General features: G+C 39.7%; 1 long non-coding RNA gene across 2 annotated transcripts; it reads left to right on the top strand.

Annotated features, from left to right (window-relative positions):
• The first annotated feature begins 17,786 nt into the window (after positions 1–17,786).
• On the top strand, positions 17,787–70,069 carry LOC119705159. Of its 2 annotated transcripts, XR_005258161.1 has the most exons (4): positions 17,787–17,875; positions 22,215–22,286; positions 65,643–65,690; positions 69,793–70,069. It is a non-coding gene; the product is annotated as an uncharacterized LOC119705159 (long non-coding RNA). The 2 variants fall into 2 exon arrangements; XR_005258162.1 differs by lacking the exons at positions 65,643–65,690; positions 69,793–70,069 and adding an exon at positions 38,247–38,512.
• The last annotated feature ends 2,020 nt before the right edge of the window (positions 70,070–72,089 follow it).

Genomic DNA, 72,089 nt, shown 5'->3' with positions numbered 1-72,089 from the left:
CCTGACAAAACCACGCCATTATACAACCACAGTTCCATTATGCTGCCAGATCTGCCACAAACACTAATATCCAACTTCTTCCAAGGTTTCTGTAAAGACTTAATGCAATATTTCCACATGCACATGTGTATGGTTACCAACTGATAAGAAAACTAGTAGCATTCATTAAGTATTGCTATAAATCTCTCCACTGAAACAGCAATAATATTCCCTTCCAGCAACCACAATAAATGTAATGCTTAATCTCTCTCTGTGATATTGTATAACTCTAGCCTGCAGCTAGACTTGCACTGTAGGTGGTACTGGAGAGGATAACTCTGCAGTGACAGCACACGATGTGTTCCTCTTGTCCACTGTGTGGAAGTTATGGAGTTTGTAAGATTTTTTTTTTTTGTTCCAGAGAAAAGTCAGGTTTTAGACAGGGATAAGAAAGAAGAGAGAATCAAAATGTTTAAAGTGGCACAATAATACTCTTAGTAGGAGCTATGACTTTTTTTAGATCCCTTTTTTTCTCTAAGGTTGCATACTTGATCTGAGTCCCTTAAATTTCACCTTGTCCTCATCTTTGAGGCCCTCTGTAGATCTGTCTTTGCTTTACCTTTCTCGAGCACACTGAATGCTGTAACTACAAAATAGGTTTTGTGGAAATTCACAAATTTTTTTAAGCACATCCTGCAGTGTCTTGTTTTGACCAAGAAAATAACAAAGTCAAAAATATCTTTTTCATTATGGTTTTGAATGCCAGATCACAGAAGTCCAGGCAAATTCAAAAAAATGTCCATCACTTCTGGGAATGCCCATCTATAAATTTAGAGCCCTTTCCTTTTTCTTTAATGCCTGTCCATTTTCCATCAATACAGTCCCTGCTTCCCAAATGTTTCCATTTGTCACCATCGGCCACGAAAGCAGGTGTTTGATGCATCCTTGTGGGAGGTGGGACCATCCCATGGGCAGAGATCCCCAAAGCAGAGCTTCCAGCAACGACACCCAAACTGGACATCCAAACCCCACGCCAGGCTAAGCCAAATGTGCCTGCTGTTTATCCCCAAAGGAAATTCTGACTCCTGCAGCATTCCCCTCCCAGGGTGGAAGGTGAGGAGGACGACAGGGAGAGAGGAGCAGCATGGAGCATCCTCGCAGGACCAGGGCCAGCAGGGCAGGGCAGGACGTGCCCCGCAGGCAGCAGGGAATAAACGCAGCCCTGCAAAGAGCACAGAGCCTGGGCTGCTGTGGCTGCAGCGAGGGTGTGCCAGCCAGCTCGGAGCTGGCAGAGCCCTCCCGGCAGGGGCTGGCACAGCTGCCAGCTCCCCGCAATGTCAGCCTGTAATCCTGCCCTGCTGTCTGCAGCCTCTGGAGGCAAAGCTTCCTCCCTCCTGCTCTGCTCTTACCATAGGTGTGTGGCACAGGGCTGGATTTGACCTAAATTTGATTTATTCATTTTCCCAATGCTTTACAGGGTACTTAAGCCCTAGGTCAGCAAAGCACTTAATCACATGCTTAACCTTAAGCACATGCTTAAGTGCTTAATCAGGGCCTTGATGCTATATAAAGCACAAAGCTATGACTCAGTTTGAAGCAACTGAGTTGAAAAATTGAGATTCCCCCCATCCTCATTTGCTTACCTTGACGTACACACATGAGCCAAATTATTCATATTAAATCTGTTTAAATATACTCTAGTCTGAAGTCTAATTTAGGAGTTTACAACCTGAATATTGGGGTCCCTATAGGATTTGTGCCTATTAAGAGAATTACACTCCTGGATGCAGAAAGTGACGCCCTTCCACAATATAACTGTTGCCATGTATTAACATTCTCCTAATTCTGATGATTGACCTAATAAAATAATATAAAATAAAAATATTTTAAAAGTATTATCTTTAAAGGTAAGCTCAAAGTGAGACATTCACACATAATACAAAGATACTACTTATAGCAAGATACACCCATATGCGCTCTACAGCTACATATGCAGTCTCAAGATTACTATTTTAAAATGTGTACTGCATCCTTATCTAACTTGTCCAGTAGGTGCAATTATTTGTAGAATTTGTTCTACAGTTCGGCAGGAAATTTTCCTTTTGCTCAAACAGTTCAGATTTGCCTCTGCTGTGATTTTCTTCTGACTAAACATCCTCTAAAACATTTTTTTTATGCTTCCTAGAATTACTGGCACTCTGACCACAATATCCTGTTGGATGGATACCATGAAAGCTGCTAGCTTTGGTAACTACATCTAAAATGTACAGAATGTCATATAAGGCAGTTTACCAAGGGGAGAGAGCCTGTTTAAACCAACAATAATTTTCTGTGAACTGGGGATGCTTTTCAGCATATTTGGTGTTGGATATTTTCTTCTTTCCTTCTGTTTAACAGGAACATTATACCACACATATTTGATACCATTATTAATTAGGAATGATTGTGGTCCAAAAGCTCTCAATAGGACTGGTAAAAAACTTTTTTTATTTATAAAACAAAATGCATTTTAAAAAAGCTTCAGCCACACTATGACACAATAGAATTCTCAACTTCCCTGATGAAATAATCAATTCAGCATGAACATGATAAACCACTTATAAAATATTTTCCACTACTCCATCAAAGGAGTATATTCCCAGCATCCTTTAGAAAACAGGCAGTATCCTTTCTCTATGCTATGTCTACATGGCATATGTTGCTCTTCTTCCCCTAACTTGTAAGAAAATAGTAGAATCCTAAGTAGTCATTCACACTAGAAAAATTGTCCCCTCCTGTCCTCCTTCCACCAGTTTAACCACTTGTTCCAGGATGAAATTAGGCCATCCTAAATTTTGGTAAACTCCATTCCACTGCAAAAGGATGATTACTTTGTCTCCCTAATCAAACAACATAGAACTATACAAGAAATAGGAACAAAATGGCCACATCCTGCCTGTTATAGAGAGAAAAATCACATGGTCTCCACCCAGCCCAGCACTGCATTTCTTCTTTTCAGCTTCATGCTGTACCCACGAGTTGGGGCTTCCCAAAAAGGACCATCACTCTTAACTGTCCTTGAGTCACTACATCTCAGCAACTTTGGGACTTTTTAAGACAAACAGTTTGTTATCTGGACACAGTCAGAAGAACTGTATTCAGATGGAGCAGAAATTCATGTAAGACTGACATGGGAACATTATCTTCTGACATGGACTGCTGCTGGGAAGTGGCTGCGGGACAGCCATGAGGCCCCTCCTTGGGTTCTAGCCCAGAGCCAAACCCTCAGGTTTCTAGTAGGGGGTGAAGCTGGAGGGCTTTTACTGTCTGCCCTGACATTTTGATACTCATATTTCATTTTAAAAACAGCCCTGAAAATTATTCCAAACAAACTTGCAGCAGTTTGACTCTCACCTCACCACAGTCGGTGCTGCGGAGATACCTGTGATGCATAATAGTGTTAAATAAAATCATGCTCTACTCAGGGGCTGGTGAAATCAATGTTTTCTGTTTCAGGATTGGTGCACGGTTTATTTCCACCCACTGTATCCTCAGCACAGCAATAGCAGGCTCTCAGTAAGGAGATGAACCCCAACCACTTATTAGTTCATGGCTTGAAGCCATCAGCTCCACATTATACAAAATCCCCAATTCATCACTGACTCTCTCCATCCTCACACCTTTCAACTCACGCATCTGAGGTAAATACAAAGTGAAGCAGTGGGAAATCATCACCAAAGTTTCTATGCTGACTTTAACTGCATTTCTCTGCTGCCTTTTCTTTTTTTCTCCCAAAACTTAAAAATAAAAAAGAGCTATTTTCCTGTGGAGTTTTTTCCTTCAAAGATAATAGCAGAGGCTTCAACAATATCTCTGCCAAAAAGGAAAACTCCTTGAACCTTGACTTTCTGTCCTACTACACATAATGAGACAACTACTTAAACTGCATTTAAAAAGTGCTGAGTAGATGAACTCAATGCCTAATGATGTTACTCAGCTTGTCGGCAGCTGATTGACACTAAAAGTAATAAATTAGAACAGAAAATGATTTTACAAGATCCCTGGGATGACAGACAGGCTAAGTGTAATATCCTCCATTACAGTTGTCACTAGATTTTATACAGTTCAGATCTGAACAGCCTCGGCAGGAAAGTGGAACAATTTCATGAGATAGATCTTCAGATGATATAGAGTAGCATAAATCCTCTGAAGTTAAAGAAGCTATCCTGATTTATGCAGACAGGGATCTGGCTCTATATCTTTATACACGCTTCTGCTCAAGTATTGGAATGAAATCATTTGTTTTCCCATGCAAATCTGGGCAGAGAAAAGCAGAAACCCTGTAAGAGAGGAATGCTGAGGGCTGATGTCTTGGCTGTGTTTGTTTCTACCTCCCCCCCCCCCCCCTTCTCCTTTTAAAAGGACAGAAAACAGTATTTAGAGCATGGCATCACTGATTTTGTTGGCTGCCTTCATTTCAGGGAATCCCACTATAAATCCACAGCTCTGCAGAAGCACCTTTTGAATCATTAGCATTCACTGTCAGAATCCTTTGTAACGTCTTAGGATGTGTAAAAGCAAGACAAAAGGCAAGCATGTGGATACTCCACCAAGCTCAAATAGCCATTATGCCATTATTGTTTGGGGTTAATGAAAAGAAAGAATAAAAATGTGTATCTGAGCCCTAGCTATCTGTAAAGTCTAAATGACTGGTCTGGTTTGGGGTGGATTTTTTTTTTTGCTTTTTTTGTGATAAACTTCCATTCATAAAACTTTTCTTGAGAAGAAAACATAGTCTCTTCATGTACAGTTTATTCCAAGCTCAAGGATGACTGTGGATAATTTTAATTCTGCTTCATTCAGTGAGCTCTTCTAATGCAATGATTTTCTCCATGGAAGACCTTAACCACAGTGGCCATTTGCAGCTGATGAATTTTTTTTTTATAAATAATTTATTAAGCTATAGCAGACTTATACTTTTTGCACTGAGAGAAAGGAAAAAGAGGAGGGGGGAGGATTGCATCTTAAACTCTATTTACAAATTTACCTTGGCAGGCCCTCTTGCTGCCAATAGGAAGCCATGTTGCATATTTAATTTGCTCTTTTGTTACAATGGGGCTTAGGTTAGTTAATTTCAATTTTCGATTTCAAAAGCTATCAAATATGGCTCAGATGAGAAATCAATTTTTCTCAGCTGCCTCTGTTTTTGTCATGGGGAGGTTTCCCATTGGCGAGGGGACAGCCACGTGGCACAGCAAGAGATTAGTTCACTAGACCCCGTGTTTCAGCCACCTCAATTACTGGCTGCCTCTTGTAATTTAGCCTTATAACACCTAATTTCAAGATAGAACTCATATTTAATTCATGAAAGCTTCCACAAGAGTAATTGTGAAATAAATTGCCATAGAAAATATCCATTTGTGACTCGTTTTAATTTTGTATGCTACTAGCACGCTATTTGTTCTACTTGTTTAACACTTTAGCACAAACATATTTTATATTGAACTTTATGGACTGCTAATAGGTTATTATTTTTCACTGTTTCCCCTTCACGGACACACCACTGAATGTCCCTCTCCTTCATGCAGCTCCGGGTCTGGCAACATTGAAACAGATGCACTAAAACACAGAAACTTGTAATCTCCTAATTATTGACTGGATTGTTATGATCTGTTCATAACTTTAAAAGTAGCAGATAAAATCACAAGTGATGGTTTGTAAATGGTAGTTAGATGACAAGGATCATTTAAAGGGCCAAGGAATAAATACAGTTTAATTTCTCTAATGTTTTAAACAAACCCATTCATTACACATATTGATGTTGCATGCTAACAGCAGTATATGTATTTTTAATTCTTTAACCAAAATAAATGTTTCCACTGTATACACACCATTTTGTCCTTTTCCTCCCTGTTGCTATGACAACAAGGTGGGTGAGGCCTCCTCAACTGCCAAACTCAGCTGTCATCCCTTCACCCTAAAAGCCTTATAATTGCTTTTATTTGCATACGACAATTAGGCAGGATGGCTCACAGCAAGAAAACCAACCTTTCTCTCCCCCAGTGCACACAACGCCAGCCTGTAATTTATAAAAGATACACGCCATGTGGTGGAGCACTAAAATAGAGTGATGAGTCCTTTCATCTGATTGTAAGCTATTAACAAAAGAAAACATCCCCTTTCAGGCTGTAAAAAATGCCTATCTGGTGTGAACCTGGAGGAAAAAAAAAAAAAAAGGGGGGGGAGAATAAAAAAAGTTTTGCCACCTCCATGCAAACCCTTCACATTCATTATCGTGTTGAACTCAGGGAAAGAGTTTGAAAGCAAGAGTTGCATTTTGGTGCTTTATGAACAATGGAGTGTCAGCAAAATTGATGATGTGGTAAAACTGGATGGGGATTTTTGTTCCTGGCTTACGTCACACCCAACGATGCCAACGTGAGATGATAGTTCCTTGCTGAGAAATGCTGCAAGGAAAGCATGAGATGGGTCAGGATGTCAGATGAAGACAGTGTAATGAGAAACTAGAAGTTCAATACTTTTAATAGTTCTGTTTGTGGGAAATAGACTGTATTGCAAAAAGTACTTAAGGAAAAAAACATTTCCTATGCTTAAGGAAAAGCTCCTCTGCTTTTGTCAGGCTGATGTTGGGGCCTAAATGTCTGCACAGCTCATTCAAATGAAGAGTCAGTGTCCAGGTAAATATTTTTATTTAAGCTTTTTAATAGCATGCTGCTGGTTTTAACTTTCATAATTACGAATGTATCTTTCTTTAAGCAACTCCTCTGCAGTCTCTCATCCTATCTACTCTCTTCTGGATGCTCTTTATGCAATATTTGTCACACCTGAGCTGATTGAGTTTCTCCAATTCTCAAAAATCCCAAAAAAGACCCTCCCTTTCCCTTGACAAACTCCACATCTACTGTTTCAATGACAAAAGCACAGTGCAGCTAGATTGATCTAAAAATAAACCAGCTAATACATTACAATGGCATTACAGCACACACATTTTTAAGCCTCTCTGACTTACCTTCCCCAGAAGGGCATCCCTGTTGAAACTGGGTGGGGTGGGGGGCTACACAAAGGAGTAAAGCAGAGCAGATCCAGCCCAGCTCAAGCACAGGACTGACCTGTTGTGTCCCTGCAGCCGCCCCTGTGACCTGGTATTAATGACAAGGATGAGTCAGGAGCACAGCTTGCAGGTGTCTCCTTCAGCTTTGCCCACCACACTCCTCCAAATTCTCCTTTAGCACACAAGATTTACCCAAACTGGTTTCAATGAGTGTGTGGAAGAGGAGGGCAAGTTTGGAGGGAGAGTGGATAAGAAAACGGGGATGGATGTTCAGACATGGGACATGCAGTACCAAGTCCTCTCCTGCTCTCCCTCCCTCATTAGCTCAGGTAGGTGCCCACAAACCACAGCACACAACTTCCAGCAGCACTTCCCAGCTTCTACCAAACACAGGGAGCAAGGAAAAGTCAACAGAGCACAAATTTCTCAGCACAAAGCTTGAACAAACCAGCAGTTCTGGCAGCACCCTGAACTGGCAGCAGGTTCAACTCACCCAGCCTTGCCACCAGCCCACAGCTGAATCCTGACACACCCCCAGCACAAGCTTCAGCTTCTGTGGCTGCTCACACATGATATTGGCACTTTTTTTGAAGTTGTGCAAAGGACATGAAGGTCAATTCAATCAGCAGAGGATTTTTTTCCTAGTGCAATTTACTAATATGTTTTCCATTCTGGCTTTACAAGATCCAAGTAACACATTTCTCCATTAAGCAGTACATGCCTTACCCTAACTGGATTTGATCTGTTTGCCGTAATTTTCAGATTGTATATTCCTTTTATAACTCTGTGTTTCTCTAAGCATTTGCCTTCCTGTTTCTACCCCCAGTGCTTGAAAAATATCTTGGAGTATCAAGGTAGATTCTCATAAAGTGCAATATATACTTTTATATTTTAAGTAATTTTTCTAAATGTGGTCCTTTCTGATTCCTTTCTCCTGCTGCTATTACAAAGTCAGTTGAACTCATACACTGATTTCAAAAAGAGAATTTTTACCTCTATGTTGAACATTTGTTTCTGCATTTCATATATAATCTCAAAACCAGGATATTGCTGAATTGATCGTTTTAAATGTCTGAAACCAAATTCTTCCCTGTGATAAGTGAGTGTTGAGTCTACTGGACATTTTGGTTTCAGAACTGAAATTGGCCCCCAAGTTTCACAAGAGATAAAACTTGATTATAAAAATAATTATCAAAGTATATAAGGGATATAATTCAGGGCTTTCTTGGGATCAGAGGGAAGAATTATTTCCTTCTCCATAACAGACACTTACCTTTTACACAAGGAGGCTTGTTTTGAGCATCGCAAGTTTTTTGCTCCATACTTAGTAAAACATAAGAACCTAAAGATAATAAGATTTCTTAAAACCTAAAAGCGGGACAAGATGTAAATTTTGTTTTGGGAGGCTTTGCAGCTCTACTGTCTTTGCTCTCTGTTTTGGAATGCAGACACTTCTTCAAGGAAAAGCAAACCATGAGCAATTAGCAAAATTTACAAGACGGAGCTTTCTTGGGATGGTGCAAGATACACTCTGATCATCTACATGGATTTTATGCCATTATTATCTGTTGCATTCAACAGAAACACAATCCAACAACACTAATGCAGCCCTGTTCATCACATTCACAGAACAATTAGAGCTTAATATGCTTCTCTCTTAGCCCAAAACTTTTTCTACCTAAATGGGAAAGCCTGTGCTTTTGCTGAAGTTACTAGCTTTCCATCAATATAAATTAGAGAGGAATCTGTTCCAAAGTGAATGTAATACATAAAATTCTGTTTGATTCTGAAGAACAGCCTTGTGCTATGGAATAATATCTCATTTTTATATAGTTATTGAGGAGATGACTTCTAAGGTATACGAATAAGGATCAATGTTCCTTTGAAGATCTGCATTTTGAAACTTAATTTTTCCAATATTATCTGAAAAATTAGGTTAACTTTTTTTTTGATGGCTCCTAAAAGCAAACTCCACACGCTGGATTTTGTTCTCACACCAAGGTATGCATCAATATGCACAAGACAGGAGGAAAAGGAAGATAAAAGCTGTGAATAGCAGTAACTGATACCTGAAATTTAAATAAACTTTTAGGGAAAAAAAATTTGCTAATGTCCCTGCAGACATCAAATCAACTTTTAGTAAGGGAACAAGTAGGAAGTGAATGAGTTTTACTTCCTTTATACAAGGAGGTTGAGCTGCTCCTCTGGTTCCCCTTTACTGGATGGCAGGGACAGGTTTGCCAAATTTTTACCTTAATTTTTCTATAGAAATAAACAATAAAAAGTTGCTCATTTAGGATATTGTGAAGTAGACACAAAGCTGCTACTGAACTGAGAATGCCTCCAAATTTATATCCAAATTTATTTATCAAATATCCAAATTTATTTTGCAGGCAAAAAGAGCCAGGTAAATTTATAAGAAAAAAATTGGTATTCCCACAGACAAGAGGTGGGATCAAGCTCTCACTGATGTTTTGATTATCACAACAGAAAAATGCCACTAAGTAATCTTTGATGCAGACGTTATACAACAGTTCACTGTACTTTAATCCATCTCCTTCTACCTTTTTTTATTTCCAATAAAAGGAACAACGCACACTCAACATGAACTCTAGGATTTAAATGAAGCTCCATGCGTGCTAATATTAGAGAGACATTAATAATAAATTGGGAAGCAGGCAAGTCGAAGATGATTTCTGACTCGGTTTTGTACCTCAGACACTAGAACTTGAACTGCAGAGTTTGACACTGACACTTTTTAGGGAACAAAGTCTCTCTCCTACCACCTCCTCCACCCCCCAATTCAAATCTCATCTGAGAAGTGCTGAAATGAAGCTGTCACTCAGGCCTGCTCAGGGACCTGTCAGCAAAACATTGAGCCTTTTCATTTTGATGGGTCAGCCTGCAATCCCCTTGAAAGAGAAGTCCGTGCCACTGTGGTTTTTCTTTCTGCAGGAATTCTGAATTCTAATGAAACTCCAAATCGCCCAATAAAGGCAGGGGCATGGGGAAGTAATCCAACCCAGATCGGAGTGAAATTTGTATTTTATCTTTTTTTTTTTCCTCAGACCATTATTCTAATAGCATTCAGAGAGCGTTGTAGGTTTTTTTTCTCCCCCCACAAGTCGTCATCTCCCCCCCCCCTTTTTTTTTTTTGCAGGGCAGGCGCAAACGGAATGATGTGTCCTTTGTCTTGATGCTACACTGAGATTAGGTAGCAGCTCTCTGAAAATGAAAGGGCATGGCTCAAATTTTCTTGGGTAAATATCCATCCACCTATTGCAGTCTGCAGCTCCACTGCTACAAATATCTCTAATGTATGACTGTGTTGAGAGAAAGAGAAAATTTCACATTAGCATTTCTTCCCCACAAGAAACTGTCTTTTATTAAGACTGTACAAAGCTTTTTCTAGACAAGAAGGAAAACTGTACCTTTCCTTTCTCCTCAACTTTGCTTTCCAGATTAGTTGCTACCTCTGACTTATATCAGGATGGAGGGGAGATGCTGGAGAGAAGTGAGAAAATCATTTATATATTATGTTGATGTATTCTCTTTAAAGTGCCTTTATTAACACATGTTTTATGTTTCCAAAATATGTATGAATTCAGTAGCCCAATGAAGTCTGTTTATTTTAACAAGGAGATAACTGCATTTTGCTAACTGGTTAAAAATCAGAATTGTTAGAGGAAGAATAGCGTGAAGAATCACAGAATTTATGACACAGTGCTAGAGCCAGGTGATCTTTATATATTTTTGGAGTTAAGGATAATCCCACTGGGTTTTTTTTAAACAGAGTTCTCTGTAGGGTGCACAATGATTTCAAGAACAATTAAGACAAACAGATTAAAAAGTCACATAACTTGGAAGTCAAAAAATAATCTGAGTATCACACACAAAGGCACTGTGTGAAAAATGCAAACATAGTATCATTAAATAATATTTTATGGAACTAGAAAATAAAAACACAGATGGAAACCTGGATAAAAACTTTGAAGCGCAAACTAAGCAATGATGTAAAGGTATCAATTACACAATGTAACACTGCTAATGGCATAATGGTAAGTGTTCCCCGAGTCTCTTCATTGTCTGGTTAACCTGCAAGTACCCATCAGGGATGTTTCGACTGCCACAGCAGCCCTCCCACCCTATAGTTATGTTTGTGTTATTCAATCTTGCAGAATCACCATCTTCAGGCTCTCACCCTCTCCCTGCAAGACATGACCCAAACATCTCATCTTCCTCTGCTCTGCCTGTCCAAAGAGAACCCATTATAACCCCAGGTGCTGAAAACCCCAGGTATTATTATGTAGTACACAGCAAACCACTGCACACAGGTGTGTGTGCCCAGTACACATCTCCTCCTGCTATTTTCTTGAGCATTGTGATCGCACTTGGATGCCAGAAAAAGCATAGCATGTAATTTTCCTTGGTGATGACCTTCAGAGGTTCTTTTTCCCCTCTTGATCAGCACTCACCTCCATGGGAAATCATTATAACAGACCCCTATTTCTCTACCTGCACTGTCAGGGGCTGCTAAAACTATACTTCCTTTACCCTGCTCTGCCTCACTGCTGCACCATAGGCAGTGTGTACAATCACCCAGAGTTCTGCTGCTGCGTTACATCTGGACATCCAGAAAGCAATTTAAACAGTGATAGACACTGCTTCCTTCCTTCCTTCAGGACATTAATAGCACTTTCTCTGCTTTGTATTAAATCCTCTTCCCTCACCCTCCTGCTCAGCAGGTAAAGGGCAGAGACTTGGATAGAGCAAAGGTACTTAACTTTTGTCTTGGTTACATCCATTTCACTTTAAAGATGTATGTCTAATGTGTGCAGTAAGCAATCTCACCTGCAGTTCAAAACAGGCATATGTATGTTTCTATAAACCTAATCACTCAATCAGATATAAATATATACACATATGTGTATATAAAGGACACGTACATCATCTTTTGTAAATGCCTAAATGCTTGCAAATCTCCCGTTTGGTAGGTGCTGCACTTCTCAAAATGCAGGTGTCCCAAAGAGAGCCTTTGGTGTCATCATGACTATTTTGATGAATTTTGTGTATTTTACCTTTTCAGTATGTTCAATGTCTCACAAAGCCAATGGTAGCTCTCGTTTGTTGCCTAGTTCTTGATGATTGCTGACTGCAGAAACTTAATAATGAAAATTCTCCTTTCAGAGCATCAGCAACAGTTTGTATTTGCATAACAAATAACTGAGGAATCCACCTTTGAAGACAACACTGGCTACAATATTCAGTGTAGAAGAGGGCATTGCTTTCATGCTGTTAGGTAGTGCTCAGACTTGAGTCTTCTAAGACAAGAAGGAAATCATCCTTAACTCCTATGAGATCCTGATCCAATACCAAAGACAGGCTGAAAACCGCACTTCTACAAAGACAAGCAAATATTCTGGCTGAAACTGAGCTAAATTAAGTTATTTTACTCCAAAATCCACCTAATTGCAACCTTCCTTTCACTGGTCCAGGTCCAATTCATACCTTGTGTAGTTTCATCTACTTCAGCCAAATTTCCTCTGCTCCAAGCTGAACATGTGGAGAAATCTGAACAGAGCACAGCTGCATCCTCTGGTAAGGGTGATACTCATCCTGTCTTAATGGGAGCCTGGGAATCATTTCCAGGAGGTGAGGCTGCCAATGCAGACACCCACAGTCTACATCTTCCCATATTCTTTCTGTTCCAGCTCAACAGAAGTTGTCACAGTCCAGCTTTTCCTTCAAAGCTTGCAACCAGCCAGTTCCATATGCATCATCCCTTCCTGACTCAAACAGGCAGCCTGACCTCAGTTATTAGCAATCACAGAGCTTCTGTGGAGTGTTTTACCCTGAATCAGAAGACAGCAGGTTTTGTGATCAGAAACATCAGGGTCTTGCTCTTTCCTCTGACCACAGAAGGTATGGGATGTGGAAAGGTTATGGATACAGTTTAAGGGAAGCTACCAGAAATTTTAAAATATTAGCTACTTATGTATCAAAAAATCACTTCATAAATGTAGCACCCTTTCCTTCTCACCTTTGTTAACGTTAATAACAAATAACTTAAACTCACAAAGTTGTCCAACAACTTACAAACCAAATGCATCCAAAAAAACCCACAAGCCATTGTGTACACTGCCTAAATGTGACAAGTTACTCACAACACAACTGCTTCCTTCACCTTTACTCACATTCAGTAACACTTACCCTAATGAGACCCCATGGAAAAGTCAATCTCCATGTGAGACTTGAAGGATCAGAGTCCAAGCAGCAAAACATATTTAAATGGGCTAAGTTAATCTGCAGGTTAATTAATGCCATTCTAGGTTTATTCTAGCAATATTTCATTCTAGTTCATCCTGGTACTATTCTATTTCCCCTAAGAACCTTAATATTTTTGGGTTATTTTTATTACAAAATTTCAGTCTGCCTGTGGCCTGGTATTAATTACTTTGATAGAGTTAAGGCTTAATTTACACCGGTGGCTAGTTTTTGTGAGCATAAACACTAGAACATTTGATAAAATTAAAACTGTCACTGCCTTGTGAGCTGGTGAGATTTAACAAGAACAAACAAATTAACCAAAGAGAATTAAAACCTTTTTTTTTCTATTTTGTTTAATGAAGTGATGCCTTCATCTGTATGTTTTTTACTTCTTTTTCTTTTAACTTTTAGTGTATTTTTAACTGCAACTGCAGACCCTCCTAAGTGTTAAAAACCACAAGGATAAACCCAGGAAGCACTCCAGATATATCTCCAGTAGCACAAGACCTGTTCCTCCCACCCCAATCCCCTTATAATTGGTTTTGATGTTCAATATAAGGGATAAATGAGTGCCCCTCTCCTGCTTGCTCACAGTATGCCACAAAACCCTGAAAGGGTTAATTGGCATTTTAAGAAAAGGTAATTGTAAAGCATATCTGCTGGGGTTATCCCCAGAATTGGGGGGGTGGTGCATAGGTCTCCCACCCACTGGAGCATCTCACATCTTGAAGAGCATGCTGAAGACAAAAGCAGTCCTACTGCTGTTTCTTGATTTTCACTTTCAGCTCTAACTGCTAACCCCCAACGTGCTCTTTTGAGTTTACTATATCAAGCTAGTACTTACAGCAGAGTATATGTACTGTGTCTTGACTGTAAAATTATACTGACATTGTAAGCATAAATATAAATCTCTGTGTGTGTGTTTGAATCATACATAATTTACTGCTGGATTTATTCATTGCAGAGGAGCACACTGACTGGAGTGGGTGCTCTAAGAAAAATTGGATGGTGAGACTGGCTATACTTCTATATTTTTTAAATAAACCAAACATTTCACTGAGCAAAATATATAACCTGACATATAAAAAGAAATGTGGTTTTAAGTAAGTGAGAAGTCAAACGGAATCGGAGCGAGGTCATGGGTGGTCATTTCTTACTATATCAAACTCTCTGCCACTTGTTTGTAGATGCTTGTAACATTTTTATCCTCTGAAAATATATATTTCATTTCCACTTTTGCCAATTGGAACTTTTTCCAGGATGTTCTTCTAATGCATTCCAGTGAGTAAAGAAAAGTCATATACATTGGAGCACAAAGGAAACACTTCCAGCTTTGGGCTGACAAATACCCAAGAGTTAACACCAATTTGGGGGTTTCATTCGAGCAATGTTTTTCTGGGTGCAGGACTTGATTTACATATTGCTTTTTTTTGGAGCTTGTCTTTGGTTATTCAGTTTACAAGAGGCAGAGTTCCTGTGTGTGTGGTTTTTTATAGTGTCACCCATTACAGTGCAAAATAAGGAGTGGCTTCACCCCTTTAGCCTTAGATTCATTAAACTCTACCATCAGCAATTCTGCCCCCCCTGCCCTGTTCCTGCTCAGATTGTGCCCAAAGGGTGCAAACTATAGAAATGCTTACTGTGAGGAGGATGGCAGAATGTGATCCCATGTATCTTCTACTCATGTTTTGGATTAAATTCACCACCTTGACGAAAACTTTCTATGAAATCCATGGAAATATTTGTATAGGCATATGGAAGGGAAGGAAGGTTACATACCTATTCATTAGTATCTTAAATCTTTAGCATGAGTTTCATTTAAAATATCCCCAAAACTATTCCAGCCCTCTCTTCTAATCTCTATCCTGTATCTTCCCTCTTGCTGTAACCATCCCACCCCTCAGCAATAGCTCTAATTTAAAGAAAGCACCACAGCTGCTTTATTTTTTTTTTAAATCAGCTGTGCTGTTGATTGAATTGCATCACATCCTGCAACAACTTGACAGCTGGACAATTTTGAGTCCTGGTATTTTTCAGCAGGAATTTAATGAAGCTCGACTCAGCCAACCAAGAGGTTGGTCTTCCTCATTCCATATCATCATGCAAACATAGAGGAAAGCATGGCAATGGCTCTAACAACTTCTACATTACATAACCAAATCAAAAAACCTCATTTGCCAAAGCACTTAGAGAGCATAGGCGTTTCCTATGTGCAGATGAGAGTTACAACTGACTCTCAAATTTCCTGGCCATTGAAGTTTTTATCTGTATGTATTGGGAGCAAAACACCTCTCCCAAGCAGGAAACTCCAGGAAATGCTGAGTCTGGCAACTCTTGGACAGCATAAGCATTTGTTTTGTCACATATTAAAGGCCAACAGCATTTTTCAGCATATTGACCTTTCGTTTCCTAGACCAATATAATATTTCTTAGACCAATAGTTAATATTTAAGAGGAAGCTTGTGCTTCTATATTTTTGAGGAGCAGCTGAGGGAGCTCGGGAGGCTTAACCTGGAGAAAAGGAGGGTCGGGGGGAACCTTCTCACTCTTTAAAATTCCCTGGAGGGAGGGTGGAGGTCAGGCTCTGCTCCCACATAAAAAGTGACAGGATGAGAGGAAATGACCTCAAGTTGTGCTAGGAGAGGGTTAGATTAGATATTAGGAGAAGTATCTTCACCAAAAGGGTTGCCAAGCACTGGCACAGGCTGGCCTGGGCAGTGGTGGAGTCAGAATCCCTAGAGGTGTTTAACAGCAGCGTAGACATGGCACTTCAGGCCATGGTTTGGTGGTGGGCTGGGCAGTGCTGGTTAACAGTTGGACTCAATGATCTTAGAGGTCTTTTCCAGCCTAAACAAATCTATGATTCTGCAACTCTAAGTACAAATTAGCTGCGTGCACCTTCAGTAGATATTTCCTCCAATATATCTCTTTAATGGGGTATTCACTCAAGAGTCCCAGTGAAATTCTTGTCATTGTTGAGCTCGTCTCTTAGATCCTTTCCTATTTGCTTTCTGCATTTTCACTTCTTCGTGAAGATGCTTAATGCAGTATAATTGAAACAATTTTATTGTCTCCAGCCATCCATTCTACTGTTTCAGTGGCAGAAAATACTGGTCAATTTGACAAGTTAATATGACTTTAGTGGTCATTTGAACTCCTTTAAGCCACTGGTTGCTAAAATTACTTGTCAGATTCCTACACCTGCAGACTGAATGTAACTTGTCCGTAAGAAAAGGAGGGGGAAATTATTTTCTGCCAAAAACCTTTCCTGAAAGTAGTAATTGTAATTTTTACTAATTGATAGGGCATTGACTCTTCCTACAGCAGTTCTGAACCACCTGAGAGCAATATTTGGTACTCCCACCTAGAACTCTTGATGATATTTTCAAGCTACCTCCCATTTTTCCCACTGGGCTGGATCATTAAAGACAGAGCCATTTCAACTCTTCCTTTGGTATAGGTAATTTTTGGTAATCTAATTTATCTACTCATTGGATGCCTATTGCTCAACATCTAGTTCAAGTTTACATCTAAGCTTACTGTTCTGACCATGAAACTCCACACAGATATGTGCAGTTAATATTGTAGTAACTTCCGAAATAAAGAAAACATTTCTTCCTCCCACCCTGCCTCCATTAGCACACCTAATTTGCTTCAGACTCAGTAGCAGTAGGTACAATCAAACCAAAAATAGGAACAATCAAACCAAAGTTGGGGTTTTTTTGTTTCGTTTCTGTGTATATCAACAACACTGGTGATATCGTTTCATGATCTCTCAAACTACCACGCAAACGAATTATTGGGTAACTACAGGAATTATATGAAGGACTTGATCCCATTTCCTTAGAATTCAATGGCATTCCCAATAAAGTCAGCCAGACCACACCATATTTTTACCTTAGCTCTGTATTTTTTAGGCTGTATGTTATTCTTAACAGATCAGACCATACGCTCTCCCAACATCAATAGTGGTTCCCATTGACTCACAGCCACGGCTACCAGTGAGGTACCACCGTGAGGTCCTGCCAAGAGGTCACCCTGGAAAGCTTCTGACAAATCAATGGGAGCTTTATGGACTGCTTTTTTTCCTTTCAGGAATAAATGCAAACAGTGTCACTGCCTGGACACTTCTACACCAAGACTAATTCATCAACGTGTTGAGAAATTCTATTCTGGTGCATCCTATCGCAGTCTTTCCCTTCAACTTCTTGCATTTCAGTTCCCTTTCTTTAAAAAACTGTTCAGTGGGAGAGCACAGGTACTGGTAACCTAACACAGATTTCTTTGTGTCATTCACGCTATGGTGCAAGTCACTTTTCAAACCACATGAACTTGCTAATTATAACAGGATCCACATAATAAAGCATCCCACTTTGGAAACTTCCCACCTTAGTGTCTTTAAATATAAACTTCATGAACCCATTTAGTAACACTATAATCTTGTTATAGGGATAATACTCTTTTTTTTTTTTTTTTTTTTTAAGAGTGATCAGCAGACTCTCCTAAATAACAGCAGCAATTTTTCCTTACAATGCCAACACAATTACTGCTCTGGAAAAAAGCTTGATGTCAGAAAAGGTAAGCTAGCTGCTCTTCCTAAAAACCACACATCTAAATTCTTCTGCTAGCGTGGCTTCCTACAGATTTCTGTCCTTTAGCCCTTGCTCCTCTATCTCCTCACCATACGCTCCGTTCAGGAAGCACGAGGAGATGCTGCAGCCCGCCAGCTGTTCCCAAAGCCAGCGTGGAAGGGTTGAGTCCTGCCCACCTTCCCCTCGGTGCGGGCACTCCTTTGGCTTTCTGTCCTCCACCGATTTTCACCAAACTTATAAGAACTTAATTGTCGCCGACATTCCTGCCCTGCTGTCAAATTCAGTTGAGAAAAGCAACTGCACTAGGAGGGGACTGACAGGTAAAGCAAATGATTATGTAAAACCTCATTTTTGTACATCCACAGCCTAAAGGATGCCCTAAAATCTACAGAATGTCTGAAGCCCTGTGCTAGAAATACTGTGAGCTACATGATCTGAGTTAAAGCTTCATTTGTATACGGGTGTGTATTTAAAGATAATTAATATTAGCTGTGACTTTTGAGACTGGTATTAGCACAGCCTCACTTTGTAGTGCTTACAGTTTTGTAAATGCAAATAATTTTTAGTTCAGTTCTGCATTTTTAATCATAAGCAGACAGAGTTTCTTTGGTATTTAACTGCCTAACCATGACTCAGGATAGGCACACACATCCATGGCAATTAATTGTGACTAGGATTTGCAGGTGTAATGAAATCAAAGTGCCTTTTTTTCTTCTTTAAAACAACCCTCAAGCGAATCTTGAGCAGAAGTACTTGAGATGCACGGGCCCAGATTTAGTTTTTAAAGCTTTGACCAAGAGATTTCTCTTGGTTGAACTAAGGTAGTGTATGTAATATTAATACGAGCTCACACTGCTGTGAACGCTTACTGTATAGTATTGGATGGGAGGAGATATACTGTGATATTAAAAAAAACATTATTTCGAGGTAGGCATGCCAAAAGCAGTTCTGTGGAACAGAAGGTGGCCTAATTATTAAAAGAAATGGCTTCCATCTCTGTGATGGTCTGACTGTTTGTGGATAAAATCCTACAACTGTGAAAGGCCTCATGCACTGCAAAAAAAAAAAAAAAAAAAAAAAAAAGAGAGAGGAAAAAAAAAAATCAAAGTGTTCAGCAGCCATACATCAGAGAGACTATACAAGAAGGGTATCGTATTTTTAGAGACCCCAGAATTCCTGAGCAAAGTAGTAGTTAGTACCAGGTCTACATCAAAAGAAAACAACATTCTGTGTCATCACTGGCCTCCTCTGTGATGTTTTGCCCTCAGCTTCATAATACTCAAAAAGTCATGGTTGAAAAAGACAGACTGTCCCTTTAAAATTAGATCATCCCTTTTATTAATATGCAGAATGAGTTGTCAATTGACCAAGCAACAAATGTACATCCTCATATCCTCATTTTCACTTCTATCTATGAATATTTTAAAACCCTAATGTGTGCTTGGCCATTTGGGTTTTAAGCAAAGACTTATCACAGTGTAAAACCCCTCATTTTTATCCCTTAGCTGAGGGCTTCTTTTTCCCTTTTCCAGGGTGTCATTAAAAATCTGATGCCAAGAGCTGGGACTTGGCAGGGTTTGCGATATAATTTGCAATCTGCAGTGTTTGCTGGCTAGCCCCCACCTGCCCCCCTCTTTTTTTTTTCTCTTTTTTTTTTTCCTTTTTTTTTTTTTTAACCAGCCTGCCTGCTAGAGTCAATAGGGGGCATCCCTCATCTGTCTAAAAGAAAAATAGCAGCATACTAATTAGAATTCTATTTGCCAGAAGCCTCGGAGTTGCTGTGCTTATAGATTTCAAGCTTCTTTTGTTTGAATTAAATTGCCAACTTTTCCCCCCCCTCCCTCCCTTCCCTTCTTTGCACTAGGCATGAGAGAGCGGGTGCCTTATTTGATTGAAAGAGGGGTAGGGGGATGGGGAAAAGGAAAGCCTTAGCTATGGAAATGCTGAGGAAATGTCAGGGTTGTGTTTAAAAATGCCTGGTATGCTTTTCAATGCCTGACTCCTGTCTTTCTCGCAGGGTTGTGGAGGGAAGGAAAGGGGGCCTGGCATTAAGCACAGGCACTCTGCCCCTTCTCGCTGACACTGAAATTCTGGGGGAGAGCCTGACATGCTTTTCCCCAGCTCAAAGCCAGATGGTTCAAGCTTGGATAAAACCTTGGGATGAGATCACAAAGCTTGTTCATAACAGAACACACAACATCTCTGTTTTTCTGTTAATACCTCCTTTTGTACACGTTGTGTGGGGTGAGGGAGGGGCCAGGGCATATGTCATAAATCCAAAGGAAAATGTCATATTTAACATTAATTTGTTTTCATAACCCCGTGAAAGAATTCAAGCTCGCCCCATTAAAATGTCATAATTAACCGCCGAGAAGTTTTATTACAAATAATTTTTTAATTTTGTGAACAACGAACCGAAAGGCACAGCCCAAAGTTTTTCACTGCCCTTAAGCATCTGAACATATACGTGATTTTTTTTTTTTTTTTTTTATTTTTCACATGCAAGGAAGAGTTTCACAGCACTTCACATTTATGCAACTTCCCAAGTTTAGGTGATTAAAGAATATGAAGGCTGAGCTCGGTTTGCATGGCCGGGAATTCTGCCCATGCACAATACAGCCATTGACTCCAGCCATTGACAGTCAAGTCTCATGCACTGATTCACAACCGGGGAGAAGCGAATCGTGGGGACAGAATAATGCACTCGATGATCTTCATATTCCTCATAACAACGGAATGCTCGCCAAGGAATAAGAATTCCTTTCAAACGCATTAATCAGTCAATATTACTTGGCATTTTCATGGATTTGCTTTCTACTTACGAATTCTTAACAGAGCTCACCTAGAGCTGTGATGGGCGCTCTCGGATGGCACTGCTGCTGCTCCCTACCCAGACAATGTTATATTCCTTACTTCTGGCACAAATACTGCATTAATGCTTGCAGTAAGGCATTTTTAGAATTTTTGTACATATCAGCTTAAAGCTTCCTTTCCTTGCTATTTATTCACCCCAATGCAATTTTGTTTCATAAACGTCCACAAAACAGCAACGTTATTTTAAACAGGAGTATAAACATGAGAAAAGGAAATTAAGGCTAATTCCAAGTTGGGGCTGTTTGTCTGACAGTACTTAAGTAATTTATAATACATGCTTCTTCTCTTCCTTAAAAATTTGACCCTCAAATTTGGTTTAAAAATAATACTGAGATATGCCATCATGTTTGACACGAATACTGTTCTATTTCTTTTTTTTTTAAACTGGGAAATCTTTAAGAATGAATCATGCTGTAGTTTTTTGACTGAATTCAGGATCATGCCTGAAATACTAGTTTTTCCTTTAAAAAATGAATAATATATACTTTATCATAGTATATTTGATTTTGGCTTAGTAGATGCTGAGATTATTTTTGCACATCCTTTCAAAATAAATTTCCTGAAAAAAAACCCCACAGAACTAAAGTACCAGCTGACCATTGCATTTTTATGCATTCATTAAAGATAAGATCTTAAAGGAAAGAGGGAAAATACAGACATTAGTAACTCTTACTTGTACTCCTCGGTGCTATTATATTTTAATTAGCACAGTTTGCGGGCTGTAACCTTTCCTAGGCCTACATGATGCATGAATATTTTATTTGCATTACTATAAAGTAAGAATAATTTGATTATCATTTGTACTATTTATGATTACATGTTTCTAGACACGCACATAGTCTCTATTCATAGAGGACTTTAACATTCTTAAATAGCATAGAGTGCTGACAAGCAAAGTATTGATGTTTACAGTATCATGCAAACCCCGAAGCCAACCATGCTCACATCCCTTTGAATTACTTTTCCAATTCGAAGCCTCTAAGAACCCAGTCCTCCTTTATCTCTTCTCGTTATAAAAAGTGGCAGGAGGCAGAGTGGCAGAATGACCCACAAGATGGCACCTGTCACCAGTGGGATTTCTTCTGCCTTCTGCAGGCCAAATTTTGTTTGAACTCACTATGGCCTCTGTCATATCCTCATTTTCCCTTCCACTCTTGCCTCTCCTCCTTAATCCCCTTCGTGCAGGCTCAGGCTCTGTTTACCCAGCTTCCGAAACCTTTTTTCTGCAAGAAGCCAAAGTAAAACTTTATTGAAAGAGGGGGCTCAGGATTAAGAGGCGAAGGAGGAAGCCGAGCGCGGCACCTGCCGCCTTCGCTTAAAGACAGTTCCTGCTATCCACCATTACCAGGCTCATTCTTATAGATGTGCATCTGAAATACATGATTACTTTAGGTCTCAAAGGTGAGGGAGCTGATTAGCTCTCTAATGAAGCCTTTTGTTATTACTTACAGACAAAGTACATCACACAGATGGAACGTACCAGAAGACCGCTTCCTTATGCCGGCCTGGACATATTTTAACTGGTAAGATCATCCAGAGCAATGAGGTGAAGCGGTTGCTATAAATACAGAATCAGTGGAATTTTTTAAAAAACAGATTAAAGGCAGTGACAGAAAACAACAAACAACCACCATAAGACCGCTATGCCTAAAGCCCCAAAGATGAAACTGGTAATTCATCTGCTGCATGAGTCATTCTGTACTTTGTCCAAAATTACATGGGGCAACATTAACTATCTGCCTAATAATAGAGTTATATTTGCCTATTAATAGAGCTATGGCCAGTCCGTAAAGATGATGCTGATGGACATCCCTCTTCTCTTTGACTAGAGAAAGGGCCAAACCAAAATGCTCTTACAGAAACACACAACACACAGAGAAAACCCCTCCAGCTGCAGGTCATTGCATCACTTCATTTCACCAACTGCAACACAGAATTGTTTTTCCACACAAAATTACACAGCAGATCACAGGGACCTACACAGAGCCTGGAGCAGCAAGCAGCTCCTCCTTTGGGGAATGCCACATTTGGCAATTGGTTTCTTCCTTTAATGACTTCATCACTCGGAAAGGGAAAATATCTTACAACCCCTCCTCATCATCCTCATTCCTCCTTTTATCAACTTCAAAAATTCACCTAATTACCCCAAAGCACAAACAGGGTCTGCGAGTAGCCACCAGCAAGGGCAGGAAGGGTTCACAGTTTTCCTTTTCCTAATGAAAGATGGCACAAGCCTTGAGTCTTACCTAGGGAAACATCTGAAGTCATTAAGAATTTCATAGCTTCATCAAACCTAGTGAAGAAAGTCTTGTCTACATTTAGACAAGACAAATATACCTTTACACCAAATATATCTTTATATCAAGACAAAATTATTTTAAATAGTGCAGCTACATGTAGACAGTACTTAATCATAGTGTTAAAAATAATTCTTGCTATTTTGAAACCCTTAAAATACCAACATCACCCCAATGATTAAGGGTATCCTTTCGATAACTGTCTGCAATTAACACAAAGAGCAAATTGCATTTCTGTAGCCCATAAGTTGCTTTTGCTACAAACACCAGAAATAATTCTCACCTCTCAACACAAACAACCAGGCCATAAATACATGTTTTACTGAAATTCAGCAAAACCTGGGTATCAATACAGTTCCCAAGATGCCACCTTCATTTCAGAGCCTCCTCCATACACAACCGAGGGATAATCTCAGGGTGTTTGCAGAAAAACAAGGGAAAAAAAACCAAAACAAAACCCAAAAAATCCCTGAAAAAAACAATAGTCGCCATTTGAATTGGAGAATGTGGCCTAATAAAACTGAAGTGGGTTTAGGAACCCTGCCAATTTACCTTGAGTTTTTGGGGAGGGGGGGTTTGTTTTGACCTTTTTGATTTTTCATTTTGAAGTGACTTTTATTTCAGGCTTTTTCTGGTAAATTATGAAATCAAGCAAGTCCAACCCAGAATGAACCATTTTGATCAATCTGAAAGGCAGCTTTTTTTGAGACTTTTCTTCTGCCAAGAATTTGAAAATGTCACATTTCATTCCAGGATGAACAGAAGCCAGATTTCAAACTCTCCAAATCCTTTGCGAAACAAAATTTCTGTCTCTTTCACAGCTCCAAAATTAATTTTTCCCTCAAAGGCTGCAGGGTGGCTTAAGATAGTGGTCAGCAATTACAGATAACACGTGGGTGGATTTTAATAGCATTAGTGTGGTGGGGGCAAGGGTGGGATCGTGGAGTCAGAGCATCTTGAGGGAAGAGTGGAGCACCAGCACTCCCAGCTCCTGGCTCCAGTGAATCCCAAGCTCAGGCGAGCTCCAGTGCCTCTCCTCAAAGCAAGATACAGACACTGGAGAGAACGCCAGCATTTCCTAGCTCCCACTGAGTTTCTATCAATATTCTTAAACTTTAAAAAAGAAAAATACAATCTGGTGTAACAGCCCTAGAAGACTGCTGACTACTGCTACAAGAAACTCTCTACAACTGGAACCTACAGAGGGATATAAATCCAAGGGCTGACCTGTAGCTTTTCACCCAGCCAAGGAAGCTATTAAATTCTTGCTGATTTAAGTTACTCCCTAGTAATGTGCCATTTCTTGAGAAGGAAAAAAAAAAAAAAAACTCCCAATGTCCCTTCAAAGGGCAATTACCTAAGGATTGTGATTTTTGCCTCAGAACTATTTAGGAAAACTCAGAAGTCGTGAGGCCAGATCTGCAGTGGCATCAAGGCATCTTGTGGCTCTGCACAGGAACATCTCACCATGCCAGAGACCTCTGAAATTATTCTGGCATAGGCAACAGCACCACTCAGGTGAAAATATTCTCATGAAGGTTACAACTAGCAAGTCAGGCATGTGGAAGCCATGGCTGCCAATTTTTTACTGGATGCATCCCACAGACATCCAAACACCATTCTTTCTCCCCAGTGGACCAACACCACCCCACCATGGGACTGTCTCCTTCCCATCCACACCCCAGGTTCTGGGAGCTGCAGAGGGCACAGAGCTCCCTGCTGGGCTTTGCACAAATTGCCTGTACTTTACAGTAAAACAAGATAAATTCTTTGCATGTCAAGGACAGATATCATTCATGCTTTTTTTATCACTGTTGTTTCACAGCTCTATTGCTTCTGCCACTTTTAACTTCCATCCTGCTCCCTGGGAGTCATATTTAAGGTCAACCAGTACACATTAGTCCTGCCCAGAGTAAAAATTTCCCCCTTACATTGAAAATGACAGGCCTGTAAAACAAAACATGAATAAAAAAAAAGCCATTCATTATTTATAAAAAGGCAGAATGGCAGAGTTGTCTTTTCTTCCATTACACAAATCCAGTATGAAAACTCTAACCTGTATATTATTATAAAAGCTCTGTCGCCTGTAATATCGCTTTGTTTTTGTAATTATTTTAGGCTTTCTACTCAGGAGGAATAAAAAGAGCTCATATTTTCCCAGCACTCTGATGAAATAACTTTGAAATCATGCCTTGTAGTTTTCTTCAGTATAATTAATCTCAAGATGTCACTCCCCCCACCCGCTATGATAGTCTCACTGGAGTGGGTTGTGGGGGGACAGTCAGGAGAAAGATATTTTGGGTTTTTTGGGTTTTCAGCCCAGTTAACCACTCTTTCTCCACAACTAGATCATTTAAAAAAAAAAATCAAACAAAACCTGCAAGAGATAATCTCCCACCAATAAATTTATCAAGAGTGAATTTTCTGCAGGCTTGCTAAACTGTCATAAAGGAGAGGAGTAGAGATCAAATATACTGTTGAGTAAGGAAACAGAGAGCACAAACTTTGTCCTCAGCTCGGGGACAATGATGCTCCAAGATTAACCCACCCTCTCAATTAACACCTCACATGAAAATCCCAGCAAGGTCATGGGATCTGTGCTGCAACTCGGTCAATCAGCATCGCCTGCCTCCATACAAACCAAGATCGAATGCAGAATTAACACTGGTCCCCCAAGCCCTCGCTCACAGACTCACGTCAGATTAAGCCCTTGCATGGAGGAGATATGAAAAGCATTTCTAATTAGGGTCTGAGGTTACTGGTTAAAATGCAGTCGAGCAGTCTACCAACCATTCTTCTCCCTCTTTTTTTTTTATAATTTTAATTAAACTCAGATACTATTTAATTCCTACCTGCATATATTTAGTACTACTTGAATGCAAACCTGATAAAGAATACTCCTGATCCCCACTTAGCTGCCACAAGCACTTATTAAAAGCAGGGTGACTGTCTTCAAGATCTTCCATGGGTCCCTTTGCAATAATTACTTTTTATATCAAATGAAAAGCATAATATTTTCCTGTAAATAGATTTTTTTTCCTTGTGAAACCTTGACTTCCCTACTCTTGTGACAAAATTATAATTATAACCTCAGTGTAGTGGTTAGTTACTGTCATTCCAGTCCATGAGGAGACTTTTTTTCTGTACATGATGTACTCTTCTTATTCCATTACTCATAGGATTCTTCAGAAGTACACTTGAGGACATTTGCACCCCTTTACTGTCACAGAAGCACTGCTGTACAACCTGTGTTTTGAGGACTGGGAGAGAGGGGATTTAGCACCAGTTGGATCCTTTTAAATTATTTGTAATTCTAGGCCGCTCCACAACATTTCTGCCATTGTGTGATTAGCAATCTAGATCTCTCCATAACAATTTTTAATATCTACCATGACCCTGGAAGCCTGAGTGCTACATCTACGGCATACTAAAGCCTTGTGACTCCAAATTATAGCCCTGAATAATTCAGGAATTGTAACGGTAGCTCAGTACTTATTAAAGCACTGGGAAAACTTTGGGATTCTCATATCTACAGGCTCTTCATTATTATTCTGATTATAAAGATGTTTTAATATATGCTGTTGCTATTCTTACACATTACCACAATACCATTTGTGAGGAATCCATAAGTGATTCAACTCCTGTATTAAGCAGCTACACTTCAGACTATCAAGGGATGCAGTAAAATGAAGTTTTGTTTCTTTTCTGGGAAGATGGGAATTATCTAATAATCTATACATTAAATTTTAAAATCCCAAATTATGCCTTTGACATCATAACAAAAATCTGACACCAAATTTATTTAAGCAAAATAAAATCACATACATACAGAACTCAGGTTTTTCCCTGATAGACTCAATGCCACAAATAGGGACAAAATTAAGTCTCCATAGTTTAATAACATATTAAACACATTCTGTCTTCTGTGCTAATCCCAAATAAGCGGCTCTAATAAGCCTTAGTGACAAGGAGGATCTAATGAAGAGTTGAATTTTTCATAGAGGTTTTATTAGGTTCATCAGCCTCCTCCAAAGTCCAGGCCTTCAGTCATGACAGCTCTGAAATCTGGAAGAGATTATCGTCAATTTACTGAGAATAAACACCTCATTTCCACAAGGAAAATTCCATCTGATGACAAAATTTGTCCATGTCCTAAATTTGAAACCCTGCCACTGGATGTCATACTTGAGTAGCTCTGGGTAAACGCAAAAATTATTGAGTTTTAATAATATGAAAAAATCCACAAGGCATTTTCAGTTCAAGAGTAATATACAGCGCAGAAAGCATCCAAAATAGCATTTTGGCAAGCTTTATTAATTTTCCCAAGCTGTTGAAAAAACTTCATTACTTTCTGGACAGTCAGGCACCCAGATTTCTGTATTGACTGTCCTCATCTGACTGCCTCACACAGACTATGACTTGGCTAATGGTTTACCAGACAAGATATCCCACACTATTAAAAGGAGCCCTCTAAATTAATTCATAACTCAAAGCATCCTCTTCCCAAAACCTTGTGAAATATCAGACGTGTTGAGGGGGAAAGTCGCTTTAGCCTGTCTCACTAAATAAAGCCAGTAAAGTGGGTCAAACCAAAAAATGAAATCCTAGTGTGATCACTGCTTGTGTTGTCGGGTTTAAAACAGGTGATAAGGTTTTATTTACAACCATATTCCTAATATCTGGCGTGGAGCAGATGATAAGGTTTTATTATTGCTGCTTACTTCTGAAAGAAATTAGTTTCCACGTGTGTAAAGCTGTAAATTAGGGGAGCCTTGGGCTGGGTAGGAAATCTGACTTCCCAGAAGAAGGAGGGCAAAAAGTTCTACCATGTTAAAGCTTTAATGGGTGGGAGGTGCAAACTGGCTGCCTGAACCCCCTTCATGGAAAAAGAGACACTGGACTTTGCTGTGTGGGTGCCTCAGTGTTCTGCAGCACAGCAGGACAGGGGTCACATCCCCACAAATTGTGCTCAGCCACCAGAATAGCAGAATTCTGACCTGAAATCAGTGTTAGGATGGCAGCCATGCACACACAGGCTGGAAAACAACTCTGGCATCTTTGGGGTTTCCTTCATTCCCATTTATGAATAGGGAAATCAAAATGCCTGGTCTGGACAGCCATCAGCTGCCCCCAGGAAAGTGACGCTGTCACTCCTCCCTACCACACCTTTGAACAAGCTTTTCAACATCAATAGGAATTGTAGAGAACTCTTTTGTCCATTCAAAACAATTTCATATTTTAGAAACATCATCCATTATCCTCCACAAATATAACCTGGTTTGGTGGTTGGGGGCTGGGTTTTTTTTTTTTACTTTTTTAAACTAAAGTTTAGTAACTTCGTTACTTAATTATCTTTTAAGCTTCAGAAGGTGTGGAGGTGTTTTGGAATAAAAGTACATTAAAGGTTCTTCAAGAAATTACTAAAAAAAAAACTGACTGGAAACTGTTTCTTTTGATAGTGTTTAAATGCAACAGTTAAAAGAAATACTGAAAATTTTGCAAAAAACCTTTAAAAAGAGGAAAAACAAATTCTGGTCCATTCTCACAGTGAAGTCATTTCCAATGATTTTCTGTTCCTAAAAGTTACCACAAAATCTACTGAATGTTGCAAAGCAAGGCAACAGGAGCAGGCAGCACAACCAGCATCCTAGAGAACTCCTCAAAATCCTTCAGGATTAAGGATACAGGCGTCACAGTCGGAACTGTTTTAGCTCTAGAGCATTTACTTTTAGAGTAGGTATGTCCTGATCTGAAACAGATGGAAACAGTAGCTTACTACAGGAAAACCATGACACTATTTTCAAATAATGGCTACAAACTTAAATCTGCAAAACTCTATTAAAGACAGGAGTGAGCAATTTCTCATGACAGAAACAAACCAAAAAAACCCCTCCTGACAAAAGATTTTGCAAACTTAAATGCACCATCCCTTTTAAGAAAATCTGCTTTGTCACTATTATCTATCCTCAAATTACACCTGCCCTTTGCTCATACTAATTCAGTTTAGCATGCAAAAGCACTGCTTGCCCCTGTGGACATTAGAAGAGCTCCTGTTTAGGTTACCAGAAAAAAACCTTGTAGCTAAAAGACCAAAAAAAATTCAGAACACATTGTTCTTTTCTAAAGCTCATGTCTCCCATCCAGCTAACTAGTACTCTTTTCATTTAATCTACTCAGGTAAAAATAACCATTAAATATCACCTAAGTATCACTTAAATTCTATTTTGGGGATTTATGACTAGGATTAGCTTGGTGTCAGCTTTGTGTCACCTCTTAGTACAAGGTTGAATGACAGAAATTCATTTAACCACAGTCTGAATCCCATTTCTTCCGTACCTCTCGATTCATGTACATTTTTCTATCTAACACATATTGATCTCAGAAACCCAAAGCCACTTTTTAACACTTTATTAAACACAATATATACAAAGTAACATATTGAAAGTATAATAATGAGGCCATTGGTAATACAATAATGACAGTCGAAGCTCTATCAAATATGTAATAAATATTTTAATTACATACCTCATGTATCTGCTCCCCACTGTGAAAAATAACCAGGCCTAGCAATTTTCATGGACGATGACAAGATTACTATTACTAATGGTCTGAGGTACAAGTGTTTATTTTTAACATTATTAACGGTACTAATTATGATGAATACGATTATTTAGAGTCATTATGTGGTAGAAGAGTTTGATGATTCACTCAGGTGCCTAGAATTTAACATTCTCCATCTACCATCTATGGAAATTAATGACATAGCTTAACTCTGTTGTTATCGTACTCACTGCCAAGAAAATTGCTTTTAAAGAAGAAAAAAGCAGAAGATCACCCAAGTGTGCTGCCCATTTCTTTATTACCCTGCAAACGTTCATGTTTGCAAATCAGTAAGAAAGCCTGATAATAAGATGCTTCACACTGGAAAAAATGAGACAGTGACTTCTACAGATGAAGGGACAGGTTCCACAAGCCTTCTCTACAGAACTATTATTTTCATTATTGTAGGGCTTGGAATCGGAGCCCTTGGGCCAGGTAGCAGATATCCAAAAAGCTTATATAGGCATGACAGACAAAGGAATATTTTGTAAAGCCCATTTCACAGATGGAAGCTTACACCACAAAAATCTGAGGCCTAAGATCATCTAGTTTATATCACTCAGAACATCTTCATGGCCTCTCACCTGTCAACAGGGCACGCTTTGCCTCCTGCACAGTCTGTCCTCCCCAGCATCTTCACAGCTATTTCATACACGGTGCCATGGCTGATGGATTTGGGCAGACAAGGTGCCACACCAGCTCAAGGACATGCTGCAGCTGTGCTTGCAGCCTCACAGGTAGGAAAAAACTCATTTGGGGAGCAACATTGGGCTTGCTGTTGGCAGAGAGTGCTGACAGAGGCACAAAGGCTGCGGCAGAGACACAAGACACGTTTCCTAAACCAGAGATGCAGGCTTGGCGTGAGGCCACCACCAGTTCCCTGTCATGGGAATCTGTGTCACCCACCCTGCACAGCACGGCCTCACGGGGCTCAACCAAACCCTGTCTCCATGAGGAAAACATAGAAACCATTTTGCCATTGATTTTGATGCTTAACCCTTTGCAGGCCTCAGCCAAACCTGTCCCTGAGATCACAGGGATTGCTGAGGCTCCATCTGCCCAGGGACAATAAACAACTGGCACCTCTGCAGCGCGATTCCTCGCGGCACGCAGGAGAGAGAGGGCAGAACCATTAACTAGTTAAATCTGATAAATACAGACTCTCAGCAAAAGGAGGAAGAAAATGGACCATTCTCACTTTGTAATGCATTTCCATCGGTGACTGGCACGCTATTAGGATCGGGATCAAAGGGGGTGGGATGCTGATGTCTGTGGATTTGGGCCTTTCACACTGTCTGATTGATGGAACTGAAAGGCTTCTGCTTGTAAAGCAGTCACCCCAAACAGCTGTCTCCTGCTCCTGTCCTCCTCTCCATTGCAGCATACGCAGTTCAGATTTCATTTACCAGCCCCTTTGAATAGCAGAGCTCTCACCGTGGAAGTAAAGCCTTGCCTCAGAGAGGATGACTGGCAATTTGCATGCACAGTACTGCTGAAAGCATTGTGTGGCGTTAGTTGCCAAAGGACATGCAGCAATGTGTATCTCCTATCTTCCCTACTTTTCTGCTTTCTTAAATTATCAGTGTTTTACTTCCCTTTCATGTTCAAAGCATAGCAAATTTATTTGATATATTCTGAATGCTGGAGCATGCCAATGACATCAATCAAACTACAGAACACTGGGAAAGCTGCTATGGAGTAATCAGAATTGGCCATAAGCTATAAATATCTACTGTCTCATGATTCTCTTGGCTGCTATGCAAACTTTGATCATTAGCACTGATCAAAGATCATGAGGGATAAAATGGTATTATGATATAATGCCATGTATGCTACAGCTGATACTAAGGGCTATAGATGACCTATGCTTGACTATACTGTCTTTCTCTACACGCCAGAAAGATTCATTAAAATGGCAGATCTCTTTTTGTGGTACCTTAGAGGATATGTAACAGAAAATCAGAGTGCAATCACAATTGGCATAACTATTCATCACCAGCCTGAGTGGTCTGTGTTTGTATTCTCTGCAACACAGCTCCTTATAACACTGCACAGGTGACTCTCAGACAACATCTAATTGTGCCTGAGAGGTCACCAAACACAGCTAATGACTTTTTATTGTTTTATTGCGTTTAGATGGATTGGATGTTTCCTCTCTAATAGCAGGACATACCCGGCATTTCAGAGGTAGATCTTGTGTGGTAAAGTTACACAAGTTTGGCTTCACATTTTAATCTAATCATTACTTGTGTTAGAATGGTGTCTTGATAAACATAGATTTTATTCATTTGTAATACACCCCTCAATGCCTAAATTAAATATAATATGGGGTCTCCTCCCCTGCTTGCCAGCACTTTATTCTATACTCTGAGTTAGGTATTTAAATACCTTAACCAGAGCTCCAAAGCTTTCACATAAACCAAAGCAGTATCCCAACTCACAGCTGCCAAATAAAATTATATAGAATTGTTTTACACAAAATAAATGAAATTAATACAACCTTACTCATTAACTTGTGAGTATTCTCACAGAAAATCCACACAGAAAGAACTGTAACTGGTTAAACTTCTCTTAATTGTCTACTTTTTCTATGAAAATTAGAACATCTTTCCTTGAAATTTAAGAGTTAGCTTACACAGTCAGGGACAAGAATGTCACATGACTCACAAGGCCACATGCATTTCAGAGCTCTTATCAATAAAATCTACATAGTTAATTTGCACAGTTCAAATTAAAAGTGCTGGATACACATGCATAGGCCAAATTACACCTCAACAACAAATCAAAGTGCATCTTTCAAATGGAAGACTACAGTTTTCTCAGATGGGTCATTACTCAGCATGCAGATCTCATTCTGCTTTGCTAATACCACAAGCTTTCTTGAGCCTGTAGCTCAAATAGTTCCAAAAAATAACAAAGGTTATTACAATTTTCCCCACTTTACACTGCAGAAAAATAAGGAGAGAGAGGTGATCTGCCCAAAGTCTTATACTGAGGCTGAAAAACCACCACTAGCATGCATCCCACCTCTCCTGAGTCCAACCCAAGTAATTTAAACATAAGATCCCTCTTCAGCTGAATTGGAGAAGGGAAATTAACCAGTAGCTGAACACATTGTCATTAAATGGTTCTGTGCAAACCACATTCTCCCAGCCCCCTCAGACTTGCTTGAATTAACAGAAGAAAAATCATTCATACAAGTTCTTTTGGTGACATATGTAAAACAGCTGATTCATATACAGGCTTCACATGCCAGGTCAGAACAAATTGTCCTCAAAAGCAACACAGTTAAATTGAGTGGAACTAGCCTCCACCAACTTCCAAGGTACATAATAGATATTACAAACTTGTCTTACTTGGCACCAATTTGACAACCTCCGTTTGAGAGAACAGAGAGTGAAAATGAGTTTTAAGCATTCAGCTACAAAGAAGTACAACATTCATTATGTACAGTCCTGTAACAGATTGCCCAGATTGTGGACGCCTTCAGCAGACTTGAAATTTAATCTCCCTGGTGCAGTTTCAGTCACTACATGTACCACTGATATATAGCTGCTACTACAACATAGATTACTGTTTAATCCTGAGCTTTTCTTACATTGTCCATGTTGCTTAGCACATAAAGCCCACTCTAGTCCTCAATGGATCTACAAGGTAAGAAGCCAAATTCCACTCCATGTAACTGAACCTGAGTAAAAGAGCTGAGGATCAGTACTTATCCCAAAACTTCCCAGCAGTGAGCTATCAGACACTTTGATCCTGTTCTGGACACTCATATGAGGTCTCACTAGCATCCATCGGGTCTGCCTTGGTGAAAAATTTTGTGTGTTCCAAAAAGGTGATTGAGAATCACGTGGCCCTCACGCCATGCAAACGTGAATTCAGCACTACACCTGAATCCCCACAGATATAACCCAAAATGGTTCACTGTGCCATTTCTGATTTACATTAATGTAAATGTGGGAAAAAACCCTGTCTCCTGGGCAAGCACCTTATTGTGCCTTTGATTCTTAAAAAAGCTTTCTTTCCTTCCCCATTTTGGGAGGAGGAGACTATTTCATGTTGTTTCTTCTCCCTCTGCTTATTACTGATTCTCTTATCTTGCCTAAAAACAAAATAAGAGAAAAGTCAGAAGTGTAATTTGACTTTTTCTTTAGGTCACTTTCAAGGTCACTCTGGCAGCAGTCTGATAAAATAAACAACATAAACCAAGAGGAAACCTGAATTACAGACTCTGCTCCAGGGCCTACCAAAGTCAATGCATGTCTGCACTGGTTAAACTGGGCATTTGATCAGGCTAAGGAGGGAACAGTTTGGCACTCAAAAAACCACTTTACCCTAATTTTTTTTTAATTGTCGGTATTTCAGTCTCTCTGGCATAATCTGGTTTTGGGCCTACAGTACATGCAAAGTCCCACTGTGTGGTCAGAGACAATAATCATGATGCGGCTGCAGTGCCTTGATTACACTCCTGTGCTTTTATCTACTGCACTGGCTCCTGTGCTGGAAGACACCAGCATTTCCCACTGAGTTGTTGGTGTGACTTTCTTTTAAAGCCTTTCCCACCACCATCACTGTAAGCCTAATGCTGCATTCATAAAAACAAGAAAGGCAGTCCTTGTGTTTGAATGGCAGATAATTCAAGTAATTTCTTTTATGTATTTCAAGCATACTCCACTTTGCAAAGTACGTTTCAGTTTCACAACTCAGATGGTCTGCAGAATGAATATAGTCTTTTGAAACATACTTTTTACCCAGTCACGCACTGAGACCTTGTGTGCATTGTTACACACACACACCTGCATCTATCAAAACACATAGAGCATTTCAAAGGCACTTGGAGTTTGGAGCTGAATTCTGCCACCTTGCCCTTAGCCAGAAGAAGGGATTATCCACAAGGATTCTAAAATCCCAACTTGCTTAATAAAGTTGCCATCTAAATCTTTACTGGATGCATTAATGGAGAAGAGAACCAAGTGATACCAGCTGTGATAAAAAGCTTCTTACATTTGAAGCCTGCAAAGAGAAAACCTGTGTCAACTTATTTTTCTAAGCAAAAGATCTATGGTAAACCTGGAAGTATGCTGTAAACCTAATTACATCAGGTTTTCTCAAGCAATCGTTTTAAATTGCTTTGAAGAGAAACTCCCATCAATGCAAACATCCAGGAGTCATCTATTAAGTTTGAAATTTATCTTTTCATCTGCCAAACAGGAAAAATGATTGATTGCATTTTCACAAATTTGATCCCTCATTTTTAAGCCAGACACAGGACTTGTGAAAATGTTTCTGAGGTAAGGCACAGTTTCACTATTCTGTTTCTTTTCCAAATATATATCTGCAATGAATATGCTGACTGCTCCATTTGCCTCTTTTGTGGGCCACATTATGGGAGTCTTTTCCAAATGCTTCTCTTCTTCTTTTCCCCAAATCAGTTCTGTATAATCTTAGCATTTTACCTTGTGTAGAGCAAATATACCCATGTTTTACTAACATCTTTGCCCTTCTCCATAGATTTTCATGATGTTAACAGCCTTCTGCCTCTCCCTTCCTAGCTAGGGATTACAAACACTACTCCACTTACCCTCATCATTCTAAGTCCCCAAACATCCCAGAAATTAACACTCACCTTTTGATCACATTGCATTCTCCACATCTGCCTGAGTATTAAAACCACACTCATCACTATAAAGTCATGGAACGATTTAGGTTGGAAGGGAACTTAAAGTTCATCTGATTTCACCCCTGGCATGGGCAGGGACACCTTCCACTATCCCAGGTTGCTCCAAGCCCCATCCAAACCGGCTTTGGACACTTCCAGGGATCCAAGGGCAGCCACAGCTGCTCTGGGCACTCTCTGCCAGGGCTCACCACCCTCACAGGGAAGAATTTCTTGATAATGTCCAATCTAACCCAACCCTTTTGCAGTTTAAAGCCATTCCCCATTGTCCTGCCAATCCATGCCCTTGTCAAAAGTCCCTCCTCAGCTCTCCTGTAGCCCCTTTAGGCACTGAAAGCTGCTCTAATGATATGATACCATGATATGTGGTTTTTCCAAACCAAAAGCAGCTTTTGTAATAATTCTAGTGCTTGATATGTAAGTACATTAAAACTGCCTTTCTTCTCTCCTGTCCTAATAATTAGCCTTCACATGGACTGCTTGGAATGATCTCTTGCAATCACACTCACGCTGCCCGCCTGTACAGAAAGTTTCAAGTACTGAGACAGCATAATTTTCTGAAAATAAAATATAATGACCATGGCAGCAAAGAGGACATTTCATTCTTCTTCCTTGAAGAAGAAAAACCTTTGGCAGTAGAATTTTGAAAATCAACACTACAGACAGCTTTTTTTCCCCATTTTTTAACAGTTCGTGGCGAAGTTAAACAGCACTAATGCATTCCACTTATTTCAGACAGATCAAAGAAAGAAAATATATCATCAAGCAAAGTTTTCACACACTCTCCTGCCTTTCTAGAGGGTTTTTTAATAGAAATTATTGTCACTTAGCTCATAGATTGCCTTGACTGAACAGCAGAGCAGCATTAGGTCATGCAACAGTGGTCACACATGACCTTGGGATTTCTGGACATGCTCCTCACACCTTTGCAGCAAGCCTCACCTGAAGCTCCTTATCAGCACCCAAGCCACCGCTCTTCACTAAAATCTAACAGTAATAACTCATGAGGGATAATGAAGACAAGTAAGCATCTGTCTGAATGCTTACTGAAACCTTGGTATTTACCTAGACTACAAAACAGAGCAAAACATGTTCCTACTTATCTTCTACCAGCCAATATTAGCAGTTATTGTCAGTTTGAAATATTTTACAAGCCCTTAAAACACTCACTTCAGGGCAAGGGTGCTGGCCTGACGCTGGCCAGCAAACATACTGAAAATAAGCCTTGGCAAACAGTTTTGACAGAGATATTTTGGGCTTCAAGTTTTGTTGATAATGCACAGACACAATCAGCATTACATGATATTTTTATTAAAACTAATTGTGCATATGTTAAAGGGATTAAAAACTGGATGATGGCTCTCAACATGTTGTTAATAGGGAATCAGTCAAAAAAGAGCCATTTCTGTGAAGATGTGCCTTACACAGCTTGTCTTGATCTACTGCTGCAGAGTGTACGTATCAACGAACCAGAAGCAAAAAGAACAGGGATATACTCACAAATTTTCAAAGTAGATAAGAATATGCTGGATCACCAGCTGGGACTAAAATTTGCTTGTAATGCTTGGAGGGATAAACAAGGATGAAAAACTAAGGAGGGAGAATCAGCAATATATGCAGCAGTGACATTCAGTCATTAACAATTTACTTGATATAGAAAACTGAGATTGCTGCCCCCAAATTTTTTAAAGATATAGTCAGAGTTTGGAAAAGCTGCTGTGTTGGAAGAGATCTAATATATCAGTCTAAATAGGTTGCATACAAAACTTAAAGAGTTTGCCTGACTTTGAGGTAGAAACATCATCTATCTGGTGAGCAAGATGATTTTCTGATCTCTGAAGAGAGTCATGATCCTTACAGGTACATCACATCCTGCTGAATGAACATGTCTACAACCTCCAGAGGACAGAGTGAGACAGGAGCTGTGACAGGAGAGAGGATGAACCTTTTTCTCAATCTTCTCCCACAGCTCCACCACAGCAGGGGACAAATCTCATGTTCAGATTTAGTTGCAGGCCTTGACGAAATTTAATATATATGTTTGAGTTAAGAGTTCTGCCTGAAGATGTAATGCTCTGGGTAAAATTCACTTCACTGAATTTAGCTTCCCAAAAGAGCCACTCATGTTTGCCTTGAGGATTGTTTTAGGGGAAGCTGTTGGTCATGCCAATATAATTCCCTTCACACAAAAGCACAGTTCTGTACTGGATACTAACAATCCATACAAAGTGATGTTATTACCAGAGTTACTATGTATATGTTGGCAATTACATATATTTTTCTTCTTACCACTGTATAAATTTCCTTTCCCTAATAAAGTGTGCAAGGCTTCCCAAAGAGTTTAATAACCCAGCCTCACTGAAGTGTGGCTGTTAAAATAAGCTAAACTGGTTTAACTTCTGGGCTGTCAGACCTAATTTCAAATGACGAGATGTGACCACTGTTTTCATGTGAATTGCTAAAATTAGGTAATTTCCAAACATATGCAATAAATACAAGGAAGAATGTCAAAGTTCAGGGTTTTTTTTTGTTGTGAATTTGCTTTCTTAAATAAATGGACAAGAAAAAGCCATTATTGTATTAAAAATAATCTAAAATATTTAAAACTGTTAACATACTAATAAGCCATGAAGAGTAGTGTTCCTGCAATTTAAAAAAGTTAATTTTCAAAAGGTATTTTAACTTTTTTTAAGCTATCTGGTTCAATCATTTTTTTTCCTTCAGGCAGTAAAAGCAAATGCATATGGCATGAAAATCTGTTAAAACATAGTACTTTACACCTTTGTTTGTACCTGCTCCAAATATATTTGTCTATAAATTAACTGCACATGGTGGTTTTCACATTGGCTTATTTTATCCATGTGTTCAAGAAATTTAATACATCACTTGTGTTTCCTCAATTACAGCTCAAGTCATCAGACAGAAAGAGGAGGAGTATAAACATAGCTACGTATCTTTGCATTTTTATATGCAATTTATGCCCAAGGCATCAACCATATGTAAAAAAGGTGAGAAAGTAACCCTGTATTTCTTTCTGCTGCATCTCAAGAGCTGAACACTCTTCAAATACCAGTGTCTGAAGCGAGTGGTGGATGCCCCATCTGTGGAAGTGCCCAAGGACAGGCTGGACAGGGCTTGGAGCAACCTGGTCTGGTCAAAGGTGTCCCTGCCCATGGCAGGGGGTGGGAGGGGATGACCTTTAAGGACCTTTCCAACCCAAACCATTCTGATTCCATGATTCTACAGGCAGAACATTTAGTGGCAGTGGTCTGCAGGGCAGACTATCCAGTAGGACCCACACAGTAATCCCATCCCAACACCAACCACTCCTTCATGCTCTCCAGTAGCAATCAGCGCTCATGTCAGCAGCTAAACTCTTACTGGGAGTCTTTCTGAAGGAAATCCACGGAACCCAGGTATTTCCTACATGCTCTAAAGACATCCCAGGCCTGCCTCCTGCTCCTGTGAGCCAGGGTCCCTGTTTCAGCAAGGCTGTATCACAGAATGCCCCAGGCTCTCCGCCAACTCCCTCGGCACACGCTTCCATGTGAAGCGGGACGGATGTTGGTACATGTGGGCTGGGTCACCTCACCCCTCTCTTAATTTTAGCACATGTGAAATTTGCCATATGGGCAGCTCTGAAGAGTGAAGTCCTTCACTTTCTTGCAGGAGTAGTAGAGCAAAATCTTTTCCATTACTGTTACCTTAATGCATCTCATCCCTTGAGATAACTTTTTTGGAAAGCTGAGCCGGATCACCAAGTCTAGATCCCAGCTCCTGCAGACCACACGTTCCTTTCCACAGGCTTATCAAGAACTGTCTGCCTTGAGGGTTCACCTTCTCTGTTCCCACCATTGTTCCTATTCTCAGGTTGCTTTCAGATTCACTCTTGGAACAGTTCAAAGATTTGTTCTCACTTCCACCCTTTATTTAGCACCGTGTTATTGCACCAATAGTATTCTTGGTGTTATGGGCAGGCAAGAGAATTAAGATTCTTCTTTCCATTCCCTCCTTGCAGTGGAAGCCTCAACTTCCAGGTACAGCAAGTCCATCTTTCTTAGAGACCAGAAATCTCATTTCATATCAACCTTTGCTTTTAAATCAGCCTGCTCTGGATTCAGACAAAGTTGAGACTTGAACTCTGCACTGCTTCACCTGATGCAATGGTACACTTATTTAAACAGGTTACATATGGAAAAGGTTAATGCCACAACCCTGCAAAAACTTGCCTAAATGCTGAATTTCAGGCGTATAAATAATTCCATTAAATTCAAATTACTCAAGCCCACTGAATTCAATGTGCCTATGCCCATGACTAAATTATAAAGCACCGGATTGTGGATGTAGAGATCATTATCCATGACCCAATTTGGTGGGTCCTCACATAAATCAGATAAGCAAATCCCTTTTGCTCATGTTTGCACTCTGCAGAATCCTTGCAATCCTGGATGTCTTAAAGAGATGAAAACAGGGAAAAGCAGTCAAGGATCACAGGCACTATAGCACATTTTCAACTGTGACCTCAACTATTTTGTTTGGTCACTTTTTAAGAAAAAAAATACAGTACAAGCAAAATGAAGCACAGTTTCTTAGTGCTACTTATATGAAGAGATCCATGTTCCAAATTTTAACTAAGCACTGCCTAGAGGGTGGAAATACTGTCTTTAGGAGCTTTCTTTAATTTTCTGTTCAAAGCTTAATTACATTACAGGAAATATTTGGCTAAGGTGTGGCTATTCATCATAGTATCTCTATTACCAGCATCATCAGAGAGGTTTCTGTCAATTTTTCATTTTAACCTGGCTTTTACTTTCATAATATAATTATATCCCCTCATTTCATTTATGTTATGAAGAGAAATTACATCTCTTAATTTTCTTTTACTAAAAGAAAAGCTTTTTCTCTAAAAAAACCTATGTGGCAGTGTGCAACATATTTAGAGCTTACGATCAGCAATTTCTCTAAAGAGGAAGATTTCAGGAAAAAAGTGACTCTAAAAGTAATTTCAGCAGCAAAGTAGATTAAATATCCACCATATTAGTCACAGAGTATTAGATGGAATTGGATTGACTGGGAAGAGGTCAAAGAGTTGCTGAAGGTTTTAGCCCACCAGAGGAGCAATAAAATTCAACCATACTTAAAATCATTAGCTTTAAACCCTTTGATATTAGATCCAAACCTCCAGTGCTCACAGAAGGAACCTCCAAGCACCATGCCAGGCCAAAAGGAAACCCTCTAAGACATCTACATTTCACAGAAACCTTGCAGTGAAGCACAGCAGTGACAACAGAGAGAACCTGCGCACGCAGGAAAGACCGAGCCGCAAATAGAGGGGAAAGGAAAATGCAGCCTTTAAGGAAAGTTAATTTATAAAATAGCAAGATATTCACTTTAAAAAGTACTAGTGGGGCCCAGGGGACTTTTTTAGGTGGCAAGAAACCCAGCCACCGGTTCCTGCATAGTTCCTCCACTTCAATTCCTTGCTCCCAGTACTAGGGCTCGTTTCTCCCTTCCTTTTCTCGTGATGACAAGGCACATTCCCCCTCACAAAGGACAGGTTTGCCGAGCAAGTGTGGCACCAAAACGAGACAACCAGGGATCTGGACTGCATGACATGATAAAGGAAAGATGCCATGTGCTGACAGCAAGGCAAGGAGGAAATCTGAAAACACAGAAGTCATCTAACACAGCAACAATCCGAAAGAAAGAGAAAAAGGCAGAGGAGTAATTAAAAACCCTGAAGACAGTGATGGGTCTCAAGTTTTTGAACTGACTTCCTATTTAATAGAAAGGATGGTTTCCACCCGAGAGAAGAGAGATAAAAGAGAGACTTTGCTGTAACTAATAACCAACTGACATATTTCTGTTGGTTTTGTACATTTCTTCACTCATTTTGAAAATGACAAGTATAATTAAAGTTGTTAAATACATCGAGAGACTTGTCAGTCAACTAAAATATCAACTCTTATAAATTCTCCACAATAAGCACTGCACACAGCACAATGCAGAAGAAATTAATCTCTCACCAAAAAGATTTAGTCATTTGATGATCCTAAAAAAAAAAAAAAAAAAAAAAAAAAAAAGCCCAGATTTTCTATTTCCTGGAGCAAAATGAACTTTTCTTCATGTGTTTGTGGATAAAAAATGCATGTGTTAAATTTAACTTCTGCAGTATAGCAAAATGAAACTCTCATGAAGAATTTTGGTGCCTATTCTGAAATACTTGGGGGTTTAATTTTTATGCATGTCCTACAGGGGAGCACACTAGGGGTTGTTATTTTACACTAGGGGTTGTTATTTTGCACAAGCATATTTTTTTCACAAAAGATACAACAAAAAAAGAGGATGTTCCAGAAACATGCCTTTTAGGGATACGTTTCAGTGGAAAAAACCCATGGCTGTGCCCTGCCACAAGGCTCAAATTAAATTAAACATGACCCAGGCAATAATTAAGTTTTGTGTTAGCTGTGTATATGCAGGATGATTTTAACCCCCAGAAAACCCTCTTAGAGCTATAGCTTTGCAAAACACCCAGAAAGAAGCCAAACCTTCAAAGTGTGACTTCAGCACTCAGCTAATCCATGTGCGCTAACAGGTATGACATGATCCAAAGGCTAAAAGCCAGTCAGGAGAGAAGAGCCCATGGAAACACATGAGCTACTCCAGAAAAAGGGCTGAAGGAAATAAACCACCTTGGAAAATTTCCTTTTTCAGTGTCTGATAAGAAATAGTGCCTCAAAGCAGCCAGCATCAGTCTCCAGCATCTGATCACATTCTGATGGAACAGTGGGTTAAATTCATGTAAATTCACAAGCAACCTGAGCCTGCACTGGAACCCTGCTGCAGCCTCACTGCTGAGCACAACACAGACCTCAGAGATGTGACAGCCCCTGTTCACCACATCTGTGGCCATGTCCCACTGCTCTAACCCTGGGGAAATGGGAGCTGGGCACTGCTCAGGGCTCTTGGGGCTGCAGGGGGCAGTGCAAGGCCAGGAGGGCAGCAGGTCCTTCCCTCCCTCCTGCGTGTCTCCTGGGGACAAACCCTCAGAGAGGCAGGGGGAAAACAGGTCCCCAGGACAAACTAAAACTCTTCAGGGAGGCAAAACCCACAGGGCCATTAAGTGTATTTAACATAATTCATGGAAAGGCATTCAAAAACTCATTAGAGTTTACTGCACTAGCTGTAGCTGCTGTAAAAATATAATCAGAGAGGAGGAAAAAAAAACCAAAAAGAAAATAAAAACCTGAACAAATAAAAAAATAAAACAGACACAAAAACCAAACCAAGCACCACAGGAAGATTTCACTCAGCCACTAAGACACATGTTAAAAAGCAAAGTCTGTGTGACAGGAGAATAACTTCCATCTTGTCAAAACCTTCAGTAAGTGATTCCCCTTCCAGGCTGAATTCCTTCTGGTACAATAACTAGGAGCTTACTCTAGAGACTGGAATTGATGCCATCTAAATTAGCACAACTGGTGCTATACCTAGGTTCTTATGCTATAAATGAAGCAGCCCTGACTATAAAATAAAATTTAATTCTTGCTTGAAACCAAACTCTTTTTTTCCCCTCTCTTTTTTAAAGGCTGGTTTATGCTCTGGCATTTTAGCACCCTCACTAGTAATAGCAGAATTTTTGTTGTAGGGTTTCGAAGATGATCAGATGGGAGCCAGACCAGCCTCTCCCCTCCTGCCAGTGGAAGGTCAATCCTCAAAGCAGCCCAGGCTTTGTTGTTGTTTAAACCTTGACAACACTGCTGGCATTGTCAGAAATAAGTGAAGGTTTATACACAGGGAATACCTGACCACTTGGAGCTGGATTGGGATCTCCCCTACAGAACAGATTATTGATGAATAATTTGATATATTATTACAAATACGCTGTATAAAGCAGGACAGTTTCTTTTGCATTTCATAAAAGTAAACCTAGAGACATGATAAAATTTCTTTTCCCTGATGGAATTTATTGCTTTAAGCCATTTTGAAGAGTAGGCACCGGTGTTGTAGCAGAGTAAAATGTGCACTCACAAATATTATCTGAGAACATTCTTAAAATATCTCCAAGGATTTTATATGCTAGGTAGAATACACTATCATATCAAAGCAATTCCTGTGTTTCATAATTTAAATCAGAGCTGGAAGAATGAGGCTGGGGTGATCAATTTCTTTTCAGGGATAGTGACTGAAAGAACAGTTGACATTTCATAGGTTTTTTAGTGCCTAAAATAGTGTGTTTTCAATCTCTGAAGGCTTATTTTTCTTTCTAAAGATGGCGTGGGGCCTGGGGGACCCACTTAAAGTTTCTTGCCATACTTGGCCAAGAAACACAAAGTGTTGGTGAAGTATAAACACAGAGCCCTTTTTCTTTGACCCATTCTGCAGTGTGATGGGATAGTGTTGTTAGTTTATGTGAGAGAAAATAGCATAGGCTTTCTGAAAAAAAAAAAAAAGTGGAATTGGATTAAGGCCTTTGTGCAAGCCTCAATGCTGAGGGGAATTAGCAATAGTTGTAGGCACTTAAAGGAGCTCTCATGCTGAAGCTTATCCCAGATTTTACACAATAAACATTTGAATATCAACAGTGTTTTGCAACTTGCAGCACTAATGTATAAACTTCTTCCTTTTGAAACTCCCAAATCCCTCCAAACGTTCGCAATACCCTCTACATAAACATGTAGGGCCTATAGTGGAAAACACCCAGTCAGGGATGTAAGTCTGATTTTTTTATTTCTTTCTTTTTCATCCCTGGAATCTAAAATGAGATCTAGTACCATTAGCTGGTTTAAGCACTTCAGAAGTTCTGTATTTTAACCAACTTTTTCCCCTCCAGCCTCACTTTCCATTTAAAAGACAAAGATGTCAATGAGACATGAGCTTGACTTGGGTATCCTAATATTACATATTTCATGCTACAATAAAAAGGCACTACAAAACCTTTGAAGCGATTCATTAAAATACTGATCTATCCCTCTTATCAGTATGTTCATAGCATTTTTTTTAGCTCAGCTAACGAGCTTAAACCACACTACAACACGAACATGTGGGACAAGGATTCAATTCCCTTCCTTTAAACTCATCTGCAGGTGAGCAGGACTCAGAACAACAAGGAAAAGCTGGACTTGCTGCTGGAGCTCTCCTAACATCCACAGAGCTGCTGTCATTGGCCTAAAGTCAAGCTTGGCTGAGAGCTTATAACATTAGGTGTATAAATCCACACTGACTAGAGTTGGGGGAAAGGTCTGTCTTTTCAGACAGTGATCAGCCAGATTTGCAGTTGACATGGAATTCCTACTGGCTTTTTTAGATGCCACTTAATTTTGGTATCCCGTTTAAAGGATGACAGCTGATTCAGGAACAAATTACTTCCACGCTCTTGGTGTGAGCCCAAAGTAAATCTTCTCAATACAGTATTTAATTATAAAAGATTCCCCCCCTCCAATTCCCTTTTTAACTCCTGTTAGGTAGGTATGCATGTAATCAATTTTACATCTTTGTAGCTGTAGCTGTCCACTAAAAGATGGAACAAAGAAATAAGCCCATGGTGAAATAGCAGGGTGGGAAAAACTTGGAGATCATTTTTTGTTACAGTGTTTGTTTTGTGCTTGAAAGGACTGCGATAAGAAACTCATTGCATTAAGAAAAAATGAAGACATTACTGCCCTGTCCAGCTCTGAAGCATGTTGAAGCAGTTTGCCTATTGAATTTGATACAATGATGTATAGATGAATAAAGTTATCTCTAGTATTGAATGGGACGGTGTCAGTGGGAGGGTAAAAAGGGAGGAACTTGGAATCTGAAAAGAATACTTTCCCCCCCTCTTTTTAAGAACTTGAAGGTCAGGGTCCAGCTGCCGTAAAAGGCTAGAGGACAAACAAAATGCTGCACAGGCCCAAATAAAGACAACTATAGACACATAGCAGAGGTTTCCTGCTTCAAGTAGCTATTATATTAACCTACACTTTAGGCAAAGAGCATTTTAGGTTTCACACTGATGAAAACATAGGATGAGCAGAAGCATCAATAAAAGTTGCACCTTTAATGAAACAGATGAAACAGGCCAGCAAAGGTAGGAAACAATTTTTTTAAAAGAGGAAATTGTATTGGTTCTAGTTTTCTTGAAACTAATTATTTTGATTGAGATAAGGCAGTAAACTTGCTTTTCTCTTCTTTACATCCAGCCAGGAACAATACTAACAGATCTGTTGCCTAGCTCCTTGCAAGGCCTATATCATAAACAGCAAGAAATACAGAGTCTTGAAATTTGAGGTAGTATATGAAAAACATATACTTGAACTCATTGTTCATTCATCCATGCTTATAAACTGTTAATATTCTGATAAGCTGGCTTTCACATTATGGTCTGGGAAATAAGGGTAAGAATCTTCAGTGAAGCAGTCAGAAGGGTTAATATCCCTGATGAGAGGGGAAAACTGCATTAAAACATCAAGTTGAGCTGCATTTTGTCATTCATGCTCAGTGCTGCTTTTGTTGTCTTGTAATTACTCTAAATTTAAATGTCTCCCTATAAGATGAAAGAATGGCTAGTATTTTTTAAGAATAAAAACTACTAGCCTGTGCTGTTCAGCGGGGGGGAGGAGGGGGCTGGATAGCTTTGGCTGAGTTTGCTTGGCTTTTTTAAAACAAAAAAGAAACAGTGGAGGTAGAATTGCCTCATGATGTCAGGTTTTTAATGTACACAGGAATAAATTTAATAGCTTCAGCTGACCATTATAAAAACCAACCCAATTCACTGAATTGCTGGTTTTTCACCATTGGTTGGTTTTAATTGTTTGGGGGTTTTTGCTGCTTGTGTTTTATATCAGTGACATAGAATTCTTAAAAAATGTTCAAATTAATTTAACTGATTGATTTAGCATATACATTTTGCAATAAAGAGATGCACTGATGCCACATAATCAAATAAGCTCTTTCCAACTTAACTTCTGGACCAGATATTTAATCATGTTAGTTGGCAGAAAAGCAAAAGCAGAAACCAAAAAAAAAAAAATCTTCTGTTAAAAAAAAAATATTTTCACCTCCTGACAAAAATGTTTTAAGAAATAAAAGCTGGAAACGAAGGTTGAAGTATAACATGAAAAGGAAAAAAGATGCAACAGTTAAGCCTTAAAACCACTGTTTCCAGGCTAATGTGTGTTGTAGATCATTAGCCGAATGCATTGTCTAATGGGCATAAATGAGAGCCTTCGTTTTGAAGTTCCTCTTTCATCTGCAGTCAAACTTTGAGTTTGATCCAATCTATAAAGATAAATCTAGGGATTAATCTGGAGGTTTAAATGGTTTAGCCAAAGGTTGGTCCAGCTTTATAATAATGACAGCTGATTTGTGTTACTTTCCACTGAGATTTCTTTTTTTTTTTTTGGATGACCCCCCTACATATTGCATCTTGCAATTAGGCTGTTGACAACTCTATTATGCTGACAGCAGAGGTAGAGCTACGTGGGGAATTCTACAGCATGTTGTGCTGTAAATGCTACTCACAGATGTCTTAAGAGACTGCAGCTTGTCCCATGTGTTCCTATCTCTGCTGCAGCACATCTCGAGTTGCAGTTGTTCCAGTCAGAATTGGTGGCATGCTGAGCCTAATGCAACTCTTACCAACAACTTTCTGAGATTAGGAGCCTGTCAGGATGATGTCAATGGAGGTTTAAGAAGTGCTTTCTGAAGTTGTTCTGAGTTAATAATTAATGGGTTGATTATTTTACTCCCTTTGATAGTTCTTTTATATTTGGATGCAGCTGGCTGGAAATAACCACAAAGGGAAACTGATTTTATTTGCCATTAATTTTGACTTTACTTAGCAAATTATCCCGTGTCCCACCATCACATCTTTGCTAATCTGGCTGTGCTGTAATGTGAAGATGAAATCTTTGATTAACAAAGCAGATGAATCAGTTTCTAGAGTGTTTTGGGGTAAGATGCATGCACATACATCTCCTCCCAAGTAGTTTTCCAGTACATGCTTAGAGATGTGTTAAGTGCTGAAAGCTGTCGAGCAATCAGAATGTTTTTGATGTAGGATGCATCTTCCTCTTGTAGAAATAAGTGTTTTGCCAACTAAAGCAGAAGCGTTTTGTCTGCCCAAGGTGAAGATTTGGCAGTGCAAACTGGAAAATACAAGTTTAGGGCTCAAACCTTGTATTTGGTATTCAAAAAATCAGCTTTACAAGTGAAATTAATCCAAGCTAATTTCCAATATTACTTTCTTGCTATGATAATGCCCACAGACGCTAAATGCTTCCTAGATATATGTCAAGACTGTGCCCTACCTTAAATAATTGCTATTTTACATTGATTTATTTTCCAGTACTTGAAATATGTGCATATGTATCCTACCTACGCATTCCAACTCGGGCACAAGAGCAAATTCACACATATATGACCTTACTTTCCTTACAAGGAAAAATGCTGGAAGATGCAGCCCTTTATGAGATCTCTGTACTGCCACAAAAATATAGTTAATTTACTTTGCAAAACAGTTTTGTCAGACTGACCTAGTCTATTAAATTTACTCCTTAAAAGAAATTAGGGAAACTGAACCAGAGGGAGAAAAAAATGCCTCATTCTGGCTATTCAGAGATTTTGTCACTGTTTAAATATTTCTATCCACAAATTATAAATCATGGGACAAAACTTAAACTTATATCCTTAAATTAAAAACAACATCTTCACAACTTAAGTGAGAAAAAGATCTATGCAAGAGATGCATTCAAATGCATTTGTGCTATTTTCATATGAGAAAACTAATACTTAAGCATATTTTGTAATTACTCACAAATTAAGAATCAAAGCAATATGTAGTAGTTAACTAAGAGCTCTGTTTCTCTCCTGGGTGACCTACCCAGTGTAAATGAAATCCTATTGAGACAGAACACTTTACTAGTCAGATAATGAACAAGCCAGTTTATTGTATTGATTTTTAGAGAACACACATCTCTAAGTGGCATGACTAGACCATACTACCAATTTTCTAGCCTTTAGATATTTGCCATCCTGTGAAATAATTTTGGAGTTCGTAACAAGCACATACTACAAACTTTTGCAGTAAGATCAAGAAATGAAAATAGAAACTGTTGCAATCTATGAGGACACTGCAGCAGGATCCTGTAGATGCAATAAATCTACATTTTGGTCCCCAGTTTGTAAGGCAGTGTGTGGATTCAGTTATAGAAATGGTATCACCTGTTAGCAGCTCTAAAAAACTTCAATACCAGCAAAGATATGACTCCCCCCTACCACCAGTGCACATCTCAAACACATTTGAGTGTTTGAACATATTTGTGAACTATGAAGGACACCCTCAAGAGTTAAGAGAAGCTTGACCATCATGTCACAGTTCTCACTGATCATCTGTAATTGAAAAGAGCTTTTACTCTCTCCCTGCCTTCCCAACCCCAGCTTAAAAATTGGTTTTAAAAGTTGACAGGCATCAGCAGGGAAGCTCAAGGGACAGTGAGGTTTTAGATTTTTTTTATATACATCTGTACCTGTTTAGGCAGATTAAGTCAGGAAAATATGCTGTTTCAGTCACCCTGAGAATTTGATTATTATTTGAGCTGGATTTGATATTTATCAGTAATGTGCAAGTAGGACAAACTTACTAAATCTTGGTGAGGGAACTGTAAGAGCTTTTTTTAACTTAATAACAAATAAACACATATCTCTGCCTGGTTTTATATATAAAGATGTGTATTTTTATTAATAAACACAAATACATTGAACTGCATTCAAGCCTAAGTCATTATCCTCCGCATTCTCTCTCCCATTTAAAAAAGGACAAAGATAACAGGGAATTGTAAGGATTTTTGTTAATGTGCACTCTATAAAACTATCTGATTGAAACAGTATATTCTCCTGAGAAACTTTAAATCTGGTCTTCTGGAAAGCACTCAAATTTTAAGATAACTACAGATAACTGATTTTGAAAGGCAGCATTATGAAAGCAGAGCTTATAATATTTCAGTGCCCGCCGCTGGACCTCACAGCAGCAATTTCTCCGTGACTTGTTACTACTTTAAAATTAAAGTTTGATATTAAGGGAACACTTTGGTGTTTAGTTTACCACAATGTTACATTTTAGCTCAGTGTTGTGTTTTTAAATGCAGAGAAAAATGACTGAAGAAATATTTCTGAACAAGTAACTCCATCAGTTCCAAATGCCTGCAGAGAAAGCACAGAGTGAGGGTGTCTATACCTGCACTTCAGACTTCTCCAATCTAAATAACAAATATTTTGTGCAAATTTTAAGATAATCTATTTTTAAACTGCAAATAAACATTTCATCTCACAAAGCACGTAACTAAATATAGGACCTTTCTAGTGTTTTTCCAGGAACATAAAATATCCCCAACAGCAAAATATTTTGAATTATTTAAATAAGTAACCACTTAAAAACAAATAGTCATGTCCCAGGTACAAAATTCTCATCCTCAGTTCCGCATAGAAAATATTTGGTTTCTAATATGAGCAAATATCTTGACAAGTGATTTTATATTAAAAAAAAAAGACAAAGGAATATTTCCTGCTGTGTTAGCTCTGTTTCACTGATGTGGCTAAATAGATTTTTCACATTCACCATTTCTTAAAGGTACATATAACCAGGGTGTTGACAAGATACCTGTGTCATGGCAAATTGGGAAATAATCATTCTGTTCTTTGATTTATTACATCAGTTGTAAAGTATCTAACTGGAACTGGGCACTGCAACCTCTGCACATGTGAATTCCTCTCCTGATGTTATTTGTCTCAGTCTATTCATTTTGAGTTTAATTACTCACGGGCGTAAAGACGGACAAAATTTGGACCTCAGCTCCCCGCTTTAGCCCTGAATCTTTATTAGCTTCTGTCTAAAAGGCTTTACCTGTGTAGCAAAGAAAGGAGCAAATTACACAGTTGCTCCAGAGTAATTGTTTTAGATGTTTGGAGCTGGAAATAAAAGCTGTGTTAATAAGTGCACAGCTGAAAGCTTCGCTTTCTATAGCGCCCAGACGCTTGTTTGCATTTGATGAAAATTATTAATACTAACACCAAAATGGTTTGGAAACCATTTATATGGAATACATACCTACCTCTTTGCTTAAAATCAGTGATCCATTAAGGCTTTTCTTGCTTTTTTCCAAGCTGTGAGCATACTGCGTATTTAAGTGTGTGTAAGAGGGAAGGTGGGGGGTAGGTTTAGCTGAATAAAAGATTGCTTGATATCTTGAAGTCCTTTGAAGAGTTTTATAGGCTTATAAAGCCCAGTGTGAATGAATGACATTTTTCCCCCCCTTTACTTTTTACATATGGAAGTTTGTTAACCTGCGTTTCAATTAGGGAATAATTATTAATTATACTAATTACAGGTTTAAGGAAAACCACATACTTTGCAAAAAAAAAAAAAAGTTAAGCTTAGGGCTGAAATTGTAGCTGCAGACAGTGATGCTCCAATAAAGGCTGAAGAAACACTTTCATGTGGAGGGTTTTACATAAACGTATTCATTTCTTTAACAAAACAATAAAGCACTAAAGCAACCTCTTATAAGAAAAATGCAGTAGGAATATATATCCAATAAATTATTTCAGACAACCCTGGGCTTTTTTCACCAAGAGTAATAACCATTTACTTTGTTTTAAAACTAAAACTCCACTGAATTCATTACAATCCGTATACAAAAAAAAAAAACCCCAAAGCTGTCTTATTTACTTATTTAACTATCTACTCCAACAAAAAGTACAAATTGCAAGTTACTAAGAGCTAGAAATTATAATAATTTGTTCTGACAAAAGAAAGTACTGCCTACATTATTTAAGCTCACAATCATACAGCTACCCTGAAAAGTCAGAAAACTTAGATCTAATGCTGTAATTTTGTCCTGAGCAGCAACCCCCTTAATTATATTTCTCCCGACAATCTTTAAATTCCAAGCAGAGGAATCCTTAAAATGAAGTCTTTCTATTTTTGAGTGTTCTTTTTTTTTTTTTTTAATATGCTCTGTCAATTATACTTCCAAATAAACTTTTCACAATCTTCTTACCCTGGATATCGCTTCTCCCTGGCAAAAGACACCCTCGATGTTTTAAGAAATGTATGTGAATTAGAAGCTGGTTATTTACATTTTTTGCAAATATACAAAGTAACAAAACCTGTCACTTACTAGAAATCTGTTAGATTTTAATCGAGTGCCATTTTTAACTAAGGATAGAAAGTAGCATGACTAAAGATCATTATTGTAAAAGCTTAAACTGCCATTACTGCTCATTCACGTTAACATAGTTTACTGAATTTTCAGGTGATTTCAAAATATAAAATATTAAAGATATAAAAACACTGTTGCTATTAAAAAAAAAAATCTCTGCCCAATTTTTTCTGGTTTTCACACCAGTTTTCCATTGTCTCCTGCATTTGCACTTTGCAAGTGTTTTAAAGCACTGAAAACTGTTTCCATCACATTATTACACAGCAATTGAGACATATTTGCATAATGAAAAATAATTAGGTAGATAATATCAATAAGTATGATTAAAATCATCTATTTCGGGGGGCTTAGTGGGAAGATGTAACAAATATTTATAAATTACCATTGTAAAATTAATAATGTTAAACAATTTTTTTAAAATAGCATGCAAAGTAGACAGCAATTGTTTTATTTTAAACCTCTTTTTATAATGTTGTTGCATTTTCCACAATTAACTGGAAACTTAATCCATCAAAAGTACATACAATTAAATCAACTATACAGAGATGAAATTACTTTTCATATTTCTCTTCCCATGCAGAGACAGAATTCCAAAATTAAAGTAAATTAACTAGATTATTGAAATCCACTTGCAATCCTGATTTTAGACTTAAACAATATTTTAGCAAATACTTAGACAATTACTGTTTATATGGGAAACAGAAAACTGCCTGCAGTTTTAGATGAACCCAATTCCAGTAAATAACTGGAGCTAGAATCATACTTAATTACTGTAGTCAACAACATTCATTATTGAAGGCAGCATACAGCTTATATTAAAATATACCATTATATATTTACATATTTGTTATTTGCCCATTTTTCCTAATAAGATAAATTAGAAAAGATGAAAAATGTATAGGATGCTTAATATGCTGATACTAGAAAATGCAAGTATTATTCAATTTGGCAAACTAAGATGCAAAAATCCTTTCCAACAAAACAAAAATATTCATTAGGTCCCTGAATTCAGCAGGGCTCAGACCAGGATCCTCAACAGGCTCACGGAATTTCTTTCCTTGGATTTGAGCTACTCTCGAACTGAAGAACTACAGCAGCTTGACTTTCTGCCACAATTACTTGAATTTTCAGAGAACAGCTTCATTTTTTTCCTCTTTTATAATCTATTTTAGGATTAATAATTATAATTGCTATCACTGCCTGAGCATCACTGACATTAAACAGCATGAGAAGATGTGCCTGCTCCCAGGGTTAGAGTCCTACTTTTCATTGTACATTAAGGCTCTGTAGGGAGCAATCTCTGGGAGGCTGCCCTTACAGAAACCCCCTTTTGAGCAGTTTTGGGCACATTGTGGCTTCTTTCCTCCTTGTCCCTCCGCAGAAATATTGGTGCCCAGGGAGCTTTCCCCAAATACACAGCATCAACCTGCACAGAGTTGCAGTTGCACCCGGCTGGCTTTAGCCCAGGGTGCAACTCCCTCCTACTCGACACCAGCACAGAAATAGTTGCAGCCCAAAAAAAAAACCCACAAAATGTGACAGGTCTGGACAAGCAGCTGGTGCACACATCACACCAGGGCTGTGACATGCAGTAGCTCTCAGGGCAGCAAGGCAGACTGCAATAAAAGCAGACAGCTGAAAAACAGCCAGCAGCAACTTTGGGCATGGACCTGTCAAAGATTCACTCGCGGAGGCTCCTTGGTGAGTCCCAGAAATGTTGTGACTTCTGTGTTGGGGGGTCTGCAAAACCCCCTGTGGGCATTAGGAAGCGCAGAGGACCCACAAGGTGTCCAGTGGCACAAAGCAGTCATGTTTTCATACAAAATGTAACTTAAATGCCAGAGGAAAGAAGAAATGGCTCAAGTCTCCAGAAAACACTTCACACCTCTAATTTCCACTTCAGGCCCTTTAACAACTTTCAAACCCTTTTTACATTAAGCCTGTTTTGTAGCCATTCCCAGAAAATTCAGGCTTTACTTCTAACATAGAAAACACTTCTACATCCTCTAGCTATAAAATTTCCCACATCCAGAGGATCACTCAGCCCTGGGCAAAAAGCTTGAAAAGCCCTAAATTCTACCTGCCTGAGCAAGGATCTACTTCCCACCTTTACAAAGAGCCCTGCAAAGGGACACAACAAGAGAGACACTGCTCAGAGCACATCCAAAGCAAAGCAACTGTGGTCACACAAGCTGCTCTCAGGCTTGGGAGGTAGATTTTCCTTTCCAGCTGCCTTATATGAATAATGTAGATTTCACCACACAAGGGCAACTGACAGTGATCAATATATCCAAATTATTGTATTAATAACACAACAATTGACAACCACTGCAGGCTGGAGGAGAAACAACAGAAGCAGGTCACACCAAGGCTGAGTCAAGCCCTGCACTTCTCTGTGCTCAGGCCCAACTCCTCTGAAATCAATGGGAATTTGCTTGAGTAAGAATGATAACCCTGGAGTTAAAATATCCATTGCTTCACTACAGACCATTTCAAGAACTAGGTCTGATTATTCTTCCTCAGCAATGGGGAAAGCTATGCTCTCACATTTCAAAATCAGGGGTGGGCTGAGAGGGCTGCCAAGTCTCCTCCAGCATCATGGCACCTCATTGTTAATAGTCTTCAGAAGCCCCTTATTTCCATTTACATGAGTTCATTAGGATTACACAGGTGACTGATGTTCTATGCTAAGTGTCTCCGTGATTGCACAAAGTGCCATATTAACAAAAATCAAAATAAAAATGGTTTGTCAAACACCACACAAAATGCTGCCGAGCGCTTCACGGGCAACTGTTTTAGCCTCCATATGCCTGCACACTATGAGTCAATCTTTAATTACATGATCATATAGAAAACTCCAGCCTCAGTGGCAGGGGCTCTGCAACATTACAAGCAACAAAACCCAAGGGAAGGAGCACACAGGGCTGCTGCTTCCCACTGCTTCCACACCACTAACACTGCACCAGCATTCTCAATTCTTGTTATTCTCAAGTTTCCACAAAAGAGAGGGTTTGTATCAAGACTTCAGAATGCAAAAGCAGCTAAAAATTTATCTTTACATCACCAAAGCCCAGCTACCTTTGAATTTTGAGTTAGGCCCATCCTGAACATTTTCTAGCTGGATTACAGGTGTCCTCCCTTCCCCTTTTCTCCCAGCCACGTGAGGAACATGAAGTCTGCCTCTATAAACTGTGCCCACTTGCAGTTTGTCCTACAAACCCCCCAGTCTTCTAAAATCCAGAGGCAAAATACTCAAAGAAAATAGTAATAGCAGTAGAAACCAGAAATACAAAGAGTAGATGAAAACCATGGGGTTGGGTACATGTCAAGGACATTTTTCTCCTGCATTTCACAGCCCTGACAAGCAGCATGTGCCAAGATAGTTCCAGGCTGGAGCCAGGACCCCCCAGTCCTATGAACAGAGCAGCCCAGGGGGACCAAGAGGGTCACAGCAGGCAGAGGAGGCTCCTCCCACCAGCAGCCTGGGACTACAACTCCCCAAAAAACTTCATGTCAGGGCTACAGGACCTTTCCTTTCCCTTCTGTGACTCTTCAGGCCTGAAGTCCTTTTCCCAAGGCAATGACCAAAGCATCCCAGGCAACCAATTTTACCAGGAAAACAGAGCAGAGAAGCTAAAGCAGTCTATAGATTGCATTCCATACACTTTATTTATTAACACTCTGTGTGTTCAATACACACAGAGCCAGGCAAAACACCAATTCAACAGATTCATCTCTGATCCTAACACAACAGCCTAAATGCATCTTTACTCCTAGAAGCAGTCCTACCTACTTCAAAAACATTTTAAAATCGGAAAAATTAGGTCATATTAAGCTTTAAACTTTGCCTTTTTTTTTCCTTTCACATTATTTGCTGCTTGATTCCAGAGCTGGGGTCTTTGAGAATTTTGCACACTAGGCACTTGTGTGGCAGGCAGAGTGTCAGTGAGCCTCAGGTGGATTTCTGGACAAGGGAATAATATAATATGCTGGAGTCTGCTCGGTGCCCTCTCCATGCACAATAGCCCTGAGTGGCAGCGCGTGGTAAGCGGATGAAGCAGGAAGACGTGCATGATCTGATGAGCTTAGCTAAGCTGGGGGAGTCTCCTCTACTCTGCTAAATTAAAAACCTCCCTGCAATTTCAGTCCTAATCACCCCCTCTGATGCTGTAATTGATGATGGTCAGTTAACTCCTTCACTCCCGAGACTGTTTGTCAGAACCCAGAGAACCGTGCATCAGCCAGCGCTTCGTCACTCAAATCCGTTCAGTTTAATGGGGGATTCTGGAAATGTTAGAGATTTGTAAGTGATATGAAGAATATGGGAAGTTGCAGCATAAATATTTCGTGGCAGGCCTTTGGATACTTCAGATCCATAATGCCCCACTCCCAAGTGGTACAAGCTGTCTTTAAGCCTGGTTTGTGGCACTGAGACATACATTGGCTTCTCTGCCACTCTCCTCCCTGTGGCTGGCACAGGCAAGGAGCCAGCAGCATTATTACACCCTTGCACCTCCCAGCTGGCAAAATGGCCCTTTGCAGCCTTTACCAGTTGGTGCAAGCTGCTCTAACTTGTGTTGAGAAACCAAACCAGAAAAGAAAGTCCTATTTGCATTTTCAGCCTGATTCCAGACACAGCCCCTGTATGCTCCACACACAGGCTTACTGTTGGCTCCTACACAACGCGCTCCAAACTTAATAACAAAGGTGTGACTGGAGCTGTTAAAATGATCCTGGAGATAAATAATATCTTTCCATTCTACCTCCTATTTATGAAAGTTTTTAGGGAATTGTCTGTACAGTGCATTGTTCTCTTGCACAATTCTTTTAAGTCTGTTTCATGCCAAGAAGGGTGGAAAAAATCTATAAGATGTGATATATGTTTATACACTGCTGAATAAGAGGCTTTGCAGCATTGGGAAATCTATAGCATGAATTATTCTAACTGATTTATAATAGACAGTGATGCCTTAAGGACTCTATTCTGACTATTGTGCTTTCATGACAGGGTTGATGTACTACCTGCACCGTGTTCTGTAACTAGAGCATCCAAAGCAGATGCCCATATACCTGCTTTAGAATTACTGCCTATTACTGCACTTTAGAAAAGGGCAAGAAGCTTGCCCTTGTTATATTTTTAAGGTTATAATTTTTAAGGTTGTGTCTCGAAAGACTCAGATCTCAATACAACTGATATTTAATATAATTCCAGGATCAACATCTAGTCATCGACCCTAGATTCTTAAACCTCTCCTTCCGTATTAAAAAGGCAGCAACTGCTGGAGTCTGTTCTTTTATTTCTGTGGTGTTGCTTTGTTTTCTGCATGGGGAATAGGCTACAGAGTCTGGATAGTGTGAACCTACTTAGTTTGCAAACCCCAGCACTGCAATTCTGTGATTAAGAAATCAACTGGCTCAGGAGACACCTGGGTATCAAGAGTTGAGCCAGCTCCAAGGAGGCCAAAACAGAAACCCCTCTTTGTGGCCCAACCAGCAGCAGTTCAAAGCTGCCCTCAGAAGATTTCAAGACTACTTTACCCAGTGATTAACACCTGACAGGGGGTTGATGGAAAGAAAATGGAGTGAACTGACAGACCTTTTCACCCAAGGCATTCCTTGTTACCTGCCTGCAGAGGATGACTGTTATTTTCTAGATACTTCGACAGATCAAAGCATTGATTCTAGACAGTCATTCCTACTCAGAACACTGATCCATCTTGTGAAGAGTGCAACATTCTCGTAACACTTCATCAGTGACCAACATTAAAAAGAAAAAAATACAACTTCTCACTTTTCTGGATGTATGAGGACAGTCCTGGCTGGTTTCCAGCAGCCTTTGGTGCAGTCCAACACTAAAGTAACTGACGGCATAGCAAGAGGCAAGAAAATAGTTCTGTTGGAGCCCATTTTGAAGAAATAATTTCTCAGGCCCCCAAAGATACCATATCATCCCTCTCTCAGTACTGCCTGCACTCCTTGACTAATGCAGCACGATACCAAAGCTCATATTAAATGAGGACACGACAATTCAGTCTCTAACACACAACCAAACAACTGGCCCTGAAGTTCTTCCAGCACAACCAGGATCCACATGGCACTGAAAGGTAGAGTGTCTGCCAGCCAGTAAATGAATTTAATTAGGCACTGGAGTGCTGGTCTCATATGGCTGGAACTGTTGAGTGTAGGTGTGTGTGCACGTGCACTCTTGACATATTAGCAGAACTCAGGCCAACTGCAAGAGAATCCATTGATTTCTCCTGCAGCAGTTAAGCCAAGCAGACCACCCTGACCATGCCAATAGGACATCCACTGGACTGCACTTGTGGGGAAACTGCTGTAAGGTTGAACGGGAACACACAGAAAGACACACCTGCAGGAAAACACTGGAGTTCAAATTTCTATATGACCTGGATACATAAGTATACAACTCCTATACAATTTAAGTGTTTTCTTCACTTGGAAGCCATTAAAGACAAGAGCGAATTGAGCCTGGCAATGAAAAAAATAAATTAAAGAGCATCTAAAATATCTGAAGATTCAGCTGTCCCTTTTACAGGGCAGATTTGATCGCTTTGCTCAGTGAAAAAGCATGAAAGGAAAGGTGCCACAGACATTTAGGAAACTATTCCATTCAATGGGTCAGATACCTAGGAGCAGCTGTGCTTCCACATCCAAATGACATGCAAACTACTACAACTGCATGCAATGTGAAAGGTAATTTAGTCACTTCTTTTAACATGTGCTTATATAAATATATATATTACTGACAAGCTCTCTGTACCTATTCAGGCACTAACACAATACAGCCAACACCAGAACTGTTTCCTTCAGCAGCTTGGGGCAAGGGAGGCAGGGGCCACAAACCAAATTAATTGGCCAGTGGGGATTTCCCTTAGCGGAGCAAGCAGACTTAGGGAACACAGGGCTGACACCTTCCTCCCTTCCCCTTTTGCAGCCTGTGACAGGAACGAGTCTTTAGGTGACGGGAAGGACACGCAGGCCATATGGATATAACACTCCGTGTTACAGCTTCCAAGGGCCAGCACACGTCCTAAAAGGACAACTGGAAGCCACCGTAATCTGGCACAGCCCATCATCACACACCTGAGGTTTTCCCCCAAGAGTTTTACAAGATGGAGAGACAGCCCCACGTTATCTTTGACCTCATTCCCAGGCAGCACTTGGGGAGAACACCAAATGAGGGACTCCATCTATTCTGCTGGCCTTTGCTGGCCTTCTATTCCCACTTTCTTATTTTTAACAGTTTCATTGTAAATGAGTAAAGCATTAGAACATTAGCTTATATTGTACTGCAAAGCCTATTCCAGTAAACCTGTCAAAATTGGCATCATTAATAATAATACTTAGCACTTACATACTGCTTTACATTTTCAGAGCACTGTAGACATTAACTTAATTAACAAGTGACAGTTTCACAAGTAGCTCTCCTTGCAGCAGCAGCCTGTGTGCCTGAATTTCTCACAAAATCTCAAACTCTGCATTAATCCACTTGTCTTTCATCCTTCTGAAAAGATTATCTTCCTTTTTCTTCGCCTACTTTGGATATATACACACATGCTTTTAAAAACCAAGCTATTAAAAATATTCAGGTGGAAGAACACTGACTTAACACAAGCTAATTAGAAAATCCACATTACCCTACTTTTCAGCCTAAATTACTCAAAAATCAGAGCTCTATAAAGCACATGTCTGAACAGAATAGGACTCTAAATTGGTGTAAAGTGTACTTAATATTGATTGCTCTGCAATTTCCAAAACTGTACAGAAATAGAGAGACATCATTAGGTTTTATTTGAATTTTTCCTTCAGGTTTAAAAAGAAAGATGGCAAAAAAAAATCAATACAGCTACAGAAGTAAAGTAAGTGAAACCCTGTCTCTAGCAATTTGCAGGGCAAATTCACTGGGTAGATCAGCGTTCACGTCTTAGGGCCACATTTCAGAGGTCTGCAGAGCCATTACTGATTTCCAAAGCTGAAGTTCAGGCATGATTGTGTCACATCGGCCTTGTTTTCTACTTGTAGCCCACCAAGGAAACCCAGCACCCAAAGGACACCATTCTACCAGACAGAAGTCCCTGCTTGGCCTACTAACGAGGGGAGGGCCTTACTCACCCTGCCCTTCATCACAAAGCTTCAGTTTACAAAGGCAAAGGGAAAACCTGATCATCTTCCCCAAAAAAACCTTTTCCTGAGGCACTTATGAACACAAGCTGTGTTGGTGGCAGATGCACTCCCTGGCAGGGTGAGCCACACAGCTCAGTGTCACAGGGCCACCACAGACACCACCATGGCCACAACACCAGGCCACAGAAAACACAACCCAAAGACTTGTGCAAGACAATAAACAAATGTTCAGCTTGAAAACACAGAGGTTGTTGTCTCTGCCCCACCAGGGCCACCAACAACCCCACATCCAACAGCTGGGTGCCAGCTTTAACCCCCCACTGCTCACTAAAGCACTTTGCACAACCAAAAATGAGTATCTCAAGGGTATCACCCAGAGCTGCTGGCTTTGGGAAAGCATTCAGCACCCCCAGCCTGCCCTGCCCTGCTCAGAGCCCCCAGCCCAGCAACAAGCCCAGCACATTCAGCCCCTCACACAACCAACAGGAACAAAAGGCCTTTGCAGACTCTGGGTTACTCACACATTTGATGCATCTCTCCACGGAGGAAACCAAGCCTTGCAGGAAGGTCTGCTCCGAACTGCTCATAGTTCTTCCTTTTGGAGACTTCTGGGAGCAATGAAGCAGCCCAGGCCCAACAAGCTCCTGCTGCAGCCCCACAGATGTCCACACTCATGAGGCAGCACCAAAATCCCTCCCTCCAACAGCCAAACACTCCTGGCACTCATTCCACTTCCTTTATGGTAGGCCAGGGTGGGGTCACAGCTAAAAACCTGCACTCCCACCCACATGGCAGCTGTGGGAGCAGGAAGGAGTGTTCCCAATTGCTGTTGGCCCCACTGAGGGAGGAGATGTCCCCCACACTCCATTATCTTGGTGTGGGCACTCCCAGCTCCTGCAGTCAAGAGGTCTATGTGTTTATAGTCCAGTTCATGCCCTTGGTGGTTGCTTGAAAAAACATTTCTTTCCAAAAACACACAGGTGCTACCAGAGGGGAAAAAAAAAAAGGCATTACACGTGCATTTTCATTTTTTACACACCCAAACCCCAGTGTGGGGTCATTTTCCCATCCCACAAAGCGTCCAGGCTGTGCCCGCATGTGATTGAAAAGTAGCTTCTCCATACAGCACAACTGCTCTGTGGAATCTGCCATGACTGGGACGTTAATTTATAGCATGATATTCATATTTGGAAGTGGTGTTGCTTTTCAGCCTCCTCTTGTGTGAAAAGTGGCACTGTCCTGCATCTGGTCCAAGTGTGACAGGCAGGAGCTCAACAGCACCAGGGAAATGGCTGTGAGCTTTAACCTGAGTGCTACTTCCCACTGGACAAACTCTGAGCTGATGAAAATCAGCACTGCTCCTCAAAAAGCGATGAAAACAGCAATACAGGCTGTTTCTTCAAACAAATCCGTTGCTTAAGGAGTGTGTTATAATATCTAAATGTTTGCTAGATTAATTTTTCTAGATCTAAAGGCAGCTAATTCTGTTGGTTGGCTGCAGTATGTTTATGCAAAAACTTGCACACAGAAAAACAAACTTAATCAGCTGGGACAAGGGATTCCAACCCAACCTGAACTACCACACCAGTGCACAGTGCTAGCAATAATTCAGAATTTCCCTTTCTCTCATAGCTCAAACACTGGCGACGCTCCTATCAGAGCATTAAATATCTGCTGTAAGCCTCTGTTTAGCAGGAAGATTACATCCCCCAGATTTCACAGTTCAAAAGTTTATACTGTCCTGAGCTATTCATAGACTGCTGACACTGCCTCTTCTTCAGTGCAAATATCCTGGGGGGAAAAAAAAAAAAAAAAATAATAATAATAATAATAATTAATAATAATTAATAATAATAATTAATAATAATAATAAGTTTGAGCCAATTTGAAAAAGGTTTTCAAAGAGTTGTTTTCTGATTAACTCTCAGTTGTGCATTAGAAACTTGTCTTTGCTGGCTTGGGATTTGTCATTAAGTATTCTTCTGACCTTCCATTAAACTTGACACTTTGAAAAGAAAGTTAAAATTTAGAAGTGGATAATCAATACTAAAATCAACATATCCTTTTGCTTCTAGTTAATAATTTCCTCAGAAGTAACAGGAATGGCTTTTGGGAAAGAAAAAACAAATTAAAGGAATCCACAGGTTGAAAATTATTTTTGCCATAACAGAGCCATCATTAATAGAATGACCACTTTATCATGTACCTCCATATCTTTAGTTTTCACTTCCCATTGTGCACCTTTTCTCTGGGTCTTCCAGCACATAAATATCTCACACTCTCCCTTGATGCAGGACTGCTTTCAAAACCAAAAATAGATATTTTTATGTCATCTCCATATATCCAGTTCCAGAGAGATAAGACTCAGGCCTTGGCCTAATCCCATTTACACAGATCAAAATCAGAATTCATTCCACTGGAGTGAGCAGTGTGGCACTGCTGAAAACCTGCCCTGCTTCTCACTTTTGGCAGTTTTGTGTGTGATGCTTTTAGCACATCTCTGAGCCAACTGATTTGAATGTGTTCTTTAATTAGAGCTCTGTTTTAAAAATCAGGTGGCACTCATGCTTGTGATGATCTCTGCCCTGGCAGTGCCCTCAGGTCAATGTCCTTCACACGCAGCCTCCACCCAGCCTGACCCTGCCCTGATCTGGGGCTGGAGGTATCACACTGATTTGCCTTTTCATTCTTCAGTGCAAATTATCAGGTTCCTATTTTATGGTTGTACTGATAAGGGAAGAGGTAGAGAGAGGGAAAAGTTTTGGAACCAATTAAATGCTTCCAGGGATGGTGATCCCACCACTTCCCTGGGCAGCCTATTCCAGTGTTTAACAACTCTTGCAGGGAAGAAATTTTTCCTAATGTCCAACCTTCACCTCCCCTGGTGCAACTTGAGATCATTTCCTCTTGTCCTGTCAGTTCTTCCTTGGGAGATGAGACCAACTCCCACCTGGCTACACCTTCCTGTCAGGATTATTGTGTAATTTCTTCTGTGCAAACCTCAAAGCATTTCTCAATATCAATACTTTCTCTAGTTGCATGTAACCATCTTTCAACTTCCAGAAATATATTCAGGAGTGATATTAAATATTTCATTAAACTGTAGCAAAGAGCTGTTTGTAGACTTTGGGTGACCTGCTGCTTATTCTGAGGCGAGAGGAAGTGCCTCAAGGGTGTATTAATTTCAAAATAATTTTAAAGAAGTCTTGTGTTTGTTGGATATCTGCTTTGCCCAGCTGAAAATCAAGGCCAGGATGACTCAGTCATTATACTATAACTTAAATTCACCATCCTCCCTGCATACAACACACACAGCATGATTCAAGGTTAAGCATAGAATATCAAAAGACTCAGAGCATGGACAATTTTAATGGTAAAGGAACCTTGACTTTTACTGATTATATTAGTTCAACTAAAATTGACCTTCAATATATGAAGATTTCATTTTCACAAATACATGGTATGACTGATGCCTTTTATTAGGCTTACAAAAAATTAATCAGAACTGAAGCTTTCAAGGCCACAATCTCTTTTTTCAGTTCAAGTTACAGATAACGGAAGGAGAGACATAGTTATGGGATCTTAAAAGCTAAACTGATCTTTTTTGTTTGTTTGTTTCGTAATAAAAGGCAATAGCATTGCTATTTATCAGGTCCTGCAAGCTGGCATTGCTGCTAAATAACAACAGGCCCCTTCCCAGCATTATTTCCAGAGCTGTTGCTTGTGCATATTTATCCAGTTAATGGGATGGATTTATTACAAGTGTTGGATAATTTGGACCCAGCCTACACTGATGTATTTTATGGCATGTGGTCAACCCAGCTATTATGGCCTGGGTCTGCAACTGCTCTGTAAACTGGAGCATGCAGTCATTAAAATGAATGAGCACAAGTGTTTGCTATGCTGGTTTTAATTATATGTTTATCTCTTTTCTCTTTTAAACTTCCATTTTATTTATACCACATGTGGTCACATATGGGCTGTAGATGTCATCTTAGGGGGTTTAGGAAAACCATAGGCAAGCAGCTTCCCTTATTTAGGAGGGTTTAGCTCACCTCCTTAACAGCAATTATAGGGCTATATATCTTAATTTAGATACATATTCCTGATTTTTAGTGAAGTCCAGTATCCAGAGATGAGGGGAGAAGAGCAAATCTTCATCATGTGGAACTTCAATCATCACAGGTCAAACACAGGTTTATTATAGGTGTTTACATTGACTTGGACATTTGGTGAAGAGGTTTCCTCGGTAACCTCTACAGAATGAAATTCCTGGACAATGAAACTCATCAAACTATTAGTAAAATATATAATAGTTTAAAATTTTCGTTTAGGGCACAAATAAATGATGCTTTCATGGCTCAGTATTGTTTTCTGGAAGTTATGCCATGTGGATAAATATAATTTCCTTTTTCATTCATGAAAATTAGTGTGAAAATATAGTACAGGTTTTGGAGGACATCTCTGATGGCACAATTCCACCAAAAGAATGCACTGAAAACACACAGATTCTGTGTTATGGTGCAAGAAATCCAGAGGAATCGACCTGCTCTGCAGGGCATTGACATCCTGTTAGGTCTGTGATTTATATCCTGAAAATCTTTTGACTTACTAGTTGGCTTATGGGTTTACTCTTCATTACTCTGTGATTTTATTGGTGGAAGTGGGCCAGGAAAACCAAAAGGGGATGGAAAGCTCACTTTCAGAGAGTTGTACAGCCTGGAAATTTGCTTCCTAGGAATGTTAATGTCAGAGCACACAGTCATCTAAGCTCTTATAAAAATCGAAGACATTGTTTTAGACCTTATAACTCCTTTGGACAATGAGGAGTCAAAGAGAGTAATGTCCAGACGTGTGAAAATTAGCAAACACATTACTTTCTTCATTGGGTGAGCTATCTATTCCCAACATTGGCTCAAGGCCTATATCTTTCACATGACAGAATGTGAACAATTTATGCATTTAGCTAAATCTGCTTAACCTGGGTCAAACTACACCCATGTTGGAGCTCTGCCATCATAAGCGAAAAAGAATTATAGATCTGATGGTACATGTTCTGATGAAGGAGAAACAGTGACACTGGGCTGATCAACAGTTTAACTATGACACAAGAGGCTCCCTCTGAGGACAGGATCAGGTCTATTGAAACGATCAATTTAAGTTTTAAATTATACTTTTAATTATTTAAAATAGAACGTCAGCAGAGCTAGGAAAAAAAAAATCCCTTTGTGTCGAGCAGTAATTACATCTGACTTTTCCACCAAAAACTCTAAGTACTGTAGAACTGCATTAAAACTGCTTAAATGTAGAAGGTTCTTTCTTTTTCATAGTTGAGATTGTGCACTGAACTAGATAGCTTTGTTAGCAGGGCACACGGCTCCTCGTTCCTGGAACCCTGCTTGAACTCTTTGCTTAAATGAATACACTGGTTCTGCTCAGTCATTAGTAGGCACTTACTCATATCAAAATGCTCTGCATTTAATTCAGGACAGTTGGCAGCCTCTGCACGAGCGAGGCTCCAAAATGAGCCAGCATATGAAGGAGGGGAATGTCTTCAGCTTAGAGCTGGGGTTACCTCTAGGGCAAGGAGGGGATTTTCTCACTCCAGCTGTCTGCTTTGGGACTGGTATTCAGTGCCTGGTACTCTGAGACCTGCAATCTTGGTGAGGGAAGGGGGGGAAAATATAGAAAAAAGTAAATAGCCACTCAAATTCCCACTAGGAGAAAAGAAAATTGTAAATAACACACACGTAAAAAAAATCAGAAATATACCTGCTCATGCATCAATCACCTCCATTTCAGATGTGGTGCCAAACAGAGAGGATGAATGAGGGTTCAGCTCAGTTAGAGAGAGTGCAAATATCAACAGCACTAAAGCTACTTTTCAGGTTAGCATAATCTTCTGTCTGCAAACACTGTGTGGTTTATCTGATTTTTTTTTTTTTTTTTGTTGGACAGCTGTGATCTTCTCCTTTCAAAACCTTGTCACTGCCGTTCAGCAGAAATGTAAGTGATATGATTAAGGAACATGGCATCTTGTATAATCGGTCGTAATCATTATCTAGGGGTTTCAGTAACATGACACATGCACAGCAACAGCAGCATCTGCTATGGACTGACAGATATCTCAAGCTCAGGATGATGGAAGCGCTCTGAGGGATTTGTAAACTTGTCTTGGCTAATGCCACTACCCTGATGTGAACCTGTTGTTGGCTGTGCTGCTTAAAGGCCAAAGATTAAAAGTGTTTCATAAAGTTCATTCTGTGTCTCATGAATCTCCATCTCTGGCTGGTGTGGGATGTGTTACCTTGGCAGACCTTTCCCACTTTCACTGATAGGATCGCACTTTTGGAAGTAGCTGCAGAGAGCAGAACTCTATTTTTGTAGCGTTTCCTCACCGTGCACCAGGTTGGTCTTTTACAAACACTCAGCACTGGATTAACTGTGTTTCTAGAGTAGTCAACAAAGCTGAATTGTGTAGTATATGCTCTTTAGTTTATAAACATGAGGGGACAGATTCCCAACCACAGGGACACGTGACTATGACTGGCGGGAGTGCCACGGTGGAGCTGAGCAGCTCCACACCCTCCATCCGAGCTGAAGACCACAGACCGTGGCCCTGGGGACAGCAGCCTCATTCTGGAGGCTTCCAAAGGGAGATCTGAAGTCTGTTTCTTCCTGAGCCTGCAGAGACTAAAATCCAATCTCTCCCTTTCTGCATGTCTCCCCCAACCACTGCGCTATTAAAGGTCTGGGAGAAGAGGAGATGAGAGATGTTTTCCATGCCTCCTTGTTGTAAGAGTCACTGGAAGGCAAATGGCAGTGAGCCAGAAGGAGAACAAGCAAATGAGAATCCTGCCAGAAATGGGATACATGTTGGTTTTTTTTTTTTTTTCCACTCATGTTTTTGGATTTGGCAAAATTTAGAACAGCTGTAGACTGCATTAATTTGCTCTGAGGTCTGAGTGATTGCCAAGGCCGTGGTTGGGGACATCACTTTTGCACACCAACTGTGGAAATTCATCATTCCTCCATGTCAACATCAGAGGATTAAGACTTGGGCACTGTTCCTTTATTGTGACTCCAACATTTTGGTCACTTCTAGACAGGATCTTGTTCTCAGCCTGCTCCATTCAACTTTTTGTGAGCGTTACTACAGCTGTACTCCTGGTACAGTTACAAGCTACCAGCCAGTGGGCAGCCTGAAGTCAGGTTTGTGCTGCAGTGAAGCAAACCCCATTTTTATGCAAACACACCAGTTTATGAAGCTAAGGTCCATCTAGACAGGCTGCTGTAATAGTATCATTTATTTGCATCTGCCATACATCTCAGTTCCAGGGGTCTCAGTACGCAACATTCACAATTTACAGATCCTGAGTAACATTTAGGATTATTCACAGGTATCCAACAGTCATAAATAATGGCTGTATTGAAAAAAATAGACAATCTTTAAATAGGTTAAATGCGTGTCAGCGTATTATATACATTATATACTCATTTTACTCCTGAGCAGAACTGCAGATCATGTTCCATCAAACCACGTTAACTAAGAATAACACAGCTAATTTTTCCAAATGTATTTATTCCCACTGTACTTTTTCAGGTTTTATGGATAAGGATTTTTCATAAAATTTTAGAACATTTTGATTCTGATCATTTTGATTTGTTACTCTAATCATGTAGGACTTTATTCCCCAGATTATCTCCTTAGGTCAGCTATTTTGATTATGGGATGGGCTATGCTGATTTATACCATTTGAGAATCTGGACCATTGAGTTCAAGAGGATAACTAATGGAGTCAGGAGCTCATCAAGTTCAGTGATGGCATCAGAATCTGATTCTTCTTGTGTTCAGGAACAAAGGATTGATAACTGATGAAAGGAGAGGCAATTAGCTAACCACATTTATGAAGAAGACAAATACAGAATGCAAATGCACTTGCCTCTTTGAGGCTCCCTCTGCTATTGCCTCATGGAACAAAAAAAAATCATTTTCCTTTATTCTCAAATACAAACATATTGAATGATTATTGCCTAATTGCCAGATGACTCTTCCTTCTTGCTTTCTTGCGGGTCAAGGTTTGAAAGAAAAATATGTGTGTAGATAAAACAGGCACAGATCAGATGTAAAAATCCACCTGCTCCATTTATTAATGCAACTCTGCATGTGAAAATACAGTGTCAGAAATTAGGTAGCATATAAAAGTACAGCTAGATAAACTGAAAAAGAATTTTGAATAGAGATACATTTGGGAATACACAACAGGGTGAGATTAAACATAATGTAATAAAAGGTAGAGAAAACAATTTGACACAACATGGCAGTGATCAGAATTTCAGCTCTTAAAAACTGCATTTTTACTAAAGACTTAGCCACAGGTGAAGTCACGATGGCTGCTCCCACCTTGTGCACGGGCACGGGCAGGTGTTCCTGCCTCCTCTTTGCCTCTGAGACAAACACCTGCTAATATTAGCCACCTCCTCCCCGTCGCCACCAGAAGGAGCTTAGCAGATGATATTTTCATTGGATTGTGCAATAATGTGAAGTCTTCTCTAATCTTATTTGGCACATTACCCATTGGATTTATGGAAATCCTCGGTGAGCTCTGACCCGGAGGTGTGGCGGCCGCATAAACTCTGCGCGTGAGCGGTGTCGCCGTGGTCACGAGGAGTGCCCTGGGCTTTACCTACTGCTGAAGTTTTTGGCCAGGCTGACAAGTAACCCTTAAATCCAAAGGGAATGGAGTATAAAAAATCAGTCTTCCAAACACACAGTGCTTTGGCTGATTAGCATGGAGAAAAAGGAATTAATAATGAGGAGAAAAAAAAGATAGCCAGAAACTACAAACACCAGGGAGCCCATTTCAGTGTTGCTTGAAAATAAAGCAACAATAGCAAGACTAGTCGTCTCATTAAATAATAATTTGTTATTTCCCTTAATGCTGCACATGTTCTTTAATGGCTGTGACTTCTTAAGACAGTTCGACTATAATTCCCACATATTTTTCAATAGGAAACTTGTATAACTTTTAATGAGTCCTTGAACTGACCACCTGTGAACAAGAGGTATCATAAACCTTGTCTCTTCAAATATGAAAATAATTTGAGCATACGTTTTCCTTGATGTGACTGATCTAAAGTGGGTTGTGAAATTACTGGCAGACAGCTCAAGCCATTCTCCCTACAAAATTAAGACATGGCTACTCCTTTCCAATGGCAAGGAGTGGAAGTTGTTCTCATTTCATGCATTTGGAAAATTGCAGGTAATTCGAGAAGAAAAAAAAAATAAATTGTTTATTAGAGAATGGTTCTTCCATTAGAAGTGTGCATTGAAACATTTTGTGGTCAGAGTCCAGCCGTCAGGAAAGATTTCCAGTTGTTGAAACTAGTCTGATGGTCTTTCATGTCTTCATGTTTCGTGACAAGAGATGAGTATGTGCTTTGAGCAGGAATCTGGACTCAGGGGAATTTCATTTTCATACGAAATTAAATTCATATAACTTCCTGCTCAATTTCAGAAAAAAATTATGCAAAGAATGTCATTTCATTTCAGCTGAACCAGCTTGTAAGTTTTACCAGCTCTATCTACAGTGCTCATGACTGGTTATAAAATGCAATCGTACTTCATTTTATTCTTATTTATGAATCATCTGTCAGATTTTCCTGTTTCACTTTGACTTCACCATTCTGATTAAATGTTAATATTTTGGTTTTAAATTACATATCCTCTGGCATATGATGCCACATGCAGAGGGTTTTTTTTTTTCCTGTAGCACTTTAATGAGATGATGCCATATCAATATATCTGTATGAAAATTTTCAATAATTAGGAAAGAAAAATGTCACATTTTCAACCAGGAATTTTCAAATATATTCAATTTAAAGGATATAAGGTTATAAATCACAAAATATTCAGATGATGCTTTCAATACAGAAAGTTTTGTTTCAGTATTTGTTGTAAGATAGTTATGTTGATGCCTTCAAAGGTAAATATTTGCAAGGTATCCATTTTTTTTAAGAGTTTTGAAATTCTGCATTTTCGTCCCAAATCAGGAAGAAAAAAATGGCATTTAAATTCCAGGTTTAAACACAGTTTTTCAATTTTAAGTCCACAGGTATGGGACCATCCTGCTGGAACAAAATGCAGGTACTGGAACTCCAGTGCCATTTTTGGGAAGACTGTGGATACACTGAAGGCGTTTCCCAGCATGATCTGCAAGGGAAAATAGTGAAGAAGCCAGAAAATAGGGAAGCAAAACCACCACCAATGCACCAAGTGTTTTTGCAGAAATAGCAACATGGCCAAGGTACCTCCATCCCTTGTCTCCAAAGGCAATCACATCACAGGTAACGCAATGTTTTCCTGCTTTGGGCAGCACTGCAGAGATAACCTCTCCATGACAAACAGATTTTCTGCAATTTTTCCCTGTCTGCTGGCCTGAACCTGAATTTTCTTTGATGTTAAACATAAATATCTGAATACTGCTCCTATTTTCTCCTTGCATAAATAAAGTGTCTGGGGCCAGAGGGGAGAGGTACTCGCTGTTGCCTTTCTGTTGTGACAATGTCAAACAAAAGCCATGCTCAGTGTTTTCCAGAGGGCCATCTTTGTCTTACAGAAAACGTAATTGCACCCTTTTAAAATATCATCCTGGTGCCACAGAGCATTGGGTGGATGTGTTGAGTCATTTACTGCACCAGTGACAGAGTCCTTTGGTTTTCCTGCAGTTCCAATGGCACTGTGGAAACCTTGGGGCTACACGGCTTTTCTCTTTGTGGAGCTGGTCTCAACATCGGTCTCAAAAGGAGCTTGGTGCCTCATTTTTCCATTTGCCATATTAGAATGAATATACAGCAGTAGGAACTGCCTCACACTTCCCATTCTTCGTGTTAAACATAATCTCCCAGCCTGAGTGCTGAATCACATCTCCCAACTATTTCCTGCTCCAACTGTGTCTTCACTTGTGTTGCTTTTATTTACCGTGTCAGCCCGCACCTTTCTTAACGGTGTTGCTTTTCTTCCCTTTCAAACAAATATATCCTATTCTCTGTGGCAATTTTTGAGCTGTGTGCTCAAGTCAGGGGTTAGACAAACCTTATCAGTATGCGTGTGTGTGTATGTGCGTGCAGTTGTGTATGTAATTCAGGTATTTTCTCCTACTGAACAGGACAGTTGCATTGGGAAGCTGGTAAAAGCGAGAGTGGAACAACAGCACAATGCATCAAAGGGGGAACCGAGATTCTTTTTTTTCCATAATTTTAGCTGAATGCATCACAAAGTGGCAATTATATGGCACATTTTTCTTCTAAAAAATTGGCCTCGTTGTGCCTCTAGACAACAAAACAGCATGAAGGAACCATACAGGCACAGCTTGGTTCCAAATAACCATGTTTACCTAATATACACAAATATGCCAGGCCTAACTGTATAAATATTGCTGTTCTGACTTATTTCTGGAAGTTTCTAAATCACATAACGTGGTGAGTAGAAAAGAACATTCGCTATTTATTTTCATTGTAGGAAAAGGCACTAAGTCTCATGTATAAATATATTTGCAATGTGATAGGGAAAGATGACAGGAGTATCCATGGAGCATTTTATACCCACTCGTATGGTGAAAAACACACAATGGAAAAATTGATTTGGGGTGTTTGAATTTATATAAGAGGCATTCTGATTTATCTAGAAAATATTTTCTATGGTATTTAATTTGAATTGATTCATGCCATGGTTTTTCTTTCTTTTATGAAATATTCAAGAGATTCTCAGGGTGACATGAAGCACTTTTAAGAGAACTACCAGTTATCTCCTCTTTTCTTATCTCTTGGGCAGCTTTTTACAGCATTCAGAACTAGTGCTTGAGTTTTAAAGCTCCCTTCCATGATTGCTGTCAGATGAGGTGTGTTGACAGAGAGGTTTTGCTCTGGGGACCTAATGTAATATTTGAATGCATCAGAAATTGCAAAGGATGCAAAATTACTCAAAAAAATATTCCTAACAGAACTCAGAAAATTCCCAGCCCAGAAGCGTGATTGGTTTTAACAAATGACAGATTCCAAATGTAACAAAAGATAATTTCTGTCTGATTCCAGGGGAGTGGATGACAGATGACTCTTAGCCCATGGCATGTGCACCTGGCAGTGCTGTCACAGCATGCCCGTGCCAAGGGCACCGGGCTGAGATGCCAAACCTGGCTGATAATGGGATTAAAGTCTGTAAGAGGCACCCACTACCTGTTAGGTTTGGATTTGAATTGTCCTGTTGGTGTCTTCCAGGAGGATTTGTACAGAACAGAGCCATGGCAGGCATTCCTCACTCACTGAGAATTTTCCTCCTTTTCAGTTTCTGGGCAAAGCAGGGATTTATGGAGTCTAACTCGCCTCTCAGCTGGTGCAGAGGTCAGG

Source organism: Motacilla alba, chromosome 10 (assembly GCF_015832195.1).
Source record: "Motacilla alba alba isolate MOTALB_02 chromosome 10, Motacilla_alba_V1.0_pri, whole genome shotgun sequence".
Classification (NCBI taxonomy): Eukaryota; Metazoa; Chordata; class Aves; order Passeriformes; family Motacillidae; genus Motacilla; species Motacilla alba.
Note: the sequence above shows the minus strand (reverse complement) of the source record. Positions and strands in the feature narration are given on the sequence as shown.